The sequence below is a fragment of the Tachysurus fulvidraco genome, chromosome 24 (genome assembly GCF_022655615.1).
Source record: "Tachysurus fulvidraco isolate hzauxx_2018 chromosome 24, HZAU_PFXX_2.0, whole genome shotgun sequence".
Taxonomy (NCBI): domain Eukaryota; kingdom Metazoa; phylum Chordata; class Actinopteri; order Siluriformes; family Bagridae; genus Tachysurus; species Tachysurus fulvidraco.
In genome coordinates this window covers 14121353-14180994 of record NC_062541.1, presented here as the reverse complement: position 1 = coordinate 14180994, position 59642 = coordinate 14121353, and the positions used below count along the sequence as shown (strand labels likewise).

The 59642-nt window shown below is 37.8% G+C and overlaps 6 protein-coding genes across 14 annotated transcripts; 3 read left to right on the top strand and 3 right to left on the bottom strand.

Annotated features, from left to right (window-relative positions):
• Positions 1–847: 847 nt before the first annotated feature.
• Positions 848–18632, bottom strand: slc29a4a (solute carrier family 29 member 4a). 5 transcript variants are annotated; one of them, XM_027148433.2, is made up of 12 exons: positions 18408–18632; positions 17739–17807; positions 15173–15420; positions 14338–14469; positions 14005–14118; positions 8712–8840; positions 8490–8564; positions 7242–7507; positions 5215–5344; positions 4196–4383; positions 3803–4043; positions 848–1401 (listed from the first exon to the last, which is right to left on the bottom strand). In XM_027148433.2, the coding sequence occupies exons 3-12, from the start codon at positions 15336–15338 to the stop codon at positions 1268–1270; spliced, it is 1575 nt and encodes a 524-aa protein (XP_027004234.2). In that variant the 5' UTR covers positions 15339–15420; positions 17739–17807; positions 18408–18632; the 3' UTR covers positions 848–1267. The 5 variants fall into 5 exon arrangements, with proteins under 5 accessions (XP_027004234.2, XP_047663591.1, XP_047663592.1 ...); XM_047807635.1 differs by having other exon boundaries at positions 17728–17804; XM_047807636.1 differs by having other exon boundaries at positions 17739–17804.
• Positions 18633–26773: 8141 nt separating this feature from the next.
• Positions 26774–29500, top strand: atp5mf (ATP synthase membrane subunit f). The gene is made up of 4 exons (XM_027148432.2): positions 26774–26913; positions 28798–28905; positions 29031–29147; positions 29354–29500. Exons 1-4 carry the CDS (start codon positions 26808–26810, stop codon positions 29380–29382), a joined length of 360 nt encoding a protein of 119 aa, XP_027004233.1. The 5' UTR covers positions 26774–26807; the 3' UTR covers positions 29383–29500.
• Positions 29493–33756, bottom strand: cpsf4 (cleavage and polyadenylation specific factor 4). Of its 2 annotated transcripts, none has more exons than XM_027148427.2 (8): positions 33334–33756; positions 32485–32535; positions 32255–32407; positions 32059–32154; positions 30797–30890; positions 30633–30705; positions 30336–30512; positions 29493–30200 (listed from the first exon to the last, which is right to left on the bottom strand). In XM_027148427.2, the coding sequence occupies exons 1-8, from the start codon at positions 33434–33436 to the stop codon at positions 30132–30134; spliced, it is 816 nt and encodes a 271-aa protein (XP_027004228.1). In that variant the 5' UTR covers positions 33437–33756; the 3' UTR covers positions 29493–30131. The 2 variants fall into 2 exon arrangements, with proteins under 2 accessions (XP_027004228.1, XP_027004229.1); XM_027148428.2 differs by having other exon boundaries at positions 30336–30509.
• A 4708-nt stretch (positions 33757–38464) lies between these two features.
• Positions 38465–41342, bottom strand: bud31 (BUD31 homolog). 2 transcript variants are annotated; one of them, XM_027148431.2, is made up of 5 exons: positions 41201–41342; positions 40831–40926; positions 39216–39338; positions 38950–39116; positions 38465–38660 (listed from the first exon to the last, which is right to left on the bottom strand). In XM_027148431.2, exons 2-5 carry the CDS (start codon positions 40922–40924, stop codon positions 38610–38612), a joined length of 435 nt encoding a protein of 144 aa, XP_027004232.1. In that variant the 5' UTR covers positions 40925–40926; positions 41201–41342; the 3' UTR covers positions 38465–38609. The 2 variants fall into 2 exon arrangements, with proteins under 2 accessions (XP_027004232.1, XP_027004231.1); XM_027148430.2 differs by lacking the exon at positions 41201–41342 and having other exon boundaries at positions 40831–41031.
• Positions 41316–46774, top strand: pdap1b (pdgfa associated protein 1b). The gene is made up of 6 exons (XM_027148429.2): positions 41316–41455; positions 41792–41883; positions 43397–43498; positions 45126–45244; positions 45411–45562; positions 45696–46774. Exons 1-6 carry the CDS (start codon positions 41443–41445, stop codon positions 45758–45760), a joined length of 543 nt encoding a protein of 180 aa, XP_027004230.1. The 5' UTR covers positions 41316–41442; the 3' UTR covers positions 45761–46774.
• Positions 46775–48712: 1938 nt separating this feature from the next.
• Positions 48713–54815, top strand: LOC113643973 (serine hydroxymethyltransferase, cytosolic-like). Of its 3 annotated transcripts, none has more exons than XM_027148426.2 (13): positions 48713–48966; positions 49144–49197; positions 49971–50063; positions 50155–50300; positions 50391–50506; positions 50581–50741; positions 50823–50904; positions 51398–51610; positions 51715–51831; positions 52995–53117; positions 53937–54053; positions 54279–54389; positions 54471–54815. In XM_027148426.2, exons 3-13 carry the CDS (start codon positions 49974–49976, stop codon positions 54641–54643), a joined length of 1449 nt encoding a protein of 482 aa, XP_027004227.1. In that variant the 5' UTR covers positions 48713–48966; positions 49144–49197; positions 49971–49973; the 3' UTR covers positions 54644–54815. The 3 variants fall into 3 exon arrangements, with proteins under 3 accessions (XP_027004227.1, XP_027004226.1, XP_047664124.1); XM_027148425.2 differs by having other exon boundaries at positions 48719–48966; positions 49055–49197; XM_047808168.1 differs by lacking the exon at positions 48713–48966 and having other exon boundaries at positions 48986–49197.
• Positions 54816–59642: the final 4827 nt, after the last annotated feature.

Below are 59642 nucleotides of genomic sequence, written 5' to 3'. Positions count from 1 at the left end.
ACTATGAATACAATATACATGCAGTAATTCTTGGCCAATTGAAAAGACAAGCACTAGGTTGTTAGAAACAATGTTGTTTGACTACTGCATACTTCAAAATGAGCAAACATGTGAAGGAGACTTCCAGACTGAAAGACTCTGATTGCTTCTGGATGGATGTCTGAGTGCTCCAGCAGTCCCACACACACTAAGTCTCACATACATACATTATTCAGGTATCTCATTATAAGGAACAAAGCAGATTTATGTAGTGTGACCCGATTGTTTGCGCAAGTAATTGCAGAAGAACCAAGTGAAAAGAGCTGGTCCTCAAGTGCTAAGCTTAAAAAATTCAGTATAATAAAAACTGCTTATATTTAAGTAACTGGGAAATTCACAGTAACTGGGAGAGTCACAGCAGAAATATTGTGCAACAGCACCATCTTCTGGCTAGAACACGGTATTGTCCTTCATGTCATAAATCAATGTATGGTCCAGATTGTGCATGTCAATTTTATTAAATAGATTTTTACACCATGTCTAATAAAGAATAAATGGATTTGTATGGCTGTATTATTATTTAACCCCTTAGGCCCCTGGATTATTCATCTTATAGTATATTATTCAATAACTAGTAATCAATTAATAGGAACTGTTAGAGTGAAGTCTGGTTTAATAGATAATAGATATAAGGCATTATCAGATTAGTCTATAAATGATATAGAGCATGACAGAAAACCATGTGTGTAATAAACTTTTTGTTTGGGGTTATTAATGTACATTGTTTTTGTATAATAAATCTAATAGGTTTTTACAACAGCATCCAGATGAAAAAGCAATTTCCATCCACAACCATGTATGAAATCAATAAAATGTACAAAAAAAAGCCTTTATTCATTGAGGTTCACATTCAGTTGCTTTAGCAAAAAAGGTCCAACATTCATAATGCACAATTAAAGACGATACAGATTTTAAGATTTCGAGTTTTCACCTTCATACAACAATAACCAACAGAAGGCAAGAGGAGAATATCAAGGCAGAATTCACCACAGGACATGAGCCATATAACTCGCTTCTTCTGAAGCTTGACCTTTCTAAAACATAAATAAACAACACAATGAAGCACAGATAAAGGTCTTTAGTGTTGGCAGGAATTTTACCTACATTACTACATTCAAAAGTGCACCGCAGTACAGCTGGGACAAAGTAAACAGAGTTTTTGTTTTGCTACTTGTGGAATTTGATGAGAGAAATGAATGAAATTGGTGAAAATGTTCTGCAGGGCTTCTTAATTCCCCTGGGTGAAATTCAAACTGGTTTCAGAGGTAAAACCCGAGCCTGGGGCAGTGAAACGGTAGGCAGCGTAAGCAACTACTGATCCCAGCATCAGTCCAGCCATGTAGGATACAGTCATGGTGTTTCCTGGAGAAAACAGTTAGCAGGGATTTATAGATATAGATATAGATATAGATATAGAGAGTGTCTGTGTGTGTTTGTGTGTGTTTGTGTGTATGTGTATGTGTGTGTGTTTGTGTATATGTCTGTGTGTCTGTATGTGTGTGTATAGGTGGGTGGGTATGCGTCTGTGTGTGTGCTTGTGTGCTTGTGTGTGTCTGTGTGTGTGTTTCTGTGTGTTGGGGGGGACGCATCTGTGTGTGTGTGTTTCTGTGTGTGTGTGTTTCTGTGTGTGTGTGGGTGGGTGGGTATGCGTCTGTGTGTTTGTGTGTGTGTGTGTGTGGGTGGGTATGCGTCTGTGTGTTTGTGTGTGTATGTGTCTGTGTGTGTGTTTGTGTGTGTGGGTGGGGGGGGGTAATGCATCTGTGTGTGTGTGTTTGTGTGTGTGTGTGTGTGTGTGTGTGTGTGTGTGTGTGTGTGTGTGTGTGTGTGTGTGTGTGTGTGTGTGTGTTTGTGTGTGTTTGTGTGTGTGTGTGTGTGTTTCTGTGTGTGTGTGTGGGTGGGTATGCGTCTGTGTGTTTGTGTGTGTGTGTGTGTGTGTGTGTGTGTGTGTGTGTGTGTGGGTGGGTGGGTGGGTATGCGTCTGTGTGTTTGTGTGTGTGTATGTGTCTGTGTGTGTGTTTCTATGTGTGTGTGGGTATGCGTCTGTGTGTGTGTTTGCTTGCGTGTGTCTGTGTGTGTATTTCTATGTGTGTGTGTGTGTGTGTGTGTGTGTGTGTGTGTGTGTGTGTGTGTGTGTGTATGTGTGTGTGTGTGTGTGTGTGTGTGTGTGTTCAGAAAATGATAAAACTGTTGACACACTTAAATGCGCACATATTACACACGTATGCACTTTATTCATGATTTATTAATATCCATACAGTCAGTCAATGTATTTTATCCGTATGCTGTATTTTTTTTCCTATGTTCTGTCCAATTAATTTTAAAAAAATTTTTATTTTGAAATTCCATTTAATTTTTTTATTCTGTTTAATTTTATTCCATTCGTTCCCCATTGCATGTCATGCTATGTATGACCGTGTATGTGAATAAAGCTGGAATATGAAAAATATAATACTTTATGCTAGTTCTATGTCAACTGATCACTCACACTACAGAAATCGATCTAGTAGTTAGAAACTTTTTAAACGAAGTATAATCAGTAAAATCACATTTGGATAAGAAAATGAACATGTTTATATAAACTATGCATAGTATCTTCTCCTTAATCTGACCGATCAAATGCAGCATTTTGTTCATTGATTCCAGACCCTTTATTCGTCGTGTCTTCATGGCTATGTCTTTACAAGCTTTACACACCAAGAATTAGGGAGTTTCACCCATTCTTTCCAGCACATCTTTTTCATTTCAATCTCAGTCAACTTAGATGTGGAGCATCTGTGAACATCTTCAGGTGACTTCAAAGATGTTCTCTGTGGTTCACAGATATTCTGTTGTCTTTGGGCTGCTCATGGACATTTAAAGACTTAATCCAAAGACGTATGTGTATGTGTTGTGTCTTCGTGCTGGAAGGTGAACCTTCACCCATAACATTTATCCTTCTATCAATTCTGACCCATCCCTGCTGCCAAAACCATGCTTCACTGTAGTTTTGGTGTTAGCCCGCTCATGATCAGTACCTTGTCTTCACCAAACGTAATAAAAAAATGAACGTTTAAGTTCAGCCTAAATGTTAAATGTTTGTCTTAGCAGACTAAATTATTTCATTGATTCAAGTCCATTAACTGCCTTTTGCCTTTTACTCAGGAGCCATTTAAATCAGGACTTAGTCACAGATGATTTTCCATCTTTCAGGTTCTCCCACCTCTGATTTTTTTTAGTTTGGATATTGGTTTTTTATCAGTGGGATTGAGGTCAGGGCTCTTGAGTTCTTCTACACCAAACTTGGTAAATCATGTCTTCATGAAGCTCACTTTGCGCTCAGGAGCATTGTCATGGTACAGTCCTGGGCCTGTTAGCTCCAGTGAAAGGAAACTGTAATTCTGTAACGTCATCTTGACGAGAACAGTAAAGTCTTTAGAGCATTTAGAGCATTTGGTCACTTCACAAACATATCGTTCTGGCGAATCACGTTTATCCTATAAGAAAACATTTCTGTTCTGATGTGAGTGAGCTCTTTCAGAATGACTCTGCCCCTGTTTACAGGACACCAGGGCTTAATGCATGGTGGCTTTCTCGGGGATTTCTCAGACCCCAGATTTCAACCCAGATTGATTCATAAACATCAGTTAAATGAATATCTTTTGGAAAAATGAACCTTCCTTTATTTTGTCACCCAAGCCACTGCACTGCTTTGCTAATCTGTGTGGGTGTATGGTCTTTACTGGAATCATTAGCATACACAATTGATTAAAAGCATCAGATTTACCTGCTAGCTCCCTCTGCTCAGGTGGCACCTTTCCAGCAGCCTGAATCATGGGTACGCTACCGAAGTAACCATTGGTGATTCCCATGAGGAGGGAGAAGACACAAGGCCATGCCGGGTGACAAAGCGTAGGTTTTGGCACAGGATACACACACATGATGAAGAGAGGGATGAAGACCACCCTTATGCAGGAGAAAAATAACAGGCGCACTCCGTTCCACTCATAAGGCAGAGCGGCCAAAATCTGCAGGCAAACGCAGTTCAATAAATAATCATTTCTCATGCAAGCGCATAATGTGTCTTTATACTACTCGAATAGAATAATCGTGATTAATTACACATTTGAGAACAGGGAGAATTATTCAACAATTATATGTTTTTTATTCAGGAGCTCACTTTGCCAACAAAGTCGGACATGTTGAATATGGCCATGATGAGGATGGGGAGCCATTCTCCCAGCGTGGCGTTGCGGATCTCAGACTCCAGGCCGGGAAACAGGCACAATGTGATGAAGTAGGTGACAGCAATGGACAGCATGTAGGGCCAAATCACACGAGAGACCACATACCGATGCAGGATCATATCTGTAAAGCAAGAGGTAAACTATTGTCAGAGTTCAATGTAACAAAGCTGTGAAAAGTTTTTTATTATACATCCATTACATTGTGAATTGTACAGGCTAGGTACTGAAATACTGAAACTTATTTGGGAGACACTGATGTTGTGAGAGTGAGGAGGTCTGGGGTTCAGTCGGTGTTCCAGTTCATCCCAAAGGTTTTCAAAGGTGGGGTTGAGTCAGAGTCAGAGCTCAGTGCAGAACACTCGAATGTTCTTCCACTCTAACTTTCTCACACTGTGTCTTCATGGAGCTCTGTGCTTTGTGTACAGGTTCATTGTCATGATGGAACAGTGTCTGAGTTCCAGTGAAGGGGAAATTGTAAAACTTCAGCACACAAATTCATTCCTATGTAATTGTGTGCTTCCAAAGTTGTGGGAAGTGTTTGGGGATGAACCACATATGGGAGTGATCATCACGTGTCCATGTAATGTATATTATGTGCTGTTGATTGGCCTAACATAGTTATACATGAACATCAGGCTCATAATGTTTTGAATGAACAAACTGTAGCTTGCAGAGAGCTGTCTTGGTAGCTGACAAGATATCAACAATGGATCAGTACTGGTTGATATTCAGAGCTATAAAATTGATACCATATTTTAAAAAAGTATAAATAAACAAAGTAATCGAACTACTATTCTGCAGCTTTAATCTATTCTTTGTAAAGAGCTGTTTGTGTTTCTTATGCAATTTGTTGTACTGAATTTGTGCATTTTTATACACTTCATTTAAACAGTAGGCTAAAAGAAAAACAAAAGCACAATTATGGTGCTAGTGTTGCTGATTATGATCTTACCCTTGATGCCTGGCCAGCTCTTTTTTATCTTCATCTTAGGCACATCAAATCTAACATATGTGTTGCTGCCACTGTAGTCTGGTTCTGCACTGCCATCTTCAGCGGGAGAAACACCCACTGCACCATTGTCCTTGACATCAGAGAGATGACGTTAGTCCGATGTTTACTGTAAGTCATTGCAGCTATACAGAAATAGCAATAGGGAGGGGAAGCCTGGATATTCACAAAGGTATCAATTCTGAACCATTTTAAATACTGTAAAACACAAACGTTAGAAGAGACAATGAAAGAATGGCACTGATCAGACACGCTTCACCGTGATTAAGGATATAGTGAATCCGGCTGTTATGTATTTCCCTGAGATGAGTTAGCAGCTCTGCAGGGGCCAGTGAAGAGGACCATTACTTGATTAAGTGCATGGCTGTGCCAATAAAGCCACTCTCTTTAATTTGTTGAAACTGAAATAGAGTGCCAGGTTTCCAAGGCAATGGACATTGGAATATGAGTAAAGTCTTATTCACAAAAACAGGAAAATCACCAACAAAAAAGGGACTATATGATGCTACATTTCAGTTTCTGTAGAATGGTACAATCGGTACATTGTTTTGTCATGTTTCTTCCTCGTGCCTTGTGTTTGTTGTGTATGAGTGGACTTTACTAAGCCTTTATTCATCCAAAAAAAAAAAAAAGCTCTCATCCTAAATATCAGTTCATATCTGGCATAACTCACACACTTATCAATATTGTGTCTGCTGATTTCAATGTGCAAAACAGCATCTCACACTAAATCTTTCACTCACTCTCAAAGCTATAGAGCAACATTCAGCACAATCAAGCCAATGGACCTGAACAAACGGCAGGGAGAATTGAACGACTTTCAAGAAAACACCCATCTGGTTAAGTCTAAAGGGATTTTCCTTTCATGGACCATTTAATTTAATGAAGGCTAAAAACACATACATTACGCCATAATATCATTACAATATGTTTGAATCTGAAACTGATTTCAAAGCAATAAATAAAAGTGAAATGAGGTAAACATACTTGACAGTATCCAAGGCTTCTTTGTTTGCTGATTATTGGACAATGGATTTGAATGTTTCCTTAAACTCAACGTATACTCAACATATATAATCTCCTGAGTCCCAGTATTACCAAATGTGACAATTGTAATATTCTACATTTTTAAATATAATATAACGGAATAATAAATATTTTTTTTATCTATACATTTCTAAATGCTGCTGATTTTAGAATTAAAAAAATATTAAAGCATAGGGTTTAAAAAAAAATCTGACTGTACTATACTATACTATACTATACTATAATATCCTATACTATACTATAATATCCTATACTGTACTATACTATACCACACACTATACTATACTGCACTGTACTATACTATACTATAATATCCTATACTATACTATACTATAATATCCTATACTGTACTATACTATACTACACTATTCTATACTGTACTGTACTATACTATACTATACCACACACTATACTATACTGCACTGTACTATACTATACTATACTATACTATACCACACAACACTATATTATACTATACAAGACTATACTATGCTATGCTATACTGCAAATCATGATATAAGGTTCTCCGTGACCCGATAAGTTCGGATAAGCGGTAGAAAATGAATGAATGAATGAATGAATGAATGATATAAGGTTCTGTGACATGTGTCCATGTCTTATTGTCTTATTGAATTTGTTGCTATTTTGTTTGTTGTGTGTCCCACAGTCTTACTGCTAGTCTACAGGTTTCACCTTAGTTTTTCTTTTCCTTTTCACATATCTTGAGTTTATAGATTTAAACCACTTTCAAACCACATTAAATCATACTGAGCTCTCCAGCCAAACAGGTTCACTCCAGTCTAGATACTCAGCATTTTCTTTCAAACGCAAGACACAGAAAAAACAAATGAAAGCGTTTCCAAGCTACGTCCTGCCCTCCAAAGCTTCACTTAGCTTAACAATGTCTACAACCGTGCACTTACGAATCTCACATCCTCTGTAATGACATCATGATGGACATGGTACTGGTTGCCATAGTGTGATCGGTCTTTGGAGTGGCTCAAACCTTGACGTGCCAGGCTGGTGTAGTAGCACACGAATCGTGTCCTGCGCACCAGCAAATGCAAAACAAAACACATCAGCTCCATGCTGATAGAGATGAGGAAAAAGATGATGGTGTTCTTCCTCTCGTCTTTAATCAGCAGCTTGGTGAAGATCCGACTAAGTGAAATGATCACTCCTGCAGTACCTGAGAAAGAAAGTGCTTTCAGTTCACAGCATACTGTTTCTGAGAGGTATGCAACACCACTGCTTTAAAAATCTCAGCTGAAGGTGTTGATTCATTCACTAATTTAACCCTAATTCATTATAATTCATTCATTCATAAATTAATTCTCTTACGAAAATATTACATCAATATTTCATTCACAACATATTAATAACATGTTTATAATAATATGTTTATCTATGTATATTATATAATAACATGTTTATCTATATATTTATGTATAGACTAATAATGAAAAGATTAGGAAAACATGCTGTTTTTTAAAAAAAATTTTAAAAATGTCCTTAAGAAGAAAAAATTTATGAAACAATCATGGACACATTTTCAGGGAGTCTGCTGCTGTTGTAAAGATTAGTGAGTTTTCTACCAATAGAAATTGTTCAGTCTTTTGCTTTCTAGATTCTTCGTAATATAAGAAGCCGCATTTTGTGCCTTTCATAACTTTAAGAGAGAGAATAAAAAGAGGCTGGTCAGGGGATGACTGTGTAAAACTGTTATAGCATAAAAATGAAACAGGATCGTATTTGTCCTGTGGATGTTCCACAACTAAAAATGGCTGAAAATCAAGTGTTGTTCATTTGAATGCCGAAACCATTCAGCTACAGCCTTCTTCTATTCATGTGCATGGAACATAAGTACAGCTAACATAGAAAGTAATTTAATATGCAGGAGAAGAATCACGTTCTTTGCAATTTCACCGATTCAAGTCGTTTTTCTCAGCAACAAATAAAAAGCACAAATGTTGTAAAGCAAATTTAGAAGAAGAAAAAAGCAGCAACAAAATCAAGGATTTTTGTGCTCAGCAATCATAAAAAAAAACCTGTGGGGAACTGTATAAGTGGAATAATACACCTTGGGATGTGCTGTTGTAGAAAATCCTCTTCAGCTACTTTCCTATAAAAGCACATTCATTCCCTACATCAATCATCCTGGATTATCTTACTTTCTCCAGTCATTACTCCTTGTGTGTACCGTTTTGGAAGCATTCCCATGTAACCATAGAAACTGGACTGCTGCACTGTAGACAAATCAGATAAACAATCAAACTAGCAGGATAATTACAGTACATATACGATACATCAAACACTTTCGGGAATGGTGTATTAAATAATATTGTGCTGTCCCCATGCTTCATATGCAGACTTATCTAACACATAATCAGTACCTGTGCATCCAAATGCCACAACACCCACAGATATTAGGTTGAGGGCATACGCCTGTTGCGTGGTAAACTTCTCCAGCCACACATCAAAAATGCTGACAAAAAGCAGAGGCCCAAGTGCAAAGAGGTACCCTGGAAGAAAAGACAAAGACACCTATTACATGTTTTTAAACACCTGTGTGTATGTTTTATATCTTTAAAATGGCCTAAATTTGCTGAATGTGATTTCAAGTGCAAGAAGCCAGCGAATCGTTTCACCCTGACAAAACTAATGAATCCTTTCTAGATATAATTAATGACATGAATGACAAAGAACCACAGGTATGGCTTCTTTACCCTAGTAGTGTCTGTGTTTGAAATTTGTATACTGTTAATGCACATGTCACTCTCACTGTATGCTACATACTAGGATGTAAAAATAAATCTGTATTTAATTTGAGTGCTTTAAATATTCCTTCAGAGTGTCACAATCTCTGCTTGAACATGTAGACCACCACAGACTCCCAGCAAACACCTGCACAAGGCTATTGTTATTGCTGACCAGGGCCCGTATTCATGAAAATTCTCAGTATAAAGTGTTTCTCCTAGTGACAGAATTCTAAGAAAATTCTTAGAAATGTGGGCTTGTCCCCTTAAAATGAAAGAGAAGATCCCAGTAAAGATAAAAGTTATTCCTAAAGCAGCTTAACCCCTAAATGAGCTTATAAGGTCATAAAACGTTAGGAGTAGTGAGGAGGACTTTTAAGAGGATTAAGAGTTCCTGTATCAGAGGAGAAAATGTCAGAAAGCTGAAGAAGGAGAAGAAATGTGCTGTGTACAATATTTAATAATGATAGAGTTAATAAGATGATACAGATTAGCTCATGTAGGATTATTGTTGTGACCAATCATATTAGAGATAACATCTCAGACACAGAAAATATATATATTAATGTCTAAACTGCTGGCCACAAAAGTGAGTACACCGCTAAGTAAAAATGTCCAAATTGTGCCCAAAGTGTCAATATTTTTTGGCCACCATTATTTTACAGCACTGCCTTAACCTTAAAGTTCATCAGAGGGTCACAGGTTGCCACTGGAATCCTCTTCCATTCCTCCACGATGACATACGGAGCTGGTAGATGTTAGAGACCTTTCGTCCTCCACCTTCCATTTGAGGATGCCACACATATGCTTAATAGGGTTTAATTCTGGAGACATGCTTGGCCAGTCCATCACTTTTACCCTCAGCTATTTTGCAAGGCAGTGGTCGTCTTGGAGATGTGTTTGTGGTCGTTATCATGTTGGAATACTGCCCTGCGGCTCAGTCTCCAAAGGGAGGGGATCGTGCTCTTCTTCAGTATGTCACAGTACATGTTAGCATTCATGGTTCCCTCAATGAACTGTAGCTCTCCAGTGCCGGCAGCACTCATGCAGCCCCAGACCATGACAGTCCCACCATCATGCTAGACTGTAGGCAAGACACACTTGTCTCACCTGGTTGCCGCCACACATGCTTGACACCATCTGAACCAAATAAGTTTATCTTGGTCTTATCAGACCACAGGACATGGTTCCAGTAATCCATGTCCTTAGTCGGTTTGTCTTCAGCAAACTGTTTGTGGGCTTTCTTGTTCATTATCATTAGAAGGGTCTTCCTTCTGGGACGACAGCCATGCAGACCATGCTTGTATCAAATACAGTGTGCGGCATATGGTCTGAGCACTGACAGGCCAAGCCCCCACCGCTTCCTCTGCAGTAATGCTGGCAGCATTCATATGTCTATTTCCCAAACACAACCACTGGATATGATGCTGACCACGTGCACCACGTGCACCCGGCCTGTTCTGAGTGGAACCTGTCCTGTTAAACCACCGTATGGCCACCGTGCTGCAGCTCAGTTTCAGGGTCTTGGCAATCTTCTTATAGCCTACACCGTCTATATGTAGAGCAACAATTTTTTTTTTAGATCCTCAGAAATTTCTATGCCATGATGTACCATGTTGAACTTCCAGTGACCAGTATGAGAGAGTGAGAGCACCAGATTTAACACATCTGCTCCCCATTCACACCCGAGACCTTGTACTGTACCACCAACATGACACCGGGGAGAGAAAATGGATAATTGGGCCCAATTTGGATATTTTCAGTTAGGGGTATACTCACTTTTGTGGCCAGCGGTTTAGACATTAATGGATGTGTTGAGTTATTTTGAGGGGACAGCAAATTGACAGCACTGCTATACAAGCTGTACACTCAATAATTTACATCGTAGCAATATGTCATTTCTTCAGTGTTGTCACATGAAAAGATTAAATAAAATTAATTAAAATCTTTACAACAATGTAAGGGGTGTACTTACTTCTGTGAGATACTGTATATAAATATTCTGCCGCATTTATAGATACACTAACATATCTGAAACAGAGCCGAAATGCCATAGCGGCAGAAATTATATAATTTGTCTGTATGACATTTCTGCACGGTGTTTATAACATACAGATGTTATCTGTAACATCTAATATGATCGGTCACAAAAGTAATCCCTAAATGATGTAGACTCAAATATCAAAAATATAGTTTTTAAAAGCGCTCCTTATTCTTTCTTTTTTTAATGGACAACCAATCACAGTCTTCAAAAGAATGTGTCACCTAGTAACGGGTTAAGCCCCGCCTCCTCTCTAAGATAAACGTTGTTGTATTTTCCTTGTTCAGAGTTGCACTGAGTTTGGTCCTGAATCACACTGAATATAAGATTCATGGTTAGACATTTTTAACCTAAATTAGGAGCTCTCTGAGATCATTTTTTGAATATTTATGAGCCCTGGTTTTTGGATTTGTACGTTCCTTGATCTTGACTTAATTTCATACCTAATAATACAAATGAAATGTTTTTTTCAGATCTGCATTAGTTTAGACTTAAGATTTTGAAATATGTTTATCTTCAGTTACACCTTTCCTTTAGTGTAGCATGCCGTATGGCACAATGATCATTTGCTATAACTGTACGAAAGTACCCGTCAGTCAGAGTCACATTCAGTATGACGTTATTGTGCTTCCTTTTTTCTGTGGAATATTTTCTGTTTACTTTTACCAGTTTAAGGTGAAAATGATGCATTGAGGCTTTATATGAGGTTTACGTATATGAGTCACATGTTCGGTATGCTACTATGAACTCAGCTGTCTCTGATCAATCATTGTACATTACATAGGCAGCTGGTATAGACTCGCTGCACATGACAACCAACCCCAGCTCTGTTTACTGCGTGCTTCGGTTTTAATGATTCGATGGAACATTTGACTAATATTCTTTCCTAATTTAACTGCTCTGAAACAAAAAGACTTTGAGTGTTCCAGAAAACTTATATTGGCAGTGTTTACAAAAACCTGCCAGGAGACTTGTTTTGTATGTGAAAACGTACTTGGCCAATACACTGTTATGTGGGTGTAATGCAATGACTTATACAGCAAGTGATTCCAAAGGGGAGGCTGTGACATGACCGGAATTTATCCTTTAGGCAAATGTGCTATAATAGAAAATACTAGGTTACTCACTCACTATATATAGTATGATATAGTAACAGCAGTATTTATATCGAAGAGAGAGACAGACAGACAGACGCATAGATAGATAGATAGATAGATAGATAGATAGATAGATAGATAGATAGATAGATAGATAGATAGATAGATAGATAGATAGATAGATAGACAGACATACAAAGATAGATAGATAGATAGATAGATAGATAGATAGATAGATAGATAGATAGATAGATAGATAGATAGATAGATAGATAGATAGATAGACATACAAAGATAGATAGATAGATAGATAGATAGATAGATAGATAGATAGATAGATAGATAGATAGATAGATAGATAGATAGATAGATAGATAGATAGATAGATAGATAGATAGATAGATAGACAGATTTTTCCACAAACTTTCTTCTTTTTCCCACCTGTATAGTTAATTCTATTTTTATTGTAATTTTATTCAAATTCTTAATAAATAGATTGACTTATTGATCCATTTTTTCATGTGGACATGTCGTACTGCGTATGGTTGTGTAAGTGACAAATAAAATTTGAATTAGAATTAGACTGCAGTCTTTTAATGCATTTAATAATAAATGAATCAATTACAAAATCCTTTTCATCGCTTCTGACTAGTCCATCGATTAGCTTTGACAGGAGAATAGATAATATGATGCCGACCCCTTAAGAATTTGAATGGTGTTGTAATGTTTGTCTTTCTCTGTTCTCTTCTAAATTTCTCTCTCTATCGGGTTTTATAAAATATTTTAAGAACTTAGGTTCTCGGTTCTGACATTCAGTTATCCTCTATGTTGTGTGCATCCACATGGCCTGCTATTGTTAGCTTGTGGAGTCTAAATGTTAGCCTGGAGAAATGTCAAATCTGCCATGCTTGAGAGGTTTAGCAGTTATTCTGTACACAACTACTGAGATCTGTAAAACTAAGGTTTATCGCTATTATTAGTTAGATTCAGTCATTCCAGCAACATTGTGCACAGATACTATAAATCCTGTGCAATGTTCACCTCATCTACTGTTTGTTTTTTGGATTAGTTAGTGCAGTCAGGATTAGTCATGTGCAGTTTATTTAATAAAATATATTCATATATATGGAAAATATATACACAGTATATAAACAGTAACTGCTGTTCTCTGATCTATATTTTCTCCGTTAGTAAGATTTCATTGATGCCTGCAGCTTTAGACAATGCAAAGGAAACATTAATGTGAGCTATTAAAGAAGATGTTTGATGCCTTATGTGCTCTATGTGCCGCTGTGGTGATCCTTCACACATACTAGCATAATAACACTGTCCGTATCCAGAAACAACTGCATTTTAATATGGCGCCTGGAGAAGTTGGAGAAGCAGAAGCTGAGTTACAGATGAAATGTGTAATAGCTTATAGGGGTATGAGTAAGAGACTCACATATAGAAATGTAAAACAGTTATATAATAATAACAATGCTTCATGGAAAAAGAGGCACACTTTCTCATGGAAATGTGAAGCACTGTTTTTTTGAAAATGAATCACCTATTTTATATGCTAAGCCTTTCCCCTGTTCTTTACCCAGCGCTGGTTCAGCAGAAGTCTGTGGATGTTAGTGCTGAGGACTGATGCGGCTGGCAGATTGAGCTGAGAAGATGAAAGCCCCTCCTCCCTCATCCCTCCTCCCATAGCGCCAGTCATGCATTCTCTCAGGTCAATACACCGCCTCCTCCTTCCAGCTTTTGTGTGTGTGAGCGTGTGCGTGTGTGTGTGCGTAAACAGACTTACCCACAGTGATCCTGGTGTGCAGGCTGAGCATCTCCACTAAGACATTGTTCAGTACCACTGCAACAAGAGCCACGAGAATATACGTCAGGCTCATGTCGAACACAATGGACGTCCCTGGAAAGCACAAAAGCCATAAAGTCACGACCTCAAATCCCACCACTAATCATGTATCTTATCAGAGGTCTTTCTGCAACGAACAATAGAGAGCGAAGAACAGTCACAAGGCGGTCTAATGACATTTCAAAGCCATTCACAGATCTCACATCTAAGAAATATAATCGGCATACATTTATGGAATATAATATTGCGCTACACATAAAATCAAAGCTGTACCTTCGAATTTATGATGGAGGTAGTCCACGTCTGTGATGAAGCTATTGTAAGGTAACAGGAAGCCAACTCCAGCCAAGAGCATAGCAAAATAGATTCCATGATAGCGATCATCTGGAATAGGTTCCTCTAACACTGAAGATAAACCAAACAGAAATGATCAAAGACATATACATATATACAAGTGTGATGCATGGGAATACTGTATGGACCTCTCAGCATCGTGGAATCAGCTTTTGCTTACGCATGATGCATTATATGTTACCTATTAGCATTGTTGCTATTTCAATCTCTTTGTCTTTACTGTTATGAGACTCCAGACACCAGGCCACTTTCCGGACATTGAGATTTCAACTATTTTGCCTTTCTATTGCTAGAAAAAAGTGGAATTTTAAACAGCATACCTAGTACAGTTCCCTGTTTGGTAAAAAAAAATATCTAGTTGTCTATTACATGCATAAAGACATCTCAAGCAAAAACTATCTATGTATACTATATATACAGAGATTTGAAACGCTCTGGAATGCATATTCAGTGACTTTACAGTATAACACAACAGTTGCAAAGTATCCCATTCGCACCAACGAGAGCACTCTCACATCAATGATTTACTTAACACAGCCTTCTAGTCAGTGTCTTATCTAAGCTAACAAGGTTAGCTCCTGCTATTACACAGCAGGTGATATAACCTTCTCTGAATTTTGACCTCAGGCCTGGAACATGCAGTTTGTATCCGAACACATAACACAATTTATTCAATTTGCAGTGACTGTGGTTTTGTGCCCTGAGTGATATCAATCTCTACACAGTAGAGCTGTTATATAAGGGAGCATCTTACCGGGCTCGGAGAGAGCCAGCACCCCTTTGTCAGGGATGTCTTTGCCTTGGCAGTCCTCTTCCTCTAGCTGATAGCTCTCAAAGCTGAAGCTCATCACCACGTTGCCCTCTGGGGTCTGGGCCGGGGTGGCCTGTTTGCGCCTCTCCACTCCTCTAGAACCCATCATCTGGTCCTCAGACAGCCTGAGCTGTCACAGCCTTCACAGTTACTGATGACTTGCTTGGTGGAAAATGGAAATGCGGCTAGCTCTGTGTAGATGCATATCACACAAATGATATAAACCTTCGTTTGTACACCACAGTTCGGCTTTCTCTTACAATAAAACACATGGTTAGGTAATCATCAAGAGAAAGCTTTTAAATGTATAGATTTTGAAGACACACTCAAATTCATAGGAATATCTTCAAGCTGTTGTTAATATTACATTTAGAGCATGACGGGGGAAAAAAGCCCTAACAAAGCTTTTGAGCCATATATAGCTCTGCATGATTCAGTGGCTAAGAAGCATAACGACTACAGATTAAATTTAAATAATGTAATCCTGTTTGGCAGCACCAGGAGTGGAAAATAGAGAGAGAGAACACTAGTGATGGAGCACAGCAGCACAGTAAAGGAATCAAAAGCCTGGAGTCATTGTCGACAAATTCTTTTGTTATTTTACAATTCACTAATCACTGCCTGTATAGATCCTCTTTTAAAAGACATTTCATTTCCTTTCAAGTGTGATAATATTCAATTAGTATATAACTAGCACGACAACACACTAGCATCGTTTATCTAAGCGGCATCGAAAGTTTCGATTAGTTCTGAATTAATGCAAAGGTAGGTTTGCTGTGAATCTGCAGCATCCGAGGAGTGATAACTATAATCATACCAGGTAGTAGTCTTTCCATTTGAACACTTATTCCCTGAATGCAAATCAGGCAATTATATTAAAATGGGGTGAGTCATTTGGGTACAACAGACGTAAGCCATTATCGTATATGGTAATAATATTTGCATTAGTCCAATACTACAGTAAAAGACTGAAAGACAGCTAGGATTAAGGATTTGACCACAGACCAAGTTAAGGTGCAACATTATTGCCGTTAGCATTATTGAAATTGTTTTCTTTAAAAGAATGAGACAGAATCATTGATAACCTACTGCTGGATGAATTCTTTATAATAAGAACCGTATATTTATGCCTCTAGAATAATATTCAAAAACATCACTGTGTTATAATCACGACCCATGAGGATTCCTACCCGGAAACTTGGTAAGAGTTCTACAACCCCAATTTCAGTGCATGATGCCATATCAATCAGCAATCAACACACATCTCTCATCACACATAAATCACATAGCATAAACTTAAATCCATATTCAGGTTTCTGTAAAGTTTCTAAGTGAACAGGTTCACTGTTAAAAGCCATGTATGGAAGGGTCCAAGTTTTTTTCACTCTATGAAGCTCGTACCTTTTCACTTGAATACTCAGCATAATAACTCAAGGCCCTATTCATTTTACTGTACTTATTGTGTAGTAAGTAGGGGTTAATAATTAATAAGCCATTTACTGTATTAATTAATAAGAATGAAATAATAATGGCTAATAAAAGTATATAAATGGTTAATGCAGTTGCTGCATCACAGCTCTTGAGCTTGGGTTAAGTCTGTGTGGAGGTTCACATGTTTTCCCTGAACCCAAGTGGATTTTCTCTGGGTTTTCCAGTTTCCTCCCATATTTAAAATGCTGATAGGTGTAGAGCACTCTAAATTGCTCCTAGGTGTTTAGAGAATGTGAATGTGCGTGTGTGTATGTGAGCATGTTGCCCTGAAATAAACTGGCATTCCATTTCAAGCTGGATTCCTGCCTTGTTTCCAGTGTTTCCAGAGTTAGGCTTGAGATCCATTTAAACCCTGACCAGGATAAAGCATTCATGAATGAATGAATGAATGAATGAATATTATCCTCTAGATGAAACTTTTTAGGTTGGGTTAGGTTAAAATTAAGGACAGTGCAGACTCTTATAAACTATTGCTCCATTTAGTTTCAATGTAATTATTGAGTAAGTCACAGTGGTGACAAATCAATATACTCTAAAATGGATAGCTCAATAATAAGCCATGGGGTTTGGGGTGTTATATGAGCTATTACAAACAAACCTGTGACATGATGGTTAATCTGTGCAACATGCTCAATATGGCCATTTATAGATGATTGCATAAAAACTAAAAACAGTGAAGGCACACACACACACACACACACACACACACACACACACACACACACACACACACACACACACACACACTCAAACACACACTCTTCTATACGCTGCTTTAACAGAGTGATATTTCATATGATAGATCATACGGTATGTTATTTTCCCCAACATGTCCTTGTGATTCTAACCAAATTCTCCACTGCAGTCAACAACTTAGTTATATTGCATTGTCATATCCACCTCTCACTGCATTCGAGCGGGCTATCGAGTCTGTCACCGTTGTGGATCTCGTTGTGTGACAACAGAAAGAAGTGCAAATAAGATAACAGGCTCATAAAGAACAGCACCTGGCAAACACCTGTGCCTGAAGTCACAATTGTCATCCGAAAGGCAAGCTCTTTCACAGGCAGAGAACATCTGTCCTCTTCTGGAAAAGACACACAAAAATAATATGGCTTAAACAAGGCCATGCATAATATGAATGATGGAGTACCAAAACTAACTTGTGGATATGATCGTGTGAATAATTAGTGACCGTGTGGAATAATAAACCAGTGAGGAGGACATTAGCTGATGACAACAGTGTCAATTAATAAATAAAATATTAATAAAATATTAGCTGGAGTAATTAATGAAAATATTAGCTGGAGTGATTAATTAACCTGATGATGAAGTCACATGTGTCAAGTATTTATTTATTTATTTATTTATTTATTTAAGTATATTTATGTAAACTGCAATATTATTTATACTGGCATTCTCTTGCAAACAAACAAATCCTGACAAATGCAATATTATAATCCAAAGATATAATGGAAAGATAGTATTTGTAAAATAAGGTTGCTATACAGAACAGCTGAAATGCTGGAATACTGAAATACAGTATATAGCATTGTGCTGTCATTAACTACATGATGAACATCCTTTAGAGACCCGAGACGCTGAAACGCTGCGTCTTTCTGTTCCCTTTACGCACAGACCAAACTGTGCCGTCTACAGAGAAGACAAACAACAGGTTTAAGCTCACCCGATCGGAATTAGACGACTTCTTAGCACACGTGAAATCTTTTAGATCCACCATCTTGACCCATGGCGTGTTTTTTGTTTGTTTGGTGTTGTTGTTGTTTTTTATCAGATCTGCTGTCGCGTTTTACTCGGATGCATTGAGGTGGTCTCTGGGAGCAGCAGCATTATAGATGCACACACGCGCGCGCACGCGCGCACACACACACACACACACACACACACACACACACACACACAGAGAGAGAGAGAGAGAGAGAGAGAGAGAGAGAGAGAGAGAGAGAGAGAGAGAGAGAGAGAGAGACAGACAGACGCTCCCACTATCCCTCCCTTCCACCCTCAAAGAGAAAACCACCATTTCAGCCACAGTCAATTCAGCATGTTAGAGAAGATATAAAGCATAGCTGGTCTCTATTAGAACAGAATATTAGACAATAAATGGCATGCAATTTTATATTGTTGTGCTGCACTATTATCTTAAAATCTTAAAAAGCTTTTAAAAAAAAAGGGAGGATAGGATATCATCTAGAATTACTCTACTGCCCTACTAAGACTCTTGCTTTTTTCTCAATTCTTAAAAATTCTTGGACTAAAACTAAACAGTAAAAACGTCAAACGATTAACATCAAAATGGCGCACGGAAATATTCAATGAATTTCTTGCAAAACACCATTTTGCTATGTCCTGCACTGAACCCTGACTCTGACTCAACCCCACTGAACACCGACTGAACCCCAGGCCTCCTCACTCTTACACCATCAGTGTCTGATCTCACTAATGCTCTTGTAGCTGAATGAACACAAATCCACACAGTCATACAGGGGAATAAATCTGGAATGATATGTTTCAACAAGCACGTATGATGTGAGTGTGATGGTCAATGGCAATATTATGAAGCTAGTGCACATTGTTTTAAGCTTGGTTAAAGTGCACAATGCAATGAAATGCAATAAGCAGCAAGTGCAAGATGTACAGTATATACAGTATGATTACAGTATTTACAGTATGAACAGAATGATATACAGATGAATATGCTATGGATATACAGGTACGGATATACAAGATATACAGGTTGGGCACTATGACATGCACCTGTGTTATACACTGTTATATATTGTACACTGAGTTATATATTATATATTATATCGATAAATATAAAGGTGCTATTGACATAATATACAGGGGTGGGTGATTAGGTGACAATAAGGTGACATCCCTATGAAAAAAGCTGCTCCTCTACTGGATATATATGTTGGAGCCAGCTATAAAATTTATTCAGCTGATGTGTTTTGTGTTATATAAATAAGATTTCTTTATAACAGTATACTTCCATGTGAAATGATCAATGTCATGGTGTTATGTAGAACCTGCTCCTGTTAGAATGTGTGGACTGAATCAGGACTGAGCTTGTGTTTGGGAAATATTATATTCTAGTTCTAGCCCACATCTTAAGTGAAGGTTAATATGTATTTGGCTAATCAGAGGATGATCTGAAAACACATTAGGCATTGAGCCAACGTCAGTACACTGCTGTTCCTGATCAAAGCTCAGCAGAGACACTCAATAATCAGCAAACTCAACCCGAGTCCCTTATTTACATTTCAGAGAAATAATAATGATTATCATAACAGTCCAACTAAAAGACACTGAATATGTCAAGTACTTGAGCCATGAATTGTGTATGTAAAAGTAATTTATTCTAAAAAAAAAATACATCCAGGAAAATAATATTTTTCATTAACTTGCATATCAGCATTGTGGCTTTTATTTATTTATTTATTTATTTATTTATTTATTTATTTATTTATTTATTTGTTTGTTGTTAAACATGTAAATGATTAAACCTTTCCTGGAGAAATGCTATTTGTACTCGTTGTGTTTGAATGGTTCCTAAGAGACAGATCGAGTTAGAAAAAAAATCAATCCTGAAGCAAAAGTAAAAATCATTCAAAGTTTCTTGCCATGCTTCTATTTTGAGTTTAGGATTTAAATAAAACTTTAAAGGTCGGCACAGCGGTGTCGCGTGTAACGTTCTCACCTCACAGCTCCAGAGTCTATCAATTTAAATCCATAATGATGCTTACCTAACTCAGTGTGAACTATTTTACATTTTAATATATCTATTCCATTGTGTTTATTTGTTTTCATGTCCATTTATACATTTTCATTCCTTTATTATTTATAACCTCATCTTATAACTGATGCTGAAAAGAGCATTAACAGCCGATCACGGTTTGTGCTCTGTCATAAGTTACATGTTTCAGAGCACTCACACCTTTCCTTCAATTCAATTCAATTAAAGAGCTTTTTTCCGAATAGTCACTGTCTGGAATCAGCTTTACCGGAATATAAAAAGGTTACCAGAATAAACAGTTTGAAATTATAATGAGTAAGCCAGACGTGAGGGTGGTATGGAAAATCTCCCTGAGACGACCTCATCTCCAGAGACCTCCTTTTCATCTGGGTGACCCTGAAGAGTGTGATTATAATAAAATCCATTCTATAACTGTACACTATAAAGTAACGTGAAAATGTGTAACCAGGATCTTTTGAGCAACTTACTGTGTGAGTATGACTTAAGTCGTTGTGCGTTCCATAGCTTTGCTTATTGTCTGCCTGTTTTGCTTTATATCTATATATAAATATATGACATCATATATTTATATATGTTTTTGTTTATAGTTCTTATTTCACAGTTTTTGGTTGTTTGGTTGCGTTAGGTTGTTTTGGTTCTTTGCCTTCCATCCCTGACTCCTCTAACCATCTCCTGTGGGGAGATTTCTGTCTGTGTGGAGTTTCACAGGTTCTACCAGAAAAAAATATTTACTCAACATGAATGGATAAACTCAGAAAGAACTCATAACTCTAAAACACTAAGGACACGTTTATCCCTAAAATAATATACTCTGTGCATAATATTACTGCACAGCAGTATTTCAGTGGAAAGCATCTAAATTACACTAGATTGTATGTCTTCCGGGGGCACGGTGGCTTAGTGGATAGCACGTTCGCCTCACACAACCAGGGTTGGGGGTTTGATTCCCGCCTCCGCCTTGTGTGTGTGGAGTTTGCATGTTCTCCCTGTGCCTCGGGGGTTTCCTCCGTGTACTCCGGTTTCCTCCCCTGGTTGATTGGCATCTCTGGAAAATTGTCCGTAGTGTGTGATTGCATGAGTGAATGAGAGTGTGTGTGTGCCCTGTGATGGGTTGGCACTCCGTCCAGGGTGTATCCTGCCTTGATGCCTGATGACACCTGAGATAGGCACAGGCTCCCCGTGACCCGAGAAGTTCGGATAAGCGGTAGAAAATGAACGAATGAATGTATGTCTTCCAGGAAATAAGTATAGAGTATAGAAGCAGAGTGATGAGGCAAAATTAAGATTTGATTTAAACTTGAAAAAAGATGCATAAACAGCACTTAAATCTGCTGAAAGGTTGTCAGTTCTATTTTTATCCTGCATCCGAGCATCAGGATGTGTGACTTTGCATATTGATCACTACCAGTTTCCATCCAAGACTCAGTCTGGAAGATTCAGCAGCTCCTCAATTTTCTCCTATCCTGGTCACCCTACGAGGAACTCTCCCAATAATACAATACCTGTGTTTGACTATTCTTAAAGCTGCAGTATTTCAGTACTCTAGTTGATTTTTTTTTCGATGTTTTACAGTAGAAACACATATTTGCAAATATGCAGCTGAAATAGGTCTATTTTTATTCTAGTAGTTATTTGTAAGTTAATAACTAAGTTATTTTAGTAGCTTATCACTGGATGGTTGTCTGGGGTGTTTATATTAGCCATTTCACAAGCACTGCCTTTCTGCTGTGAGTCAGCTGAGTCCACCAACCCCTTCAAGGCACAGACACACACAATTCAGCTCATGCAGAGTGACGGCTTTTTAATTAACCTTTTCTCTCACAGCAGAGGCGCTTATCCTTTGATAATATTTTTTTCTGAATTCTCAAACAGAAAAGAAATAATTAGCTCAACAGTTTTGGTTTTTGCTGATTTGCAGTTATTCTCAAAATTAGTTGATTTGCATTGCTTTATTAACTAAAAAAATCGAATTACCAGTGTTGGAGGTTTAATTCCCACCCCTGCCCCTTTATATGTTCTTACAGGGGTTTCCTCTTAGTTCTCCGGTTTCCTCCCCAGTCCAAAGACGTGCTTTGTAGGTTAAATGTGAATGGGTGTGTGATTGTGCCCTGTAATGTATTGGCACCCAGTGGTCTGCCTTGTGCCCTGAGTCCCCTGGGATAGACTCCAGGTTTCATGTAAACCTGTGTAGGATAAACACTACAGTAAATGGATGGATGGATGAATAAATAAATGGAGTGACCTTCTCACATGTAACACATGTTCCAGATGTGATTTGTTCAATCCCACTCACTCACTTTCAGGAAGTGTTTCATCTTGATCAAGATGGTGGTGGATTCAGAGCCTATCCCAGGAACACTGAGACAGGAATATAACTAGCAGCAATTTGAGAGTTTGGAGGAAACCAGCAAACCCATGCAAACACATGGAGGACATTTACACAGACAGTAACTGAGCATCTGAGATCTATGAAAACTATGAAAAATGCATTTTCACATGGTTTTTGTGTGAAATGTACATGATATAAAATTCCTAAACCTTATCAGTACCTTATGTAACACCCATAGGCTAAAGGCAGATGGAAACAGATAGCAGACCCTCTACAGAGTGATGAGGCAGGGCTGCACTGCCCTTATTAAATCATTAATTACATGTTTTGCTGCCATCTCTGACACAGTGTTAGTTTCATTCACACTGCATAAGACGTGTTTTGAATGCTGTAACCAACGGCTGTCAGGATTTCCGGCAACAATAACTATAATTAAAGTTTTTTTTTAATATTTTGTGACCCGACCGAGACAATACAAACATCCATAGTGAGGCTGTGCTGAATGCCATGCGGAATGCCTAATGCCAAAATATTATTGCCTGTCTCCTCCTCTGCTAAGCAGATTTGTGATTTATTGTCAAGAGCTATTAGCTTTAGGAATGATGAGCATCTCCTTGGAGACACTCTGAGTGCTTATCTTTAGCAATAAATTCAGCCATGCAGCTGCTTCTCCCTTTTTAATTCTCATTAAATTAGGCTTGCCATTTAATATACAATAGAGAATAAGCTGTGTTGTGTAACTTGAAAAGAGAAAAGCAGAGTCATGAGTATACATTTTTGTGCTGGAGAAGATGTATGTAGTTTTAAGACTGAAGATTGAGAAGATGTCTAGTGCTGTGTAGTGCCTGAAAGTCATAAGTAAGTAAGTGCCCTGGTCAAAGTCACTCAGATCCTTACGCTTAAACATTTTCCCTGCATGCAACACATCAGTTCTGCCATGACTGCTGACTTGCTGCCTGATATATTCCACCCCTTGACAGGTGCCACTGTAACAAGATAATCAATGTTATTCACTTCACCTGTCAGTGCTATAAATACAGAGTACAGTCCAAAACTCTGAGACCTTGTTGACCATGGAAATAAAAGAAAGTTTTAGTATGTTGTTAGATTTAAAACAAAGAAAGAACATTCTGCACTATTTCTAGGTTCCATGTATGATGTTGTACTGCTTAGTACAAAAGCAAAAAAGGGAACTTAAGCCTGACCCTAACCCTTAATTCCTGAACCCCTAAGCAATAACCCTAACACTAACTCCTAACCATATCCCCTAAATTAACCCATAACTTTAACCCTGACCTTAACCTCTATACCTTAACCCTTAACCCAAACCCTAACACTAACCCATAACTCGAACACTAACCCATAACTCGAACCCTAACTCAAACCCTAACACTGATACTAAGAAGCTGTTAAATGGTATTTTAGATATTCTACTTTTCACTCAAGTTGTGGAATGAAATCTGCTAGAGAGAGAGAGAGAGAGAGAGAGAGAGAGAGAGAGAGAGAGAGAGAGAGAGAGAGAGAGAGAGAGAGAGAATATACGGTATTTAGGATATATCTCAATTATACAGTATGTCAGTAGAGAAGCCTTTAATCATTAAACCACACTTTATATAATGACTAATAATAGCCTGTGTTACATTTACACTAATACTGAGATATTATAGGTAGATTTGCTCTTAGTAAAGTGGTTCTATTTTCTGTCCCTGATTCATATAATTCTACCTTGGATTTTAATTGCAGAGCATAATCATTGATAGCATTTAGCCCTTAACCTCAGTTTTAATGCATCCACACTGTGAGTCAGGCTCTTCTTTGTCTCCCATGCATTTTAATGAAGTGTTTCAGGTCAACACGAAATTCTCTGACCTCTTTGAAACACCGTGGCATAGCTCTTGAAAATGTAATAACAGATAATAGATGTTTAAAAAATTAGAGGCTGTATCCTGTTATGGGTCAAGTACAAAGATAAGTATGACTTTTTATATTTAGAAGTGAGCATGCATCTTAATGCTGCAGAGTAGAAGGAAGCACCTATTGGTTACAGGATATGTTTATGGCATAAAGGTTAATACACACATACTCCTGAGTCAGGAATGTTAAAAAAAAAGAAAAAGAGACATAGTGAATCTTGTCTATATGAAGAATATAAAACCTGAGACAGTTTTGGAGTTGGATTTGATAGAAAACCATCAGAAGATTATCTGTTTGGTATTTGTCGCTTAGTACACCTGTGGTTTCTTTCTTTTTCTTTTTCATACAAATTTTTGTATGTTTGTGCAATATTTCTGATTACTTTCCCCTCTTTTTTCTCAGCTTTGAAATGGCCTTTTCAATTTTTGAAGGTGAAACCGTAAGTGTAAAACCAAGTGTAGATTTTCATATGTTCAAATATTGATTATTTAAACAAACAAGAAACACCTGTCTGTCGTGTTTCATTACTTTTGCTCACGTTTAATAGTCCGATAAAAAAGGTGTCCTACGTTTTTTTACGCATTTACATATAAACACCACAAAACACACTACGATTCTAGACTCTCTTCTCATATTCATCTTTTGACCTCAGACCCAAGTGTCTCCAATTTACAGCAAAAATTTAATTGGCATTATAATAGTTTCAGAAGGGAAGGTAGATGAATCCTTGACCTGCCCCTCACCTATTATCCATTACATTTAAAGCAGCAGTAGCCCAGCTAAATGGTCATGTGACATGACATACGGCTAAGTATGGTGACCCATACTCAGAATTCGTTCTCTGCATTTGACCCATCCAAAGTGCACACATACAGCAGTGAACACACACACACCGTGAACACACACCCGGAGCAGTGGGCAGCCATTTTTATGCTGCGGCACCCGGGGAGTTCGGTGCCTTGCTCAAGGGCACCTCAGTCGTGGCCCGAGACTCGTACCCACAACCTTAGGATTATGAGTCAGACTCTCTAGCCATTAGGCCACGACTTGCCCCATGTGTACTGCTAGGAGCAATGCTTAGAATTGAAAGGTTTCAGTGTTGTCTCCATGTCCCTTAATATAAATGTGATAGTAGGTTTGTTTGGGTACAGCCTCATGTAGAGGTCACAGGAAACAAAAAGACAGACAAAAGAAATGCTGAGCTAAGATCAGACAAATGACTCAGCCATCACATTATTTTAGAAGAATATAAGAAACGGCAGGAGTAAGTCTTCTGGGATTTGTGCCAGATGCTGTGACACTTTCATTTAACACGAGTATCCATAAAGCAGAGCATAAAGCCATACACCAACTTGAAGTAGATGTCATATTTATCCAGTTATGACTTGTGCAGCGAATTAGCTTTGATGTCCCACCTCTGATAATGATGAAAGGTCTACCTAAACACCTTAAATAAATTTGTATTGAAATATTGTGATGTACTTAGAGGTTCTGGTGCTAATCTGATGGCTGGTCTATATATACTTTCTACGCAAGGGACACTTGAGTTAATATACACCTGCTAGTTTGCACTGGAAGTAATCAGTGATGTTCAATGTCATAGAGCAAACGTCATTCTACAATACAGTTGTAAAGTGTCCAGTTAGCACTTTAGGACAAGACCAATGAGACGGCACTGATTGTAGGATTAGCATGAAACGTTTCATTTGAAGCCATGAAACCTTTTTTCGAGCAGAACGTACCGATCGGGAGGTGAGGACGATAAACAAAACGAAGGATTAAGTTCTCACTCTTTTAAATAGTAATGAATTCCTACTCATATCAGCAGGACATTTAACAGCATTATGGGTGAAATATGTAAGTCCCCCTAAAAAAAAAAGACAAAAAGAAATGAACCAAAAATAGTAATAACAGTAGAAGGAAGTGAATATAATATGCATATAAAAGAGAAGTATGATTGAATGTGTCATTTTTACTTCTCAGTACAGTAGTTGGAGTCATTCAAACCATTGTGTTGTGTGAAACACACCATTAAATAGACAGAAGAAGAAGCAAGACATGACGTCATGTTTGTGAGATTAGACGCCCCGCCCACTGCCTTTCCTCTCCATTTTATTCCCAACATACAACGCGGCATCTTCCAGGCTTATAGCAAGATGGCGGACAGACCAGGTAACCGGTGTTGGAAACCGTTTATAATCATCATAATAACACCTAATGACGCGTTGAACGGGTTTTTCGTTATACGCAAGTCGTGTATTATGTCAGAGAAGATGATTAAAGCAGACACGTTTTATTATTTATAAGGGAATCGGTATAAAAAGGCCAGAGGAAGCTAGTAGCTCGAGTCAAGGTCTTTCTGACACACACTTGTCATTTGTTTGGGGTAAATTGAGTCGTCTTGTTATATTGACTTGTTATATTAATTATTTTACTTTTAAAATGTGCTTGACTGTACAATTAACACGTGATCGTGTCAAAAGTGGATATACGACTGTTAGTGAGTGCGAGCTGGGGCTAATAGCGAGAGTACGGTTAGCATTAGCGTTAGCATTTAGCTTAGATAGTCTTCGTGAAGGTTAGTGTTTATAAACTAATCCCAGCTCGTTGACTATAGACTATAATCAAACCCTAATGCGAGTAACATCAGATACAAACATATAATGTAGCGCACAGGACAAGAAAACTCAAGTATATTGAGTTTATTTTAATATAGATAGATAGACGGATAGACAGACATGTATAAATATAGATAGATAGATATACAGACATGTATAGATACATAGACAGACAGATGGATAATTCGATAGATAGATAGATAGATAGATAGATAGATAGATAGATAGATAGATAGGCAGGCAGACAGATAGATAGATAGATAGATAGATAGATAGATAGATAGATAGATAGACAGATAGATAGACAGGTAGAACCTATCATCTACCAGACGTGCAAAGAGTAGCAATTGTGCAAGTAGACAAGTGCTGATAAATATGTAGTATATGTACAGCATGTAATATATAGCATGTAATAAGGCTATAGCAGTGCAGAGATGTGTGGACTTTGTTGAAAAGTAAATGGTTCTAATTCTATGGCATTGGGGAAAAAATTGCAGACACTTGTTAAAGAGCAATAAGTAGAAGGGTATAAGGTTATGGCATTTTAAAAAATTATATATAATATCCTAATTAATTGTTGTTTTTTTTACTGTTAAAAGAAGCATGCAGCGTCTGCTCTTCATTAACAATTTTTTAAATGTTAACGTTTCATATAAAATTAATAGAAATGCTGGACTGTGAAGAATGTGGTGTTAGCAGGCTGTGAAACTTTGATTTTATTTATTTATTTTAACACTAGGCGATCACACCCAGAGAAAATAACAAGTATTAAAATAACGCTTTGTTTTGTGAATTGCTTTCAGCTGAGAGAGATTTGAAATATAAATCTCCGTGCTGATGTGATGCTCTTTTAGAGCCACCAACAGGAGGATGCTACAGCAGCAGCCTTTATTTATTATAGCACAGTGAAATGCTTTCCTTTATGTATCCAAGTGTGTGGTCAGAGCACAGAGATACAGAGTCAGACGTGATCCAGTGCCCCTGGAACACAGAGAGGGTTAGAGGCATTGCCCAAGGGCCCAACACTGGTAGCTTCATTGTGCTGGGGTGTAAATGCCTGACCACCTGATTAAAGCCAGACATAAAATATACATTTTCTGCACCAGCCAGTTTACTCTGATTGATAATGTAAGCAGAATTATTTTTAATCACAGGACTGTGGTTAAAGGACCTTCAGTGTATAATCCAACATGGATAATGTTATTGTAGAGTCTGTTACAGAAATCAGGTGTAAAAGTATAATCTTATTTTTATAGTATAATCTTAGATTTTATTTAAACTGACTGGATGTTGCTAAATGCTGTTGATCAGCTGCTGATGGGAAATAATGTCCATGTTTTTTTTAAGTGATGTTCTAATGAGTTGAATTTTGAATTTCATGTTACTGACATAAGGTTTTAAACAAAGCTATAATCTACTGTATACACTGTGTCTCTAGTGCCCTTGGTTGAGAAGAGGCTCATGGATGTGAAGCTCGGTCAGCTCCCATCCTGGCTCGGTACACGCGACTTCACCCCCAACGGCCTGCTCGGGTCTGTTCGCAAAGGTGAGACGGTTTGTGGCAAATGATTAAACAGTCACCACCTGTTGAGTTTTGTGCCCACATATTAAGTGTTTTAGCCTTTTTTTTGTGTGTGTTCATATCTCTCTCTGGCTTTCTGTCTTTCACAGGCTATGAAAGGTATTACAACAAGTACATAAATGTGAAGAAGGGAGGATTTGGTGGCGTAGCCATGATCCTGGCTGGTTATGTTGTACTGAGCTACATTTGGGAATATGATCATATTAGTAAGTATTATTATAAAAACATTTTTTCTCTTCATGTTTTTGCATCACGTGTCTCCTAGAGGGTCACAGTTGCACAGTGTTATTTATTACACTTTTTCTAACACACCCAGGCTGTAATGACTGTTATATGGAGCTCATTTAGATGTCAAATGTTACACTCAGCACTGATAATTTCATGAACACATTTCTCCTCTTCTTCGTAACAGAGCATGACCGCTGGAGAAAGCACCACTGAAGCAGCCTGGACCTCACAGACCACCGAGTCTCTGGAGCTGAGTGTGATCCACACCTTTCTTTCATGGATGATGTGTATAAATTTATTTGTGCCCAAGAAATAAACTAAAATTAAGTAACACTGTTGTGTTTGGTTTTTATTATGAATATGCTCCTCTGTTTTATTTTCAGGAACAAAATCAGTTGCTTTTAATTTTCATTTCAGACTTACTTTGTTACTGCTCAACAAAACATTTTATGGATGAGATTCACAGATTATAAAACGCATGTTTTAACAAATCAAACTTTTACTCTGCACCGGAAATACAAAGGTTTGAATCAATCAGACTGGATTTTCAACCAACTGAAATTAAGCGATGGTTCTAGTTTGGTGATTTAAATCCTGAGAACTCAGCACTGAAGGTAACGGTGAAATTGAACAGTTTATCCTCAGGGTTTTTGTTTTTTCTTCTTTTTTTCCTTTTCTACTTGAAACCTGCAAACATTCCCAAATTTTATTCCCCGTTGGACAATAGATTCCCAGCGGTCTAGAACTATGAGCTTAAAAAAAACTGCTGATTTCTTTTTTCTTCCGTTCTTCGCACAAAAGTTGATCATGGCAGAGAACTGAATTTGTTCGACATCCGTGACGTGAACGCGGCAGAGAAAGTCCACCAGAGTGACCGCTGAGACTCTTAACAGACCGAACCTTGTTTGTCTTTGAGCTGAATTTCCAGCAGTTTATTAGCGGAAACGTTGTGAAGTAGAACGTCACTGTCCGCTTAGGAAAGCCAGGTGTCCTTTTGTGCATTTGTTTGCGTAATGTCCCTTTTCTCCACACTGCAAAAAAATAAATGAATAAATAAAGACTAAGCGCTTTGAAAAAGGTCTGTAGTATTAAAATCTCCAATCATAGTTACACATCTAAAACTACATGAACACTCATCTACACACAGGATAGACGTGTCAACTGACCTTGTAACACGTGACCTGGTCCAGCGGACGAGGGCCTCGGGAGCCACCCGTGTTGTTCTGAGGCTGTGACACTCCGAGAATGTGTAAAGGTTTCTGATGGTTGCTATTGGCATTAGAGTTGTTGCTGGTTAACTGAATCAGTGACAACGATGATCTGTTTAAGTTCTGTGCATTCTGCTGTCGAGGGGTTAAAAAGAAAAAAGGTTTACAGAAGAGTTACAGAAATTAGTGTTTGCCAGAACAGCGACTTTATACTATTGACATCAGGGTTCATATTTAAATGAAAGCTTTTTAAACCTTTTGCTGGGTCTGGACTTGCTGAGGAAGAGGAGGCTGTTCGTTTGTCCCCATAGGCAGCTCGAAGCGTGGGCTAGAAACACAGTCATATTTCTGTGATGAAGCTCAAAACAAGAAGCGTTATCAAACTAAACAGATGTTGGATAGGAATGGACCGAACTTACTGCATGAACTTGCACGACTTGCCCTCAGGACAGAATCCGACGAGATAATTAACACAGATGACCCTCCTCGTGTGTCTGTGCCGGCAATCCGGGCCTTGATCAAAGAACAAACAGGAGGATTACACACATTTATTTATAATAGTATTAACTTTTTTATTCAATCCTAAAAAAAAAAAAAAAGCATAGCTTGTAACACTGTCTCTTTCTTTCTCTGCTGCAGAAACTTTTAATCACACCCACTACAGTCTACAGAAATAACAGTCTCGCAAGATCCTCAATAAACTCCAGTACATCCAGAACTCACAAAGCTATTCGTTAGTCGCTCACAACGCTATTCGTAAACTTAGAATCTGTTCCTCTGATATTCCTCCAAATTCCTGTCTTCACCATTAAGAACTAAGCACAGGACCTGGAGTCCCAGAGCATTCTCCTCTCCCTCTTATCATCTCTCTTCTCAAACACCCAGATTACACTCATTTGTCTAAAGTTGAAATCTTTACTCAAAACTCACCTTTTTTTTCAGAACTACTTAACGATTCATGCTTTTTGCTCTTCTGTGTTTTTTTTATTGATTGATGTGCTCAATGCAGTATTTTAATCATTAATGGTTTTCATATCTTTTGTAAAAAAAAAAAACAAGCTGGATTTAACACTATGAGCCTTTGCTGAGGTCCGAACTCAAGTGTGATTGTTCTAGACGTCCTCTGCAGCGTCGGTCTGCTTTCAGACTGGCTCAGTTCTGTCGAGCCCTGATGCACTTGCGTTCATCTTATGTCATCACAAGCGCATGTGGAGAGGGTTGTAGGTTATAATTTTGCTGCTATTACACGCAATAAGGTTCTTCACCTCTTCTGTGCTTCTCGAGTTTCCTGAAACTAATCACGTCGTTGTCGGCTAAAACACACACGCAGCTTACTTTACTTCCTGAACAACTTTGGAGCTGAGTACGAGTTTTGTTTGTGTTCACAGGAAACATGGCACATTTCCAGTGTGTCCACGTTATTAATGTTTAATCCGTGCTCTAACTCGGACTAAACTGCTCGTGTGAAAGCCTTCTATCTTTCAGAGGTGGAGCTGATTCAGATGAACCACACCTTAAACCGGTCTTCTTCAGTTTCATGCATCAGTGGTTGCTAGGTAACAGATGCCATTTAATGCTGTAATAGTAGTTTAAGATTTTAAATCCCTAACTTGAAACATTATCAAAATTTCTGACAACCATAAATAAATAAAATTTCCCTTTTAATCTGAAAAATCCTTACCGTGTTTGCAGAACCCTCGGTCGTACCACGGACAATCTTTAATCTTAGATTCCGGATCAATGTGTAGGAAAGGACATTCTTTATTACTGCATTCCCCTGCAAGTACACAAGCACATCAGGTAAGCAACTAAATAAGTAAAAAGTAAACAATCTTATATCACACATGGATGCATAAACACAAGAGAAAAACACAAACCAAACTTGGAGTAGAAATAGCATTCTGGCATCTTCGTCATGTCATACTCGTGCAGAAATTCACACTGATCTCCTTTCTTGCACAATCCTCGAAGCCAGTGTTTACAAACCACCGTTTTTTCTCCACTGATGTGCCGAAAAGGACACATTCCACCTTCCAGAAGAGAAATGGATCAGTTCGGTATAATACTATAATATACAGTACAGTATAGTAAAAGAGTTTGAAAATACCTTTTAGACAAGCAGATTTCATGAAAAACTCGCATACGGCTGCACCTGACTCTGAAAAGAGAACATTAAAGATTACAGCAGGTGAGCAAGAAGAGCAGCCAAAAAAAAAATCCTACATTCACCAATGTGCTTTATTATCTACTCTCAAATATACAATACAGGGCCAGATGTTTGTGGACACCTGAAAATCACACACACATATGTAGTTATTTCCTCTAAAGATGCCCAAACACTGTTTTATCATGACAATGAACCTGTACACAAAGCACAGAGCTCCATGAAGACATAGTGTGAGAAGGTTGGAGTAGAAGATCTCGAGTGTCCTGCACTGAGCCCTGACTCTGACTCAACCCCAATGAACACTGACTGAACCCCAGACCTCCTCACTCTTACACCATCAGTGTCTGATCTCACTAATGCTCTATGAGGTCCAGAGTTTTGTTCTCTCCATAAAGACATGGAGAAAGTTGGAGTGACGATCTCGAGTGTCCTGCACTGAAGCGCGACTCTGACTCAACCCCAATGAATACTGACTGAACCCCAGACCTCCTCACTCTTACACCATCAGTGTCTGATCTCACTAATGTTCACAGAAGTTCAGAGTTTTGTTATCTCCATGAAGAGATGGATTGAGAAGGTTGGAGTAAAGCACTCGAGTGTCCTGCACTGACTCTGACTCTGACTCAACCCCACTGAGCACTGACTGAACCCCAGACCTCCTCACTCTTACACCATCAGTGTCTGATCTCACTACAGTGCATCTCTAGAATAATGTGGATGTGTACATTAACGAAAAAGTGTTTTTTGTTGTTGTTATTGTTTATTTTGCACCTTTAATATTCTACTTACTGTCCATTCCTGGGAAAGGCAGCGGTTGAGCCCCTAACTGCTGCTCCACAGCGATCTCCAGATCAAACTTTAAATGATCAACGTTGGCGATCATTTCCTGCATTTTCAGATCCGTGTTTTCTGCCCCCTGAATCACTCAGTGAACTTATTTAACTCTCGGAAACCAAAAACTTTGCCCAACTCTACCTAATGCTAAGCTAGGCTAGTTAGCATCAGTCGATAAACAGCTAATTGTGAGGAATACAGCTCGATAGAAACGACCAGAAGCTAACAATAAACGCGTGGAGGAACCACAGAAGCTTTTTAGACACGACGATTTTAAATCCAAATTTTCAGATCGGACCACGTTAATAAAAACATCAGCAGCATTTAGCACTTCCGAGACGGTTCAGTCGCATGGCCTCTGACCTCTATAAGGATGTAGAATCACACTCAGAGTTAACGAGTGATCGCGGGACAAATACAAATACAAACACAGGATCATTTCCTACATCGTTTGTTGTCCTTCTTTATATCCGCTCCGATTTTTTTTTATCACTTCAGTTATAGTTTTACTTAAATGTATTATAAATGATCTTTTTTTAAAACGAGCAAACGGTCTGCAATCGATTAAAATGTCTTTCCTCAAGTGCGCCAAAAGCTGATTTGAAGTTTTTGTTCAAAAATAGATTTTCATCAACCTTATTTTTTTCCATAGAGATGTAATTTTTATTTTTTTAAAAACAATAAATATCTCGATTACTGAGCTGAGTCTTATAATATTGTATGAGAAATCTTATTGGACAATTGAAATATTGTCCAAAACATATATTGTTAGAGGTTTAGTCTTATTAAATATACATAATATATAATATAATATTTTAATAGATAACTGTGGATAAATATATTTCAGAGGATATATATATATATATATATATATAATATTACAGTATATTATATTATATTATATATTTTTTTACTGTGAACACTCAAAATAAAGACATTTGGAAAAGATGAAAGTTTGTTTACTCATTAAATTTTTATTTTACAGTATAAAATCTAACTCAATTCCAACAGTAAACATCAGTGTGGAAAAATATTCTACCACAGGGGTTGCAAGCCAGTGACTTCTGTGCTGGCGGACATTGGACTACTGATGCTCGAGGAAGGAGAGGAGGGAGAGATAAGGAAACGCAGGAGTATAGGTCTGAGATTGGGAAAAGAAGGAGAGATTCTGGTGTGAGTTAGATGAGGTGATGGAGAGTATTCCCAGATGGGAGAGAGTAGCGATTGGAAAACACTTCAACAGGCATGTTGGGAGCAGAGGTGATGAGGAGTTGATGGCTAGGTTTGGTGTTAAGGAAAGGAACCTAAAAGGACAGATGGTGGTGGACTTTGTTAAGTGGATGGAAATGGCTGTAGTTAACACTTATTTCCAGAAGAAAGAGGAACATAGAGTTACTTATCAAGTCAAGTGAAGAAGCTTTTATTGTCATTTCAACCATATATAGCTGTTGCAGTACAGAGTGAAATGAGACAATGTTTCTCCAGGATCATGGTGCTACATAGAACAAAGACAGAGCTAAGGACTTAGTAAGTAGTCCTAGATACATAAAGTGCATCAGTGCAACTCGGTGCAGGACAAGACAAATAAGAAATACATGAGGTATTACATGTAATGTACTGTACAAAACAGCAATTGACTGAAATGTGAGACAGCATGTGCAAAGAGCAAAAACTGTGTGCAAAACAGCATGTAACTGTTTGATATGCTGGTGCTGTAGACATGGATGTAAATTGGAAGAGTGTGTATTTGGTGTGGTTCATTGCAGTCCATACAGTTGATTGTGTACGTGTGTGCACGTGTGTGTATTGTGTTCGGTACAGTTCAGTTATTGAGGAGTTTGATGGCTTGGGAAAGAAACTGTTACACAGTCTGGTTGTGAGAGCCCGAATGCTTTTCTACCTGTTTCCAGACTACAGGAGGGTAAGAGTGTGCGTGAGGGGTGTGTGGGGTCATCCACAATGCTGCTGGCCTCCATTGATCTTCTCAGCTGTCCTCACTATCCGCTGCAGGGACTTGCGATCCAGGACGGTGCAGTTCTCAAACCAGACAGTGATGCAGCTGCTCAGAATGCTCTCAATGGTCCCTCTGTAGAACATAGTCAGGATGGGGGGATGAGCTTTTCTCAGCCTTCGTAAGAAGTAGACTGGGCTTTCATGGTGAGGTAGCTGGTTTTGAGTGACCAGGTGAAGTTCTCCACTAGATGAACAACAAGACATTTGGTGCTCTTGAGGATCTCTACAGATAATCTGTCAATGTTCAGCTGAAAGTGGTCACTCTGTGCTCTCCTGAAGTCAACATCTTTGGTTTTATCAACATTTTGAGACAGGTTGTTGGCTCTACACCAGGCAGTTAGCTGTTGCACCTCCTCTTGTTCTTGCTGATGAGACCCACCAGGGTCGTGTCACATATGGTTCGATCTGTGCATTGCATTGTGAATTAGCAAGGTGAAAGTCAGCAGTGGGCTAAGCACACAGCTCTGAGGGGCTTCAGTACTTAGTGTATTGTGGCTGGAGATGCTGTTAACTCTACATTGTTCTGCACCTCAAATGAATCATAGAGGTCATTCAGTTTGTACAGTACATTACATGTAATACCTCATGTATTTCTTATTTGTCTTGTCCTGCACCGAGTTGCACTGATGCACTTTATGTATCTAGGACTACTTACTAAGTCCTTAGCTCTGTCTTTGTTCTATGTAGCACCATGATCCTGGAGAAACATTGTCTCATTTCACTCTGTACTGCAACAGCTATATATGGTTGAAATGACAATAAAAGCTTCTTCACTTGACTTGATAAGTAACTCTATGTTCCTCTTTCTTCTGGAAATAAGTGTTAACTACAGCCATTTCCATCCACTTAACAAAGTCCACCACCATCTGTCCTTTTAGGTTCCTTTCCTTAACACCAAACCTAGCCATCTGGGAGGGAGGCATCACTGTCACAGGCAGGTGAAGCTGTCTTGTAGTTTGTGATCGCCTGTACAGTATGCCCTGCCACATGTGCCTGTATGCCCTGCCACTTCGGCCCTTGCTGTTCTTAGCGTCGCCCTGTCCCCTGTTCTGAAGGCTAGGTCTCTAGTCTTCGGCAGTGCATGCAATTTAGCAGTCATCCACAGCTTCTGGTTGGAGCATGTGATGATGGTCTTGGAGACGGTAACGTCATTAATACATTTGCCGTTATAACTGGTTACTGATGCCATGTACTCCTCCAAGTTGATGGAATCGCTGTTGGTTACAGCCTCCCTGAAGATGTTCCAGTCAGTGCACTTCAAGCAGTCCTGAAAAGCAGAGGTGGCTCCTTCTGGCCAGGTTTTCACCTGCTTCAGAACCAGTTTAGAGCATATACTGTAAGAGTGGAGGTTGGAGTACGTAATTAGACTACATTATATGTAGACGAGGTAATCTGAGAGAGAGGTGGTCAGAAAGAGCTTTCAGATGACTGGGAAACTACAGCAGAAGTGATCAGGGAGACAGATAGGAGGGTGCTAGGTGTGTCATCTGAAAGGAGAAAAGAAGATAAGGAAACATGGATAATGGAGATGTGTCTGCCAGGTAAGAGTTCAAGAGGAAGGCCAAAGAGGAGATATATGAATGTGTTAAAAGAAGAGAGAAACATCAGTGTGGAAAATTTGTGAGAAATATCTTTTTAATTAGGGATAGGAATGAAAATGCAAAATTTCATAAAATACAAGAAATCTATAAATATTTCAGAGATAATTGTCAGTATAGTGTAGTGTAGTGTATACAGTAGAGTGTGGTTTAATATGGGGTTTATATATTTTTTATAAAGGACACACAGATGTTCAGGGGAAGAAATCACACTATTCTTCTATTCTATGCTTTTAATTATCAGGACCTAAATAACCTTTGTATGGTCCTCACCAGAATCTATAAACAAACAAATTACCTCAGGTGATGACAACAACAAAAAGTCAACAAATTATACCAAGTCACTGGGTGGGGAAAAATATACAGTAACTATAATTAAGTATAACTATAATTCAGTAACATGTAGAACCGCCTTTAGTGACAATATCATGAAGTAAAGGTTTTCTGTAGGAGTTTATCAGACTCTTGCATCCCTTTTTTGTACCATTGCCTCAATTCATTGATATTTGAAGGTGGGGATGAGGTCTGGATGTGTGCTTGGGATCATTGTTGTGTTTCATGACCATTTCATGAGATTTCTACCCAACTCAAGCTGCTACAAAAACAGACTTCCTGTCTCAGGATATTAAGGATACAAAGCAAAATTCATCTTTTCCTCAATGTTTCCAAGGTCCTGTCGCTGCAAAACAAGACCAAATCATCACTCGTTCCTCCACCTCTATGGTTGGAAATTGGGTCGAGGTGTTTGCTGTAATATGCTGTGTTTGGGTTCTTGCCAAACACGGTACTATGTATGATGACCAGTACACAAAAGTACTCAAAGTTCAGTCTTATTTTGATTGTTATGTCGTGAACATGAACATTTACTGTGTTTACAGAGGCCTGTAGATCACATGAAAGGTTTTTATTTATATCTCTAAGCATTAAAAAGTCTGATCTTGGACTTTACAGAGATGTTCACTCTCTTGAAGTCTGTTTATTCACTTCTCATTGTAGAATGATCAATTTCAAATGGTTCGGATAAGGATTTCTTATCATTTTTGTCTATTTTTATTTCTATACATTATTTTTATCCTCTATCTTAGCATAATTTGCTATTTTTATAGAGGACAGTCTTAAAACCATTTCACTCCATGTTCTACTGTGTATAAAGGGTGTGACAGATAAAATTTTAATTTGATATAGAACCATTCCTATATTGAAAAGGAGCAACAACTGCTTCTTTGGGGTCATGGATTATATCTGTGCTATTAGGTCTGATGTTACACACCTGATCGTTCATCAAACACTTTATAGTGGTTGAGACTCTTCTTTATGATTAACTAATGTGCTTGTGGACTGCATTAGTAACACATGATTGTTTAACTCTCTTAAAGACTGTGGAAGTAGTAAGGGTGTAAATTTGCTTAAAAATAAATAAATATTAAAACACACAATTGTATATAATTCAAAAAACAACAGTGTCAAAGGCAACCTTAAAGATGGCATAAAGTTTAATGAAAACTGAATTTTCACACAATAAAGAAAGACAATATCTGTAATGAAATAATATTCGCCAACAAAACATAAAAGCACACAGGTATAGATATAATGAGTCCCAACAGCAGGTCTATTACTGGATCATCCGGAACATCCTCTGCATCCACAGTGAGTGCACTCAATGATACGACCCTAGGGAGAGAGAGAGTGCAAACTGTATGGACACGGACAATCAATTCTGCCTTAATCGTAAATAATTCGAAGGAAAATGTTTGTGGATATCTGACCATCACTCTCATATATGCTATGTAAACTTCTCATTCCAGATTTAGTCTCTTTTTAATGTTATGGACAAGGAGGTCTTGTACAGCATACAATTGTGTGCCTCCAAATTTGGTTGTAGAAAAAGGTTGGAGAAAAAACACATATGGGTGTGATGGTCAGATGTTTTCAAACTTTTGGCTATGTTGGGTTATCTTACCACTTCCAGTTTGCCTTTAGGCACTCTGCATATGCAATTTGTTCCAAAGTTGGTGTCTCGTGTCTGAATGCAGCGAAGGCAGCACAGATTTTCGTAACCCTGCTTCTTCCACTTTGCAATAAGATTCTTGTCAGCATAGCCTTCCCTTATACAGTAATCATAGAGCTCTGCAACCAAATAGAGACAAAACACCAACAGCTATTAATACCGTACAACTATACACACAAAAGCCAACTATGCAGTGGTGACTGCACGGGAGAAATTACCTCTGCTGATTGCTTTTCTCTTGTAAAACAGGTCGAAAATGTAGCGGCTTCGCTGGTGATGCAGTCTGAATATTGGCCAAAGGGACTCGACTTTCCGTTTACCCTCATGAGGCTCGGTTTCAGCTGAGAATTACAAGCAAAAACAGGAAGAGATCAACACTGCTTAAAAACATAAGCACCATAAAACCCAGCACGTAATTCCTTGAATGTACTATGTGCTTATACAAACCAGTCAAACAATAGGACATACTATACTATACACTTACTATTCTATACTACACTATATACATAATATACTACACTATACACATATGGCACTATAAACTATATACATACTACACTATAAACTATGCACTATACTATATACATACTATACTATATTATATCCATACTACACTACACTATACTACATACATACTACATGATACTATATACATACTATACGATACTATATCCATACTACACTATACTATATATATGCACTATACACATACTACACGATACTATAGCCATACTACACGATACTATAGCCATACTACACGATACTATATACAAACTACACGATACTATAGCCATACTGCACAATACTATAGCCATACTGCACAATACTATAGCCATACTGCACAATACTATAGCCATACTGCACAATACTATAGCCATACTGCACAATACTATAGCCATACTGCACAATACTATAGCCATACTGCACAATACTATAGCCATACTGCACAAAACTATAGCCATACCGCACAAAACTATAGCCATACCGCACAATACTATATACATACCACACAATACTATAGCCATACTGCACAATACTATAGCCATACTGCACAATACTATAGCCATACTGCACAATACTATAGCCATACTGCACAATACTATATACATACCACACAATACTATATACATACCACACAATACTATAGCCATACTGCACAATACTATAGCCATACTGCACAATACTATAGCCATACTGCACAATACTATAGCCATACTGCACAATACTATATACATACCACACAATACTATATACATACCACACAATACTATAGCCATACCGCACAATACTATATACATACCACACAATACTATATACATACCACACAATACTATAGCCATACTGCACAATACTATAGCCATACTGCACAATACTATATACATACCACACAATACTATATACATACCGCACAATACTATATACATACCACACAATACTATATACATACCACACAATACTATAGCCATACTGCACAATACTATAGCCATACTGCACAATACTATAGCCATACTGCACAATACTATAGCCATACTGCACAATACTATAGCCATACTGCACAATACTATAGCCATACTGCACAATACTATAGCCATACTACACTACACACATACTACACTACACTATACAATATATACTACACTATACACATACTATACTATATACACTATACTTGTACTGTACGTACTTGTTTTTGTCTATTTGTATTTACACACGTGGTTTTGTTTTTATTCATTTTTTACTTTATTAAAGTAAACTTCAGATTCAGAAACACTAGCCGACTAGTTACTCGGCGTAACAAAGCCATATAGCCATGTAACCGTGTCTGTACTTTACCTTCCCTCATTTTCTGATCTAATTCATCAAGAGTAGGCTCAATCAGCTCCCAGCCGTCTGGTGGTGGCTTTCTGCTTCTTTTTACTTTAGGCATGACTTCAAATCAATTAAAAAAAACACACACACACAAAAAGAAAGAACAATTATATCAGAATAAAAAAAAAATACCGCAGTTGTTTACGGACTGTTTTAGCACAGGATCGATTAGTCGCTTTTTGTCGACGTCACAGCAGAAGGTCCTACTTTACATTTTGCGACGTATATTAAAAAAAGTTGTCGTTTTAAAACATTTTATAAAAACGTGTATCGGAGTCGTTTACGAGCTGGCTTTAAATTTCGACACTTCTACATTTGTTAACAAATAAGTCACCTTAATAAACGCGTTTTATAAATAACCGGTGCGTTGATTGTTGCCATATTGCATCAGGTTAGGTGTCCCGTGAGCGCCTGAGAGAAAAGAAATAAACGATTTTTAGAGTTACTGTGGTAACGAGAGATTCTAGTTCTAGCCGTATTGTCACTTTATTATCAGGTGACGTGTTGCCGAATTCTGCTGAATCACAGCATTAAATTAGACATCAGACCAAATCTATTTATCATCTAAACGTCGTCATGCCTAAAGGAGGTAAGACACTGCTCTTATACTGACTGACACTAGTTTAACTCTAACATACAAGCAGATTCACACTTATAATGTCACTACAACCGCTATAGCTAATACATAACACCTAGTGAGATATTAACACATAAATATCAGACGTGTCAGATGTTTATATGTCGCATGTTGTACGCCAGCTGCTGTAGGGAAAGTGCTGTGAAATCCTTTACTTTGTATTTGTGCTAAGAGCAGAACTTTGAGCTTTGTTAGGTTTTATTAACGAAGATAAAAGTAGATGATGAAGGTGTAAAATTCATTGTAGGAGAGAAATACAGTATGTGTGTAAAATGTGTCTGTTTTCAGGGAAGAAGGGTGGACACAAGGGTCGTATGAGAACCTACACAAGTCCTGAAGAGATAGATGCTCAGATGAAGGCTGAGAAAGAAAGGAAAAAGGTAAAGTTTGTCATCTTTTATATATATATATATATATATATATATATATATATATATATATATATATATATATATATAAAATGTATGTGTGTGTGTGTATATATATATATATATATATATATAATGTATGTGTGTGTGTGTATATATACTATATTCTATACTATATACATACTATACTATATACATTATATACACACTATACTATACACTATACGATACTATATACATTATATACATACTATATACTATATTTTATATTCTGTGCTTGGTTGGAATGAAAACCTGCACCCACACCGGCCCTTTGTGGATAAGATTGGACATGGCTGTTCTATACTATATACATACTATGCTATATACACACTATACTATACACTATACTATACTATATACTATATACAGACTATGCTATATACATTCTATACTATACTAAATACATACTATACTATATACATACTATACATACTATATACGTACTATACTAAATACATACTATACGATACTATATATATATATATATATATATATATATATATACACATACTATATACACATTCTCTACTATGATATACATAATATGCTTTACTATATACATACTTTACTATAATATATACTATACTATGCTATATACTTTGAATTAACTTTGGAATTGTTTGGAATAATTATGATCAGTGGAATATAATACAATGTTTAAGATTAGAAGAATGGGAGTAAGACACTCATTGTCTACTTTATTAGGAACAATGGTACTGCTGATTTTCACACACAGTGGTCTTTAGATTTTACACAAAATGGTGCAATAATAAGAATAAAAAATATCTCGAGAGAGAGAGAGAGTTCTGCAAACACCATTGTTTATTCGGAAGGCCAGAGACGAATGGACAAAAAACGGTTTATCAGAATCAGGTTTATTGGCACACAAGGAATTTGGTTCCAGCTGTTTGACTCTCCAAAGTACAGACATAAATAAGAATACTATAAAGACAAGACAAAACAGACTATACAAGATGATACAGACGATGAGATACAATATAGATAATGTAAGTATTAAATATGAATACAGATTATATGACTGATCAGTTATGTGTATAAAGTGTGGGAAGTGCAAATAACAATATTGTGCAATAGACAGCAGCAGTAGTGTGTAACATACGGATGATGTGATGACTGACGGTCCTGATAATGCAGTACTTCTAGATATGAAGCAGGGAAAATAATTATGGGTAGTTAATCAGGGTGATTATGCTGAAAGGGAGTATATGGTAAATAACAAATAAGTACTCTTTACATCCATCGTGGACAGAAAAGTTTCACTGAACACACATCATGCCAATCCTGGAGGCAGATGAGCAACAAGAGGAGAAAAACAGATCAGGTTTCATTCCTGTCATCCAAGAACAGGAATCTGGAGCTACGGTGGCCACAGGCCACAGAAAATGGAGTGCTGAAGATCTTTTATTTTTCCTGGTACAATCTGTTTGCTTTTAAGGAATAATGTGTATATATTTCTTTGCAGAATGAAGAGGAGGAAGAAGAAGGAGCAGCAGTGAATGATAATCAGAAGGATGACAAATTTGCAGGATCAGGTTCAGAGGACAGTGATGATGAAGGCTCTGGAGTAAGCTTTGTCTGATCTTTTAATTACCAAATGCTCTTTTGCTCCATTGTTTTCATGTTCTTTTAAAAGAAAAAAAAACTGCTTGAAAACAATGAAATATACATCCATTTACTTCAAAATGAGTTAACAAACATCTTTTAATATGCAAATCCTATATCTAAAAAAAAGCAAATACCTAAACTGAAATAATGTCTGGTTAAGTAGATAAAAAGCAAATGATATACTACACACTATGCAATTACACTATGCACTATGTACGATTTGAAGCTTGAACTGCTGTCAAATGCATGTAACGTGAAGTCGGCAGCTTTAGCCGAATACAGAATAAATCTCACAACGAGGGTAATTTAAAAGACGTCTTGTCCACTCGAGTGTTGCTGACCATCTTGAAAATTTTTAGCCCTGCCACATATCCTCTATGCAATGTAAAGCTGTGAGCATTGAGTGCATGAAATGTCCAACATTACTAACATTTACTTCTTCATGTTGGAATTTTCAGTGTGACTATTCGTACTGTTTACACTACACAGAGGCATAGAATGGTGCATAAGTGTGATATGTGGGACACACCTCTGATCTTAATCAGAAATATGTAACTAGGTTTCTGTTTACTGTTTCAGAAATTCTGAGCACAGTGAATTCAAATAGAAACAAAATCACATTACAAGCACCGTGATAAAAATGGGTAGAAAAATAAAGGTGCATCTTAAATCACATACTTGCACTCTATTCTACACCATTTAACATTAACATAACGACACGTGACACATATGAATTGATGAATGCTTGGCTGAATGCGTGTTGTGATGTTGTCACATGATGGCCGGCATTTGTGGAAAAACTCAGTAATTTTGAAAAAGAAATAGTAGAAAACGTTTTCTTGACTTGTTGCTTGCTTGACTTGATGAGTCCCATTTGAGAGGATGTTATCTTTCTAAACTTCATACACTAGCTCAGTGGTTAAGGTGTTGGGCTACTGATCGGAAGGTTACGGGTTCGAACCCCAGGTCCACAAAGCTGCAACTGCTGGGCCCCTGAGCAAGGCCCTTAACTCTCAGTTGCTCAGCTTTAAGTCACTCTGGATAAGGGTGTCTGCTAAATGCCGTAAATGTAGACAGTAGGGTACATCGTGTAGGTGCATAGTTCTTCATTTGGGACACGACCTGAGTGGGTAACAGGGAAAACAAAGGCTGTGTTTCATGATGCTTAAAGAGTGGATGTGAGTGCAGATCACTTTAGTCACGGCATTCAAAAAATATAAACAGTTCAAAATAATAAAAACAGTTATCAAAAACAGGCACAGCAAAAAAATAAAATAAAAAACAGACATTAGGCAAAAAACAGGGTCAGAACAGGCACAGGTCGGTCAGGGTTCCAGACAGGGAAGACACAAACATGGTCTAAAGCAGAAAATTCAACAGCAGAATAATTGGCTTGTTAAGGTATACTTCACTAACAATAAAGTGAAGCAAAGGAGCTTTTAAACAGTGCTAACAGACCATACTAATTAAACATAGGTGAACATCATCAGATAGATGGTGACTGGGAATGAGGGTGTGCAGGTGGTTGCTGGGAGTGAGAGTCCAGGGCAGTCATGTTAATGTTGAATTTTCTTTCTTTATCACAGAAAAGAAAAGGTGTGGAGGGATTAATCGAGATTGAAAATCCAAATCGGATTGCTCAGAAAGCCAAGAAAGTAACAGAGATAGAACTTGAGGGAACCAAACAGCTTTCTAGAAGAGAAAGGTAAGAGCCACCAAAGTCGGTATAGCAAATATTAGCTTCCAAGAAGCGCAGAGTCTTTATCTACTGTTGACATAAATCTGGTTTGTAAATGAGAAGATTTCTGTCAGAATTTGGAACAAGTCATAGTTTTGGTTTCATGTGAAACCCTGCCTGATCATCGTTTCAGAGAGGAGATCGAAAAGCAAAAGGCCAAAGAAAGATACATGAAGATGCATTTAGCAGGGAAGACGGATCAAGCCAAAGCAGACTTAGCTCGGCTTGCGATAATTCGAAAGCAACGGGAAGATGCTGCAAAGAAAAAAGAAGAGGAAAGGAAAGGTACATTTATTTTCACTGGAACACAGTTAAATTCCTTATTGTATAACACTTCCTGCTTATCATATGATTTATCGTATGTTATAAGCACTATTTGTATAATCGCTGTTTCTTTTTGTGTGGTGTTTTATTGTAGAGAAAGAAGCAGCACAGGCAGCAGTGGCAGCGGCAAAAAGACTTCATACACTATCCCTGAAATGATAGTCAGAAATGTTTTATTAACGAACTGCAGTGTACAAATATATATAGTCTATTTTCAAAGACAGGCTTGATTGTAATTGAGTGTTATGCTTTTTAAGGAGTTACAGTGCAACATTTCATTGAAAAAGGGATATTTATGCATTCTCAGTGCTAACCTTGAAAGTCTATAATTGATGCTCATGTGTAGGGTGATTCCTGCATTGTAGCTACATGACAAAGCATAGATAGTTATTTAATGATAATAACTAATATTTATTTCACACAAGTCCTTAAAAGTAAACCGAATGCAATGAAACAAATGAGCCAAAAAAAAAATTATACTTCATTTAATTATTGAGGAAAAATGATCCAGTTTTACATATCTGTAACTTGCAAAACTATGTGAACTTTATCTGTCGTGAGCCCTTGTGCAGTAATAACAGTAAGTAAAGTGTCTGGTGACTTTTGATCAGTCCTGCACAATGTTTTAAGAGGAAAATTATGTCATCCCTCTGTGCAGAACAGCTTCAACACTGAGATTTTGATGGGTGACCTCACATGAACTGCTTGCTTCAGGTCCTTCCACAATTTTTCTTTTGGATTAAGCTCAGGAATTTGACTTGGATGTTCCAAAACATTATCTTTGTTACTTATATATCATTTTTTGGTAGACAGACTTGTGTAATTCTGAATACAGTGTTCGATCAATGATGGCAAACTTACCTGGCCCAGATGCAGTACTACAGGCCAAAAGCTTGATACTGCCACCACAGTGTTTCACAGAAGGTATACAGTTCTTATGGCGGAATTCAGTATTTTGCTTTTTTTTTTTTAAATAAGCCTTCTCATTTCAAAGCAAAAAGTTTTATTTTGGCCTCATTCCTCCACAAATTATTTTTCCAACAGTCCTCGGGCTTGTCCAAGTGAACTTCATGGGTAGCAATGTTCCTAGTGGCTTTCCTAGGAGGTTCACATACTTTTGCCTCTCACAGATATATACTGTATAATAGTTTCCTGAATAAAAAAATGACCAAGTATGATATTTGTGTCTACTTTGTTTGACTGCGTTCACTTTTGTCTGCTTTTGGGACTTGTGTGAATGTCTGATGATGTTTTGGGTCATAAAGGTTCACATTTTTTTCAAGTGCCACTGTATAAACATTACGGAAAAAGAATTCACTTGTTTTAACAAAGTTTAATCAGTGAACCATCACAATTCCTACATCTCAGAGATAATCTTTATTCTGGCCTCTCTTGTTGGACATCTTTACTCTCCATTCTTATTTTAATTCATTAACGCATAGTTTTCTGCTAACTTTAGCCACCATAATCATAAGATCAGTACATTCACCAGGTTATAAGGTTGGTTAACATATTACAGAGAATGTACTAAGAAACTGACATGTTCATTAAAAAAACAAAAAAAAATAAACTTCTTACCATTTTACATTTTTGTACAGGAATTTTAGGAAATAAAGTGAAATGGAAGATGGTTTGTGGATCATTTTAAATTTCTTTAAATACAATTTCTTATACATGCAGTGTCTAGGTAAGTGAAACACAGAAACATACACATTATAGAGTAAAGCTGAAATATATTAGAGAAGGAAGAGAAAGTTTGTTCATTTTTCGTACAGCCGGTACTATATGTAAGTCCCAGCAGAGGATGTACTTTCTACATCAATTAAGGAAGTACGGTCTTCCACAGGAGCTGTTAATGCTGTTCTACACTGCAGTCATTGAATCTGTCCTGTGCACATCCATCACCATCTGGTTTGGAGCAGCAACTAAACAGGACCGGAACAGACTGCAATGCACAGTATAATCAGCAGGAAAAATAATTGGTGCCCCCCTGCCCACTCCCAAGTCTGGGCAGGAAAAATCACTACTGACCCTTTGCACCCTGGACAAAACCTCTTTCAGCTCATCCCTTCTGGCAGGTGATACAGAACTTTGTTGACCAAAACTGCCAGACACAGGAACAGTTTCTTTCCCCAGGCCCCTTATCACCCTGATTAACAACTCACCATAATTATATTCACTGCTTCATATCTATAAGTACTGCATTATCAGGACTGTCAGTCATCGCATCATTTGTATATATTACACACACTACTGCTGCTATGTACTGTACAAAAAGCATAATATTACACAATATTGTTATTTTGCACTACCGTGCACTTCTCAGACTTTATGTACATAACTGATTACTCGTATATTCTGTATTCATATTTAATACTCATACTGTCTATTGTATCACATCTGCATTGTTTTGTATAGTCTGTATTGTCTTGTATAGTATAGTAATAGTGTTATTTATGTCTGTACTTTAGAGAGTCACAAACAGCTGGAACAGAAGAAGTCCTTGTGTGTCAATAATTAAAATGTAAACATAAGTCTAAAGTCACAATGAACACCTAACAATGATCTCTTAACATTTAAGGTGCAAAATGAAAGAAAATGTAAGAAATGCTTATTAAAGTGTAATAAAATAGTGCCAAGTGTTAAATATAAACAGAGAAACCTAAGAATTTAGTGCAAGTTTAGTGCTAGGAAGTTCACTAGTTGTTCAAATACTGATGGATAAAGTGTGTAAAATATGTGCAGTGTTTTGTAAACATAAAGAAAACTGAGGAAGACTGAGATACATCTGTAATATAAAAAAAACAAACCCGATACAGTACAGTAACATTGTTTGAAATATAAAAAAATGCAGAAATATGAAAAAAAAAGAAAAAAAACTCTTCAAGTTATTATGACTCAAATCATACTTGAAGTTGAACTATTCACTTTTTTTATTGCACTCATTTTCTGCTCATCAGTCGCCGGTTAATGAAGGGATCCAGCACAGCAGACCAGCACGAGACTGATACTGTTACATGATTGGCTGTTAGCGTGTCACTCCCTACGTTGCTAGGTTACCAGAGAGCGAGTGTCTTTGTTAATGCAACCAAACTTGCTTCGCAATCTCTGATTTCTTCTGACGAAGAATAAAAAATATCGAACGTTTTATCGAACACATTTTTTATTGATATTATAAAAAAGCCCTATTATACACACTAAAAGAGGTCTTTTAATGTTATCCGGTCGGATTAAACAAATCTCTTCGTGGTCCGTTCGCAATTGTGCTGCCTATATATAGTTCCGGCTGGAGAAACTGGAGGGAAATTTAACTCTTCATTCTTCAGTGCAAGTTGCAGCTAATTTCGAGTGTTTGATCTATTCTTGTAGGTTTGGAGAACATTTATTGATGTTTTGTTGTTGTTGTTTTTTTAGTTAAGAAGTTCGATTAAACCTAGATGTAATGATTGACAGGTTCACACGTGGCGGACAGACACGCCCATCAAAGTCTTTCAATAAATTAGCATCTTTTTTTTCTCTCCAAACTTTCCTGGACTTTGAAGCCCGTCTTTATTGCCTCAGAATCCCTGCAACTACTTTTCCTCCGAGTGGTAAAGGTAAGGTGGTTCATTCATTGATGTAATATTACTTAAGAAAACGTTTAATTTCGATATGATAAAAATATAATATAAAGTTAGCGCAATGTTAGCAAAGTTAGCCTACTGCTAACTGAGATTCCTGGTGCACACTTCAAGTCTGATGCGGCAGAACCGAGTAACGAGTCCATGTCTGATCTCATGTTCACGCCATGTCTGATCTCATGTTCACGCCATGTCTGATCTCATGTTCACGCCATGTCTGATCTCATGTTCACGCCATGTCTGATCTCATGTTCACGCCATGTCTGATCTCATGTTCACGCCATGTCTGATCTCATGTTCACGCCATGTCTGATCTCATGTTCACGCCATGTCTGATCTCATGTTCACGCCATGTCTGATCTCATGTTCACGCCATGTCTGATCTCATGTTCACGCCATGTCTGATCTCATGTTCACGCCATGTCTGATCTCATGTTCACGCCATGTCTGATCTCATGTTCACGCCATGTCTGATCTCATGTTCACGCCAATCACTGCAGCGTCTAACAACATGAGGAATCTCCATGCTAATAATAAATGAAACTGAACCCAACAAACTATTAAAAACTAGAAGATCCTCTGTGTAACGTCTGAAACACAGTTGTCTTGAGCTTCTTTGCATGCTGTAGCTTTACAGTTCCTCTTCACTGGAGCTAAATTAGTCAGGATACAGACCCAGAAAAAACGTTCATAAGCCTTTGTAAACCCATTATGTTTTCTGAGTTTAACGTTTATGTATTTATTTAAAGAACATGGCACAGAATGGTGGTTCTGTTGACAAGGAAACGTGGGAGTCTCACAACAGGATGCTGCAGGAACCGCTCAGCACCAACGACCCTGAGGTTTGTTTCTCTGTAAACTTACTGTTTTAACTCGTTGCTTGAAGGCTAAGCGTTAAACAAATTTTTGTTTCCGCTTCAAACACGTCGATAGGTATTCGAGATCATAAAGAAGGAGAAGACGAGACAGACGAACGGTTTAGAGCTCATTGCATCCGAGAACTTCACAAGTCGCGCTGTTTTGGAGGCTCTGGGCTCGTGTATGAACAACAAATATTCAGAAGGATATTGTGGCCGGAGGTAAATCTGCTATATTGTATGTTTTATATACTGTGTATATAATGTATGTTGTAATACTAAACTCCAGCACTGTACAAAAATTCACATTAGATACTACGGTGGCACGGAACATGTGGACGAACTGGAGAGTCTTTGTCAACAAAGAGCGTTGAAGGTTTATGGTCTTGACCCAGAGAAATGGGGCGTAAATGTGCAACCTTATTCTGGTAAGTTTGAATACTTGTTGTGATCTGTTGGTCTGCTGAGTATCAAAGGTTACTCATGGACATGTTGTGTTCAGGGTCACCGGCCAACTTTGCTGTGTACACAGCAGTAGTGGAGCCTCATGGCAGGATCATGGGTCTGGATCTCCCTGATGGTGGCCATTTGACCCACGGGTACATGACGGACAAGAAAAAAATTTCCGCCACCTCCATTTTCTTTGAATCTATGCCATACAAGGTATCTGTTCGTTTCTAAGGCATAATATTGCTTAAAGTATTAATAATCATTATCAGTCGAGTATTTACGTGTTATTTTTAGGTTAACCAAGAGACTGGTTACATAGATTACGACCGACTGGAGGAAAATGCTCGTCTGTTCCACCCAAAACTGATCATTGCAGGTTTGTGATGTCTCGGCAACATTAAAAACAGGATAATTTGCGAAAGACAATAGCTGCAAATTTTGCCTGAATGTGTGCTTTAGAATATACACATGTGCGTGCATGAGCACGTGTGAGCCCTTTATTATCTATAGTATATGTAGATTAATACCAGTGTGCTGTAATCATATTTTTGTATCTGGCACACAGCAACATTTCTTTAATTACTCATTGGCCATCACTTGCCTGTAAACTATCTTTTCAGCTCCTGCTTGCTGCTAAGAAGTCTGTGTAGTTTCTAAACAGCTTTTATGTTTAAAGGTTTAATACACCTTGTGTAATATAAGCAGTGTTTTATGATGAACGGTGTGTTATTATGCCAAAAGTTGCATGGATTGTTTAGATTCGCATATTATTTAGTTGTGTACTTCAGAGCTTTGTGTGACACACAAATTACTTGTCACATCGTTACTGCACTAGTGCACTGAGCTTATTCTATGCCTTATTCTCTTAGGTACCAGTTGCTACTCGCGTAACCTGGATTACAGTCGGCTGCGCAAGATCGCCGATGAGAACGGAGCTTACCTGCTAGCCGACATGGCACACATAAGCGGACTGGTTGCAGCCGGAGTGGTTCCCTCCCCATTCGATCACTGTGAAATTGTTTCTACAACTACCCATAAGACGCTGAGGGGCTGCAGAGCAGGAGTCATCTTTTACAGGAAAGGTTGGTTCTTTGGGAATGTGAAAATAGTTCATATATGACAGTAAATTTTGTGTGTATGTAAGAGTGTGATCTCGATCTAAGTGTGTGAACATGTTCATTATTAGGTGTGCGCAGTGTGGATGCAAAAACAGGGAAGGAAACACTTTACAACCTGGAGAGTTTGATCAATCAGGCTGTGTTTCCTGGGCTGCAGGGTGGACCTCATAACCACGCCATTGCAGGTAACTAAGATAGTATCTCTTACCCTGCACTTTATTTACATTCTGGTCCATAGTTCAGATGAGCAATGCAAAGGTTGTTTGTTGCATTTTTAGTATAGAACCATTTCTAAAGTTGCAGTGTGGTCCACCAGGGTCGTGTAGTCCACCAGGGTCGTGTAGTCTCCTTCACAAAGGCCCGGTGTAGGTGCAGGTTTTCATTATAATAATCACTAAAACAAACAAAAAAAATCATCATTTCATAATGTTTCAGAAACGCAGTGCCAGTCCTTTCTGTTCTACAGTTTTATATGATAACCATATCATTTATATTTTAATGTATAACCAGCAGGTGGGATAATGTGTATTATTGTAAAGAATGTTTAATTCAACAAGTTTAAATGTGTTTGTTCAGTAATCCTTCAATTTATTTTTAAAATTGACATTTAACTAAAAAAAAAAATCACAATTTCACAGGTTTCATGTCACGTGCTGCTTTTGCCTTAAATATTGCCTGATTTACTTTATTACGTATAAGTAACTTTAATCCTGTATATATTTAAAAGTTAGAGAAGAAATGTTTCAAAATGAAAACTGGGTTTTCTTAAAACCGACTTTTTTTTTCTTTTTCTTTTTTTTAAATAAATAAATAACTTGTAGCCTTTTTCATTGCCGTGTTTTGAAAACTGTTCGAGATCTTTATCTGACGAATGCCAGAGTTTATTTATTTACTGCCAGAATTCAAGCACCGCCACAACAAACTGTTTTTTCTCAGACAAAAACAAACAAATCAAACCAAATCACTAAGGAGATAAAATCAGGGTTGAGCAGATATGGGTGGATTCTTCTCCACACTGTATCCAGCTAAATAAGGGAGACTTTTAGATACTTATGGCTCAGGTTACAGCCTGCTCTCCTGTGTAATACTCTAGCTGTTCACATTTACTGTGTCAGACGAAAGAACATGTAGGTTCACATTCAGCTCTATGAGGTACATGAAGCGTAAACTGAGGAGGAAAAAAACACTCGTCAGTTGTTGCAGAAATAACTGGTGATTTTTTTTTTTTTTTCGTTTCTGTTTTTATAGATTGTAGTAAAAGTGATTGTACTATTTGTTTCACATTTTTAATTTTTTTCATGATTTTATTTCTTTTATTTTCTTTTCTTTTCTGGGATTTGATCTATAGGAGTGGCTGTAGCTCTGAAGCAGGCCATGACTCCAGAGTTCAAGCTCTACCAGTTACAAGTGCTGAAAAACTGCAAGGCGTTGGCAGCGGCTTTGATGGAAAAGGGCTACAAAATTGTCACCGGTAAGCTTATCATTTAACTGCAATAACAGATTACAGTCTTCTATTTACAGAGACTGACATTGCAGAAGAGCTGATTAAATATTAAATTCCACTGCACTCGGTGTTGTGCCACAATGAATTTTTTACAAGTTGTCAAGTTATAAAGAAGGCGCGTGGGGCGTTGTCTCAGTTGGTTGTCGTTTTAAATGCTTGGCATAATGTACAGGCTAAAAAAAAAAATTATAAAATGTACATCACTTGTGTGTGCCACTTAAAGGATGCATTTGTTTGTCAACTCGCTCATGTGGACACCTTGGCTAAAATATTAGAATCTGGAGCTGAGACCGTACATCACTGACGGTAAGCTACTGAGGATGAAGGGTGTGATGCCTACAACAGGGCTGAAAGCGACCCAGGAGTTAAACTGCCGACTCGTTTAGATCTAAACTTGTTTATGGACGCTACCAAGTTGAATGGAGCACAAAAGATTTTATACAAAATTATTATGATCCAGAAAAGCAAAAAAATTAAATAAATAAAATAGTGCTTTGCTTCTGTATATGACTACATACAGGCCTCAACTAACAGCCTTAGTTGCACTAACAGCCAACTTACTAGTGTGTAAAAAGTTTCACAAAAGCCTGTACATAAATCAGGCTTTGTCCTTGTTTCACTTCACACATTAAGTGAACCAAAGGTTTGCCTGTTGTCCTATGAAACTTTTCTCAGTGAATTTGTAATAAAAATGAAGTCTTCCTGCAGACAGACGAACTATACGTCGCCAGTTTATCACGGTGTTGTTTATCTGGTCTTCTCACTGTGTTCTGCATCTGCTTTCAGGTGGTACTGATACTCATCTTATCTTGGTTGACCTCTATCCAACCGGAACTGATGGTGGAAGGGCAGAGAAGGTCCTGGAGGTCTGCGCTATTGCATGTAACAAGAATACCTGCCCAGGTGACCTCAGGTTTTATTTCTGATCGTGTTTTTAATAAATCAAGTCTTGTTATTAAACATCGCTGTGAATATTGTCGTTGTTTTATTGAAGGTATAAATTGTGTTTATTGCATTATTACTACACAGAAGATGTTTAGGAACAAACACATACATGCATGTAAACACTATAAAACCAAAGCATATTGATGTGAATATTGTGTATTTATTTTTGTTTGTCTATGGTAGGTGATAAGAGCGCCTTGCGCCCAAGCGGCCTCCGTTTTGGTTCTCCTGCTCTCACGTCACGAGGGCTAGTGGAAGAGGATTTCCGCTTGGTTGCAGAATATATCCACAGATGTGAGTTAATTATATTTTAAAGTTACATATTTGTCATTTTAATTTGATCAAATCATTGTAATTTGTCTCTCTTGGTTTTAGGCATTCAGTTAACTGTTGAGATCCAGACAAGCATGAACCCCAAAGCCACTTTGAAAGAGTTCAAGGACAAATTGGCTCAGGATGAAAACTACCAAAAGAGAATGAAGGAAATCCGGGATGAAGTCGTGGCTTTCGCTGAAAAGTTCCCCATGCCTGGACTACCTGTGCTATAAGTCTAATCTTCATATTCTGTTCTTGTCCCTTTGCTTTACCTGCAATATCCAATCAAGTCGACCATAAATCGTATAGTACGAATAGATCTGCTCAAGCATTAGACCAAAATGAACACACTGAATTGTATATGAGTGGGAAAATAAAGCAAAATAAAAGTCAATTTAATAGAAATTCTTCTGACTTTTTTATTTATGGTATAGTTAAGTGTAATTACTGTCTCTTATTCTTTACTTTACTTGCTTATTTTTCTTCTTTCTCTGAGGTTTCCCTTCTGTAACCTCTACATTTTTTTTTTTTTATTCGTTTTTATGTCTGTTGACTGATATTACAAAGTACTGCCTGTACATTAGGACAGTCAGGGAGTCAGAAGAGTTTAGTATTTTGTCGTAGTTTGATATGAAGCTTGAAGGACAAATGTAACCGCTTTAGGGAAAATCGTTTCATGTTCTAGATCTGATGGATGTGGATGGATCTAGAGCTGCTAGATAGTAAGGGTTGAAAGTACAGTAGCAAGGTGTTGGCTATAATAACGTCCCAAAGTTTTATCAGACTGCACTTTATTCCTTCTGCTTGTTAAGGACAGGAGCCAAATCAAAGGATATATCAGAATTTCTTCATCATGGAGGTTGTCACCTCAGTTATTCTAGGCAAACATCCAGGGTAAAAGATAAACATGTCTGGATTTAATCCTGGTCGGTCTGTTCTCACAAATGCATTTTATTTTTGGGCTAGGAAATGTTTCACTTTCAAGTCCAGTCACAAAGCTTTTGTCATTTCAACCATATATAGCTGACACTACACAGTGAAACATTTCTCCAGGGTCATAGTGCTACATAAAACAAAGACAGAGTTAAGGACTTAGTAAGCAGTAGACACAAAGAGTATCTGTGCAACCTGGTGTACACAGTGTGAGACAAAGGACAGTGCAAAAAAAATACACAAAAGCAGTGCTGACCAGTGTAAATACGGTATAATCTGTAGTGCATGTGCAGAAATATTGAAAATTGAACACATTAGTATTATAGCAGCAGTTACATGAGGTATTGTAAAGTAATGTGCACAACAGCAATCGACTAAAATGTGAGACCGTGTGCAAAGAGCAAAAACATCTAAACAGTTTGATATGGTGGTGTTGTAGACATGGATGTATATTTGGTGTAGTGTGTGTGTGTGTATTTGTGTATTTGATGTAGGTCTGTGCAGTCCATACAGTTGATGTGTGTGTGTGTGTGTTGTGTTCAGTACAGATCAGTTCAGTTATTGAGGAGTCTGGAAACCGTTACACAGTCTGGTTGTGAGGGCCAGAATTCCTTCTTTACCTTTTCCAGACAGCAGTAGGGTGAAGAGTGTGTGTGTGAAGGGTGTGTGGAGTGAAGTGTGTGTGTGTGTGTGTGAGGGTTGTGTGAGGTAAAGGGTGTGAGGGGTGTGTGGGGCGAAGAGTGTGTGTGGGGCGAAGAGTGTGTGTGTGTGAGAGGGGTGTGTGGGGCGAAGTGTGTGTGTGTGAGAGGGGTGTGTGGGGCGAAGTGTGTGTGTGTGAGAGGGGTGTGTGGGGCGAAGAGTGTGTGTGTGAGAGGGGTGTGTGGGGCGAAGTGTGTGTGTGTGAGAGGGGTGTGTGGGGCGAAGAGTGTGTGTGTGAGAGGGGTGTGTGGGGTGAAGAGTGTGTGTGGAGTGTGTGTGTGTGTGTGTGTGTGTATGGGGCAAGGGGTGTGTGGGGAGAAGAGTGTGTGAGAGGAGTGTGTGTGTGAGGGGTGTGTGGGGCGAAGAGTGTGTTAGAAGTAGTAAATAAAAATCATGCCAAATTTCAACTGTGATGGAAGTGAGAAACTTAATCAGCGTAAAGCAATAAGTTAACTGAAATTAAAAATTCATTTATCTTCAGTGACCATTTTATCCATAGGAGGGCGCCATTTAGAATCCAGAAATTTGTTTTTTGTTTTTTTGTTTTTTTTTTATTGAATACAAACTGGTGAACCCAGAGTGGTGTATAAAGTCCACATGCCATGTCACCATGTCACCTGTATATTTACTGTACATTAGAGATTCTATTCAATTCGATTCAGTTCAAATTTATTTGTATAGCATTTTTAACATTTTCTCAAAGCAGCTTTACAGAACATAAGCAATGTAATACAAAAAGTTCATTATACAAAGATTAATATTAGACTTATATAAATGTGTTCGTATTTATCCCCAGTGAACAAGTCTGAGGCGACTGTGGTGAAGAAAAACTCCCTTAGATGGAAGAGGAAGAAACCTTGAGAGGAACCAGACTCAAAAGTGAACCTCATCCTCATTTGGGTGACACCACGAGTGTGATTATAATAATTTCCTTTCTATAATTGTGTACTATGGAGTCAAGTGCAATTGCATAAACATTTACCACTTTACAGTTGCGTACATATTATACCTTACACCTGTTGAGCCATGAGTTACCTTACACACAATGAGCCATGTTAAGTCAAATGACAAAAGCATGTTTTTTTCAGGAAGTGGAGGTTGTGCTACGAACAGACCTCCTGCAGAACAGTATGTGGGTGTCGCCCACTGTTGCATCAATGCTCAAATTTTTTTTTTCTCATTCCTTCTAGACACATATAGTAGAACGCAAAGCTCTATAAACACGACTACCATGAAAATACTATCAAAATAGGAAGTCTGAGATCAGTGAGCAGAACTGAATATAAACGTCATGAATTACAGAATATGAGGATGTTTCAGTGCCTTCTAGACTTGAGGACAGTCATAAGGTAGAGAAGTCGATTTTATGCTACAATTCTAGGTCACGTTGCTTAAAGTGAAAACATCAGCCAACTGGTTCAATCTAAGCAGGCTGGGTATAACAATGTCATTAATTAAACAGTTATTACTAAGTACCACATATATGCTTCATGCCTCATTCTCGCTTTTCTGTGCTCGGTACAGATTGCAACAAGCAAACCATCCAGGACAGGGATGTCCAGGTTAATCTAGAAAGGACAGATATTAGTGCAGGTCTTCATTCCAAGCAGACGTTACACCTGAGTCTACTGAAAGCCAAGATGAACTCATTAAAACGGTGGAATCAGGGTATGGCTCCTGCTTGATTGGAATGGAAACTTTCACTTACAGGACATTTTGGAAAGACATGTAGGAGTGAACTGGGTCATGCTCTTTAGCTCGGGATCAAGTCAGTTCTACTGCGGATCTGTCCGGTCACATATCTAAGAAGAAGGCGTCACTAATCAGCAGAATATGAATCAGTCTCATAGAGGAGTGAGAGAAAAATATGTCATATTGTACTTTCAAATCGGATTGCTTTTGAAAAAGTCCCAAAGGGTCGTATTTTATCAAATACCACTGCATAAAGCACCATCCTGCTTCACTAATCTAAACTTTATTGTGAAGTGCTACAGTAGCTGTGTCTTTGGCACCAGAGTGAAAGAATATAAATTGTTCTGTTTAGACTCTGAAGTGGCAGAACTAGAAGTAAGAAAATCCAGTTAGACAAATGAAAGTAGGCAATTCTTACCTATCGAGTCCATTTTTTTTACTCTTCTTTCACGCGCGTGCGTTGTAGTCTTTCAAAAGTGCGTCTTTATTTGAACGGAAAAGCACAGGTACGCGCAGCGTGCACGCGCAGTCAGAACTGGAGGCGTTTATCTATAACTTTAATCGGCGGAAAGACGCAAAGACGGCAAACCAAAAGCAGTGAAATGTCACTATTCTTATTACTAGAGTTGTCATATAATATATAATATAAAACTCTTCTTTTTTTTTTTAAATTCTCACTGAGGGCTAAGCCCCCCAAGGATGAAATCCTAGAACCGCCCCTGCCATAGGAAACCCCCACAGCACAAGGACAAAATGCAAACTCTACACACACAGGATGAAGGACAGAACCAAACCCCTGGAGGTGTAAGGAAAACATGCTAAGCATTAAACCAACCACTATGAGGCTTAAAACAGAGAACAAATTTATTTAACAAGATCTGCCTTTATAATTTTTGCAAATTTATTTTGAACTGTTCTCCATAGATTTATAGAAAAATTATATATACATTCAACATATTACATTTGTTATTAAATACATGTTATTAGATGTTATATACTGTACACACTAATCAGAGTATCAGAGTTTTATCAGAGTATTATTATCTGAACAGATCACGTTGGTGCTTTAGGTTTTGCTTTTCTGTGGCATGGGAAGTTAATTCTTATTCACCAGAACTTGAAAAGTTCAAAATTGCAATTGCACTATAGAATTTTCCTGCAAACTCTGAATATATGAATGCAGTGGATCCAGTTTAGGCCAATTACAATTCAGGTATTTTAAGTTCATGTTTTAACTGTAGGGTAACAGACAATTCAGGTTAGGCTGAACAAAGCAGAAATACACCATTACCATAAAAAGTGGTTATTTATAAGAGACCACGAAAAAGCTCATGGGAAAACAGCATTCAAAATTTGACCATTTAAAAGAAACAACGCACAATAAAATCCTAAATTATTCATATCTAACAGCATGGAGATGCCAACTACATGAGGTTTTTGAGGGCAACATCCTCCTCATTAATACACACATTTCATATTATACAAATATGCTTTTGTCATTTGACTCAACATGGCTCATTTCTAATCGAATGGTTCAACAGGTATAAGGTATAATGTGTACGGAACTGTAAAGTGGTAAATGTTTATGCAATTGCACTTGACTCAATAGTACACAATTATAGAAAGGAAATTATTATAATCACACTCGTGGTGTCACCCAGATGATGATGGGTTTCCTCCTTGACAGTCTGGTTCCTCTCAAGGTTTCTCACTCATAAGGTTTCAGGGAGTTTCTCCATCACCAGTGTTACCTCTGATTACTCATTAGGGATAAATATAAATTTAACATTTTATCATTTCTAATCGAAAATTTTATACCCCTGTAAAGCGGCTTTGCGACAGTGTCCGTTGTTTAAAGAGTCTATACAGATCTGAATAAAAAACTAAATTGAATTAAATGAAATTAAA

Coding starts and splice junctions, on each gene's coding strand:
- slc29a4a (XM_027148433.2), bottom strand. CDS start 15,338: ATGATGGGTTCTAGAGGAGTGGAGAGGCGCAAACAGGCCACCCCGGCC. Junction 8,841..14,004: donor GCACACCAGGATCACTGTGG/GTAAGTCTGTTT, acceptor CTTTTCTTCCAG/GGTACCTCTTTGCACTTGGG. Junction 4,044..4,195: donor TGTCCGACTTTGTTGGCAAA/GTGAGCTCCTGA, acceptor GTTTGCCTGCAG/ATTTTGGCCGCTCTGCCTTA.
- LOC113643973 (XM_027148426.2), top strand. CDS start 49,974: ATGGCACAGAATGGTGGTTCTGTTGACAAGGAAACGTGGGAGTCTCAC. Junction 50,064..50,154: donor TCAGCACCAACGACCCTGAG/GTTTGTTTCTCT, acceptor ACACGTCGATAG/GTATTCGAGATCATAAAGAA. Junction 53,118..53,936: donor GGGCTACAAAATTGTCACCG/GTAAGCTTATCA, acceptor ATCTGCTTTCAG/GTGGTACTGATACTCATCTT.
- cpsf4 (XM_027148427.2), bottom strand. CDS start 33,436: ATGCAGGAAATGATCGCCAACGTTGATCATTTAAAGTTTGATCTGGAG. Junction 32,408..32,484: donor GAAATCTGCTTGTCTAAAAG/GTATTTTCAAAC, acceptor CTCTTCTGGAAG/GTGGAATGTGTCCTTTTCGG. Junction 30,891..32,058: donor CCGAGGGTTCTGCAAACACG/GTAAGGATTTTT, acceptor TCTTTGATCAAG/GCCCGGATTGCCGGCACAGA.
- pdap1b (XM_027148429.2), top strand. Junction 45,245..45,410: donor CAGCTTTCTAGAAGAGAAAG/GTAAGAGCCACC, acceptor TCATCGTTTCAG/AGAGGAGATCGAAAAGCAAA. Junction 45,563..45,695: donor AAAAGAAGAGGAAAGGAAAG/GTACATTTATTT, acceptor GTTTTATTGTAG/AGAAAGAAGCAGCACAGGCA.
- atp5mf (XM_027148432.2), top strand. CDS start 26,808: ATGTTTGTGAGATTAGACGCCCCGCCCACTGCCTTTCCTCTCCATTTT. Junction 28,906..29,030: donor GCTCGGGTCTGTTCGCAAAG/GTGAGACGGTTT, acceptor TGTCTTTCACAG/GCTATGAAAGGTATTACAAC. Junction 29,148..29,353: donor TTGGGAATATGATCATATTA/GTAAGTATTATT, acceptor TCTTCGTAACAG/AGCATGACCGCTGGAGAAAG.
- bud31 (XM_027148431.2), bottom strand. CDS start 40,924: ATGCCTAAAGTAAAAAGAAGCAGAAAGCCACCACCAGACGGCTGGGAG. Junction 39,339..40,830: donor AGATCAGAAAATGAGGGAAG/GTAAAGTACAGA, acceptor TGTAATTCTCAG/CTGAAACCGAGCCTCATGAG. Junction 38,661..38,949: donor CTAAAGGCAAACTGGAAGTG/GTAAGATAACCC, acceptor CTCTCTCCCTAG/GGTCGTATCATTGAGTGCAC.